The sequence below is a fragment of the Poecilia mexicana genome, unplaced genomic scaffold (assembly GCF_051168715.1).
Source record: "Poecilia mexicana isolate PSO_F unplaced genomic scaffold, ASM5116871v1 scaffold_8, whole genome shotgun sequence".
Classification (NCBI taxonomy): domain Eukaryota; kingdom Metazoa; phylum Chordata; class Actinopteri; order Cyprinodontiformes; family Poeciliidae; genus Poecilia; species Poecilia mexicana.
The window spans coordinates 2,202,667-2,274,755 of NW_028263377.1; the positions used below are offsets into that span (position 1 = coordinate 2,202,667).

The 72,089-nt window shown below is 37.8% G+C and overlaps 3 protein-coding genes across 3 annotated transcripts in view; 2 read left to right on the top strand and 1 right to left on the bottom strand.

Annotated features, from left to right (window-relative positions):
• Nucleotides 1-16,205: 16,205 nt before the first annotated feature.
• On the top strand, nt 16,206-29,876 carry ivns1abpa (influenza virus NS1A binding protein a). The gene is made up of 15 exons (XM_014980316.2): nt 16,206-16,390; nt 20,401-20,679; nt 20,886-21,019; nt 21,137-21,306; nt 21,398-21,473; nt 21,567-21,740; nt 21,943-22,068; nt 24,875-24,985; nt 25,388-25,529; nt 25,621-25,845; nt 26,561-26,682; nt 26,925-27,051; nt 27,162-27,293; nt 27,667-27,840; nt 28,626-29,876. Exons 3-15 carry the CDS (start codon nt 20,909-20,911, stop codon nt 28,886-28,888), a joined length of 1,953 nt encoding a protein of 650 aa, XP_014835802.1. The 5' UTR covers nt 16,206-16,390; nt 20,401-20,679; nt 20,886-20,908; the 3' UTR covers nt 28,889-29,876.
• Nucleotides 29,877-31,866: 1,990 nt separating this feature from the next.
• On the bottom strand, nt 31,867-56,326 carry swt1 (SWT1 RNA endoribonuclease homolog). The gene is made up of 17 exons (XM_014980313.2): nt 55,857-56,326; nt 55,692-55,763; nt 55,135-55,208; nt 52,663-53,689; nt 52,439-52,568; nt 51,935-52,036; nt 51,361-51,552; nt 50,582-50,675; nt 49,999-50,246; nt 49,402-49,562; nt 48,867-49,005; nt 45,921-46,051; nt 45,525-45,676; nt 44,374-44,520; nt 39,771-39,837; nt 39,555-39,622; nt 31,867-33,283 (listed from the first exon to the last, which is right to left on the bottom strand). The coding sequence occupies exons 2-17, from the start codon at nt 55,755-55,757 to the stop codon at nt 33,178-33,180; spliced, it is 2,904 nt and encodes a 967-aa protein (XP_014835799.2). The 5' UTR covers nt 55,758-55,763; nt 55,857-56,326; the 3' UTR covers nt 31,867-33,177.
• Nucleotides 56,327-66,774: 10,448 nt separating this feature from the next.
• anos1b (anosmin 1b) overlaps nt 66,775-72,089 on the top strand; it is a 45,550-nt gene continuing 40,235 nt past the window's right edge. The window contains exon 1 of the mRNA XM_014980311.2: nt 66,775-67,064. Within this exon, the coding sequence (XP_014835797.2) occupies nt 66,888-67,064 (177 nt within the window). The 5' untranslated portion in view covers nt 66,775-66,887. The remainder of the gene's footprint in view (nt 67,065-72,089) is intronic.

Here is a 72,089-nt window from a genome sequence, read left to right on the forward strand (position 1 = left end):
CTCAATGAGTTACCCAAGATGTTTTTTGCCTTATAAGGCCACACTGAGGGAACAACAACAAGCAAGAAAATTCTCTGTAAGGTTATTTGTGGGAAACAGAGAAATCAGCGTTAAAGCTCAAGTTTTTTGCAGCCAGTGGAAGAATGAGGGGCACAAAGTATCATTGGATGTGATCGTGAAAGCTGTGTAGATTTTGCTCTACAAAATGGGAGAGAAATGACTTAAATAACATCTGCTTGTGAAAATCTGACTTCAGTAAGATACTTTGAAATAAGCAGTAGCATAAAAAGGTGCTTAGATGTAAATACCGCAGTTACTGCAGCACTTGTTGTCATGCTAGCATTGGAATTTGCACACATAAAATAACATGTAACTACCTTCACTTATTGATCTTTGATTTGACTATCATTAAGTGCCATTATGTGCCATTATGATATACTCAAAATCTCTATGATCCTAGCACGTTATCAATGATGAACATTGGCAATGTCCAAGGAGGTTTACTTCCTTTCAATGTAAGGGGTGTGTACTTTGGGACAAATTGTGACCACCAACCGGTCAGCTGCTGGCAAACCCCCTTGAATGATTGACAGGTGGTGTTATGTCAATTAGGCATTACTTCAAATAGTTATATCAAACAAATACTGAAATAGGAAACATCAAATTGTGTGTTTGTATTGTCACAAAATGCAAGTATAAATGGATATGAATGCAAGGCTCTGTACTGTTTCCCAAAAATAATCCGATAAAGATGATTTATTCCATTTTGTTTATACAGGTGCAAACAATAGAGAACTGTATTATTTTTTTAATAATTGTTCCAAAACGTCATAGGTTTATTTTTTTATTTGATTTGATTTAGTTTTTTGGCAGTCAGTTAGGTCTTGGCAGAACTTGCACACTTGGCAGCATCACACACGCCTGTGGGGGCGGCAATGAAGATTTTCCTAACCTGACTAGTCAAATAATCCCAATTGCAGCATTTGAGTCACGGAACTTAGTTTAACCGTCTCAACTGACACAAGACAATTAGTTTCTGTAATTTCTGAAGTGTTCTTTGAGAGAGCACTTGATGCCAAATTTAACCTATTGTGATCTGTTTTGAACCTTCCACAGTAAATGGCAATGTACTTTTTTCTTTAAATGTGTGCACTTGATTTAGATAGGTCCCAGAAAAAAAACACTATTTTATTCACTTAAAATAGTGTTTTATTTTAAGTGAATAAAACACTATACAACACACAATTTAATGAATAAGGCAAAATGGATGCTGGGTGTTATTTTAATGTATAACTGAAAAAATGTTGGATATAAATCACATTTCTTTTCATTTTAGAACATGGTGGAACTTTTCTGTTTTGTTCTGATCTTTTTAGGTAAACAAAGTATTTCTATGCATGTCATTGTAAGTAAGGTTTTTTTCTTTTGTTACAGTCCATGAGAAATGTCTTATAAGTGATATACCAGACTTCAGCCATGGTAGTAATGGAGCTTAGTGTTGAATTCAACAGGATTGATCATAACATATTTATTCATAGACCAAGGAAGCAGGAGGAACTGTCTAGTTTGTGCTAGATTGGTTCACATCTTATTTGCAGAATGCAACATTGTGTTATTTGGCAATAATAATCATGAGCCATGGCACAAAGGTCATCAGAGACCTCTTTATTCACTGTTTACAGAACCTGAGTTAAAGGTCGGAGGCGGGTTTCTTCCCCAGCAAAGAGAAGATGTGCAGAAACTGTTGGTTCTTTTAAACCAGATCTGAAAACATGATTATCCACTGCAGTTGCCCCATAAAGGTCTTTAACTTTTTTCTTGGGTAAATTTAATTAGCTATCAGCTATTTCTTGTTTTGAAGTTGATTTTTATTATTCCAAACTTTTCATGTGATATTAATGTTAAAAATGTACCATGACACATTTATGTATTCTTTTCTTTATTTGTGTTTTCTGTTGAGAGAATCTATGTGAACTTTCTGTTGTGTTAAGATAAAGCAATTAAAATCGTTTTATCTTACTATCCCTACTCTACACACATGCAAACATTTAACTAACCAAGCTGAACATTCATTTCTAACTTCATTCATTTGTCCACCCACATGTTTGATTTAGCACTGTTTTTTGTACTGGATGCAACTTCATTCATTTGAACTTGGGACTGGATATACTAGGACGCTGCTCTGCTGACCTGAATAAGGCACAAAATAAACTAAGAGATGAAAATAGTTGATGTAACAGGCAGCTTTAATCAATGTCCCTTTCATCTACTTTTTGCGTCATGTTTACTTTACTTTGAGTTTACTTGGTTTCACAGAATAAATTGATTTCTAAACACTGCAGTATCAAAAGCAGTATCGGCAGAATACTGAGGTCAGAATAATCTGGAGGTGTGTTTATCTATGATCTGCCTGTGTCTGTCTGTTTTCATGTTGCTGTGTTTGCAACATTTGTTGGGCAGCAACCTTAGAAAGTGAATGTTTATATAGCAACCACTAGCAGCATATAAGTAAAGCAAAGTAAGAGTTTATTAGTATAAAATAAACTAATAAAGTTGTCAAAAAAGGGCAAAGATGATTAGATTAAAATGAAAACTACATTCAAAGACTGACAAAAAAAAATTATTTTTAAATATAACTAATTCAAAGGCTTTCTCAAACAAACAAAAATATTAATATTAATCATATACCCTCAGTTCTGATTTTAAAGAGCCAACAGTTTCAGAATATCTTTGGTTTTCAGTGACCCAAAAAACACCAGACTAGCTCAACAGGTTTCGGCTGATTTAAAAAACGTTGATTCACAACAAACATCTTTAGTTCTCCTAAGTTTAGCTCATTCCTCTGTATTCAGTTTCTCAGTTTTTCTTGCACTTTCTCAGTCTTGGCTATTGTTTATTTCCTCCTCAGCTCCTTTCATGTCACTTAGTCTCCAGGGCTGGCTCATGGTCAAATGGGCAGAATTAGATTTGGAGCCCCTCTTCCTGTTAGGAGCATCACCACCTCAAACAACATTTATATGCAGACTGGTGGAATCTGGAAGAGGAGACAAAGTTTAATAGGCTAAACTTGAAAGTAATCTTTGATAGCTGGTTGTGATTTGTTGAGATGTTGAAGAGTCCTCTGTGAAATGTGGCAAACTTGAAATTTTGTTTTATAGCCAAACCTGACCGGTCTGCTGTATTTCCTGATCTTCTTTATAATGCTTGTTCTCTAATATTCTAGAATATAAATATTTTGCATTTGTATGTAATAATTTCTAAAACATTTTTTCGTATCCAAAAGCCATTAAGAAATGTAACATGTCCCCAATTCATTACATGAACTTAAGTGTTCATGTGTTTCTGTGTGCTACGTTGTAGTTTTCCATAGCTTGAAAAGTTTCAAATTACTGGCATTAGCAGGTTCACTTGGCCGCGCATGACAGAACCACAATGTCAGCCGCCCCGTCTCCCAAACACGATCCACATGACACATGCCTCCGCTCTTCCAACAAGCCGAGTGAAAAGGCTGCCTCGAGGCCTGGCGCTGTGTAGCCCAACAGACCTAATCTCCGGGTTTACAGCCTCTCATAGCTGTAAATTCCATCTTTTGTGGTGGAAACAACTAATCTGACCAATGAGGCTCACTGGTTTAGCTTATTCACAGCAGCATACCCCTCATAATCCCTGCCATTCTTTCTTTTTATCTCTTTCTCCCACTCGGGATCTCTCCCTTTCATAGACACATACTGTGCTGCACTGACACATGAATGCCAGCACTTGTGCGGACAAACAGTTTCCCTCATTCCCTCAGTCTCATGCATCCACTGTCATGAGTAAATTAAGCACACAGCTGACAATATTGCTTTCCTTTTTCTGGTTAGAGGCTATTTTTTATCCAAAAATAATAAGTAAAGGAGAAAAAAAAGAAGTAGATAATGTACATAAAATATTTGGACTAATGTAGACACACTTTGGATTTTAAACCACAGAAGCATGCACATATTATGCATGTGAAATAAAATGTTACACTTATATGGGAAGGTCAGGGGAAGAAAAGCGTTCACAGAGAAGGAGCTACATATGGACCTGTCAAGCCAGCTGTGACTGAGATGTTGTTTCGTCTGCACATTCCTGCCTTCCCCGAGCCCTAACGCTGATCACAACAGTAAGTGTTCATTCAGGCCTTGTTTTTCACAGAGTGTGCGAGAACAGTCGGTGTACGTGTGTGTGGACATGTGTGTGCCTTTGTGGGCGTGTCATAAAGTGAAAGCAACAGAAAACAAGGGCGAGGCGGACAAACTCGCAGAATGGCAAGGACAAGACTTGTGCGTCGCACACATTTTTCACATAAATCACTGGAAAATGTACCTAGTTATGGTTTAGAAAAATGTGACACATTAAAATACGCTTGTTTGTATAAGGTGTTAGTCCTTTCACAAAACTGAAGATGTCCAGTTGCTACTGGGTTGCAGATTGTCAAAAGTAAGCAAACACATCGTTTGCAGTAGAAGTTAATCCTCAGTGACACCACAGTTGTTTAGAGGATATGAAACTAAATGCTAAAGTAACGTTACTGGAGGAATTTAAGTCAGTCATATGACATGTCCTGTTTTCACAATTGAAGCTTCCTCTTTTTACTTTCATCATAAAGGGACAAAATAAACTGAAAATTAACTTCTGTGTGCCCAGTTGCACCTCGGCCACACACTGTAGAACGATGCAGCACAAAGAGAGTGTCTGTCTCCTGTTGCTTTCTAAACATAAATGTGGTGGAAGTTAATGGAATAAGAGGGTCAGTACTGATAAGATGTGTTCTGATTAGTGCAATCAGAGCTGAATAAAGCGATGGAGAGCAGACAAAATGGCTTTGAGTTGAAGTAAGTTCAAAAGAATGAAGTCCTTGAGGCTGGGCAGAGGAGTTTAATATGCAATATTGTCTGGTTCTCTAGATAAGAACAAGCCAAAATTGTATCCCTTTTTTTTTTTGTCTAGAGTCATATACCAGTCGAAACATATAATACTAGAACTACAGAAAAAAACCCATGTGCTGACTGTTTTGAGAAGAATAGTTTTATCTTTTCTTCACAAAATGTTTCTCACAGCAGTTTTATCCAACTTCAGCCGTCTTAATGAACTCGTCCTCTCACAACAGCAGATTTTGTGGGAGCAAAGTGTTTTGGAACCAGTGTTTGACGAAAAAAGAAGAAATCATGATGTGTGACTGTATAAGGAAGGACATAATGTTTTCAAAACTGTTCCTCTGTGCAATTGAAAGCTCAGGATAACAACATGAGGTTCATCATCAACTTTCACTTCCCATGCCCTTGAGGAAGGTAACATGTGGATGTTTATCTTTGAAAATCAGTGAGGGTATGGAAGAACATGGAAAAACAGCATAAATAAAACATTTGCTTCTTCAAGTTTAACTTTAACAAGACAAATAAGGACCAGCGTGGAAAATCTGCCCATGCATCCAAGGTCAGCTATAAAAAAACATTAACCAGATGTTTTTCTCAAAAGAAATGGCAGCTTGAAAAAAAGCAGAAATACGTGTTTTTTCATCTACTTGCTAGAATACAATCATGATTATAAAAATAAATAGATAAATGACGCGTAAGCTGTCATTATTGCTTCATAACCCACATGAACATGCTTCTGTTCATGTGGGTCATAAATTGTTTACACGAAGCCTGATGCATTTCATTAGTAGTTTGACCCACAAAAAGAAAAAAATCCGTGATCAGTTGCACTTTATGTTATTTATTGGCATCAGATAAACAAGGCTGAATGCATTTGCATGCCACACAAATCAGATTTTTATTTGTAATTTTTTTAAAACTGTGTAGCCTTTATATCCACTGTCAATTAGCTATATAAAAGCACAATATTGAGATGCTCTATGCAAATTTTAGCATGGTGGTGAAAGATGTGCAAAAATATAAAATATGAGTGAAATAATTTTTTTTACTATGGTAAAAAAACAAAAAACAACAAACAAAAAAAACAGAAAAGCACAATTGTAGAATTTGTCAAAATATTACCTTGATGAATTTCAGTAAAGTCACTGTTGAGATAAACTAAAGTTAGTCTTATCATAATTACAGTGCTAACAACCGGAGCATTATCATAGATGCGTTTATAGGCAGCAAATGAAAGTAAACCTAGTTCACAGTGTGACTTCTAAAAACTAACTTTACAGCTTGGAACTTTCCCAGAGGAAACCATTAACTCTGGTCTGATTAAAGGCTGTTACTTTGAACGTCTGCAACAACTGTCAGAAAAACTAATAAAGTTAATAGGAAACCAGTATGAAACCTAAAACCTCTTTTCTTTAACTTATGATTTACCCCAGGAAATGTAGTGAAGTTTCTGAAGTTAAATTTAAAGAATATTACTGAGACTGTGTCACACTTTAACATTTTTTGAGCTGTGCTTTATGCTGAAATTCCCACTGTGATCCTAAAATGTGCTTAGAAAATAAATATTCCAAAAATATGTGTTATGCAGTCTTTTAGGATAGCATACCAACTGTAAGAGACAAATTAATATTCAAAGCATGTCTGCCTCAGTGATTCCAAAGAAGCCCACGTGGACGGGCTTCAGATTACTAATATACTTCACCATGGCAACGCAGTTATGGAGGCTCGTGGGCAGATTTATATTTCAGCACAGGAGTACCAACAAGGTCACTGCATGTTTTTTTCTAATCACACCGGGTGCAGTTGCATATGTGTGTTTGTTTACTGCAGGTGGGTGGGTGTACACAACATCGGGGGATATGGAGGCGACCTGTGATTGGGTTTTGGTCCTTTTTCTACTGGAAGAAGAATGGGAAGGAAGAAGGAAATGAAGAGCGCAAGAAGTGCATCAGCAACACTAAGGCGGTTCTGTGTATCTGCTCAAAGACCTTGGAAGTGAGAGGAAGGACAGGGATTGTTCTTGAAATGACTGAATGTGTATGTTGATGCATGTGTGCTTAATGCAAGACCCAGAGTCACTAAAAAAAAAACATAAATTTCTGATGTTATGCTTAGGATTGCTATTAATAATTTTACTGTGGTTGTTCACTTTAATATATTCCTCCTCATTATTCTCTTCTTTGATAATATTTTTTCCACACTATGCATGCCACAGTTTGAATATTTCTCCACCAGATTTTGAGTGTTTACAGTAAAGCTGAAGATAAAGATTCTTTCTATGATGAAGATCCTTAATATTACTATATCCTCTGAATGGGACAGATGAAAAGTTATCAAACCAATTGTCACTACTGTTAGTAATCCTGATTGTCCAGATTGTTTTTTGTTATGCTGTAAGTGCTGTTTTTAAAGCCATGTGGAAAACACCTTATAAGAGGCCTGAGTTTACCTTTTGAATCAGATCAGACGAAATGACCTGCAGAACTTCCTTAAAGAAAGTGGTAGGTAGGAATCACAACAGCAGGAGGCGGAGCTTTATTGATTCATGAATTCTTCTTGATTTATAAATATTTTATGTTTATGTTGGTAGAATTGTGTTTTTTTCAGATTTTATTTTGATTAGACATAGCACAGGTACTGGATTTAATGTTTATGTGCAGATTAATTCTCTAATTGTTACATTTTATCTGTGAAGAAGTTAGTGAATTTACTGCACGTCCTGCTGGAAGTGCAGTTCAGATTCTACAATCACAGGAGGTTCATCTATCATTCTAGCAGTTAACTTCAGTTTATGAGACCCACTAAGCTGTATGTATGTTACAGTTGCAGATTTGTCAAGGTTTTCCTTCCTCCCTTGAAATGGGGAAAAGATTCTGCATCTGGGATTAAGTGTTTGTAAATAATCAACATAACCTCACTTCAGAAACCCTGAAGGGTAAGCTGACTGTTTTGTTTTTTTCCTCTAATACCAAAGCCGTTGGATGGCAACACAATAATAAAAAACGATTCCAAGAATTGACTGACTTTGTTTTTGGTCAAACAAAAGATTCTGGGTCAAACCATCAACACTTTTAGTCACCAGCATGGCATTTAGGAAATGTACACAGGAAACTGGGCCACAATGTGGGACCATTAAACAACAAGACTTCATATGGACTTAATAATAGGAGATCCCTAATATATAGAAAAATTCATATTGAGAAGCCCTTCCTGCTGCATCTGAGTCACAAATTATTTAGTTATTTACTCCTTTTTACTAATTTTCACTGTTGCATTTTAAGTATAATTCTTTAAAAATGTATGGGGTTTTTTAACTTGTGAAAATTGTTTTTTTTTTTTATTAGAACATAGGATATTTATAGTGAAATTTGTTGAGTGACATAAATAGTTCAAAATTGTGTCAGATTATTTACCTGTTTAAGACTTAAGTAATAAATTCCTCGTGAGGACACATGGATTAAGTGCAGTATGTTTTTATAGTGATGCCCAGGAAAAACAAGGCCAGCGTGGATTTGTTATGATACGGCCATAAATATTATGGTTTGACACAGGAGAACAGATCAGCTGACATTTGGTGCCACAGCAAAGCAAATCAAACCCAACAATGATAAAACATTGTTGGGTCTTATCAACAATGCTGATAAAGAAGAATAATACAACAGATACTGTGCAGCCTTTCTCACAAAATAAGCACAATCTGTCAAAATGAGGGCCTTATAAAAGACGTTTCCGTGATGTTTAAGTTACTTCATTTAAACAGGAAACATTCAAACTGCTACGACTAACAACTGGCTAAGTTTAGGTTAATATATTATGAAAAATATTAACATTATTGCACTCTTTTCACAACTCATCTTGATTTTATTTAGGTTGTGGTTTAAAACAAGTTTTACAGCTAGATATCAGCTTGCTAAATTCATCTCACATTTAACTTTCAAAATGTGTTAATATAACTTTGCTGCTGATACAGAACATAATGATCTGAAACAGAATTACAAAAACAAACGCTACATCTACAAAATGTTTGGAAATATACCAACATGTTTTAAATACCAGAAATATTTTATTATCATTTTGTAGAGTTTATAAATGTATATTGGTTTAAATATATAATTTTTCACCCTCAAATTCATATAAGAGATTTTATCTCCTTAGCTACCACAATAACTCTAAAATATGTGAGGAAACATTGTCACTGATTCCAATTATTATACTCCCAATTTTTGACCAAGTAGTGTGAAAAATGTAACGCCCTAAAGAGTGCTGTGAGTTGATTCTGCCTGTCTTACAGGTCACAAGAAATCCCTGCTGCTTCTGTTTCTCTGGCGACAACTACCTTGACTTTGGACAAATGTGGCTGAGGTCAGACAGCTTGAAGACCTCCCCTGTAGTTAAAAGTTAAACAGCTCAAAGACAGTATCACTTATAGCTTGCCGCTGCAGAGAGCATGTGTGTGTGTGTGTGTGTGTGTGTGTGTGTGTGTGTGTGTGTGCGTGTGTGTGTGTGTGTGTAGGTGTGTGTGTGTGTGCGTGTGTGTGTGTGTGTGTGCTTTTTTGTTTGCTTACGTGGATTTCCCAACACTTTGTCCAGCGGCCCTCATTTATCAGAGCTGACCTGTGATCTTATCAAAGTTTTTTTCTGTACAGCTGGGTTTTGAAGGTCATCACCCTGTAACAAGTCAAACACATAAAGTTCCTGTTGCAAAATTGCCATTTCTTCTTTTAACCCAGAGTTCTTGGGGTTTAACTTATGTTCTTTGGCAGTGCAGAGTTCGCTTTGAACAACTCTAAGTAGAATAAGGTTTATTTGGTACAGCCTAAAAATTTTATTTAAATGCCACAGAAATACAGACCTATCATTGCCACAAATAGAAAGGAAGGAAGGAAGGCAACCGTGTAAGGATTAGTGGGGATAACCAATGGATATGTGAATGGATGTAAACTGTGAAAATAGAGACTGAAACTGAGGTTAAAGAAAACCGCAGTTTAACTTGTGTGCTTTGGTACCTTTTGATCCATTTTCCATCTATATGCTTTGCACAGAGACAACATAATTATCCTTTTTCAGTTTCATGTTGGTTCTTGTTTAATTTTTTCACTTCCTTCTGCTCCTGTGTAATATATATCAGCTTATTATGACTTCCTTCAAGATAATCCTCTGTTCACAGTCACAGGGAACAGAGAAGAGTAATTGCATCAGCTCTATACATGGCCTGGTTATGAAAAAGAAAAAATATCAGAAAATTATAGCTCATGCTATTTTTGTAAAGGAAGGGGGAAAAAAGGAAAACCACACAGACATGAACAAGAATTGTCCTCATAAAAAGGACAGAAGCTGGAAATTAATGTCAGAAAGTCAACTAAACAACAGAATATAGAAATACAGTCTGAAACATGTAAGACTACAAATTTGTTTTTCTTAAACTTGTTCTATCAAAGGTCACACAAGCTTTAAAACATATCAAACATTATCTTTGACATTACGTCACATTCAGTGATTGCACACGTTGAATGCTGTACAAACATCTGTGTATTAATTTCTATCTGTCAATCATTAGACAGTGATATGACATTCTTTAAACTATGTATCGTTTGAAGTGATGTAGAAAATGATTTCTTAAGCCAGGTTGCACTTTAACATTTTTGAAAGGAAGGAAAGAATCTGAAGGAACTCTTGGTTTTCTAATCCCACTTTGTAATCCATCTTAAAAAGCTATGTAATTATGAAAGAATGTCCAAAAATAAAACAAAATAAATCACTAAACATTTAATTTAGAGTATCAATTCACCTTAAGTCACTCACAGGTGTCAGACATTTAGTTTTCAGAAAAAAAAAAGAAAATAATTGTTAATTAGGTTTTGAGATCCCTTATAAACACAGCCAGGATCCAAGATCATGTGAAATTTTATCTGACAAGAAATGAGACAGTATCATTTCGCGGCTAAACAAAGAATCCCATGTTGTTCCAAAGAAAGGGTGTGTGCCTTCCTCAGAGGGTGATGCAACATTTACTTATGACAGAAGTTTAATAGATGATATTTCATTTCACCGCTCTAGCTTCTGCGTGTCAGTGTGCTATATAAGCAATATAGTAACACCTGCTCTTTCAAGGAAACTATGGCAGATGTGCACACTCTTTACCCCAGACTCCTTTAAGAAACTTCACCACAATACCTCTAAAGCATATCAGAGATTCCGATTTTTATGCCTCGCATAATTTGTGTAAAAGTTACAAATCACGGGTGTGCTGTGGTGGCGTCGGGGTTAAGCACATCCCACATATGGAGACCTTAGTCCTCGACGTGGCCGTTGCAGCTTTGATTCTGAGCCGGGTGACCTTTGCTGCATGTCCTCCCCCTTCTCTCATCACCCACTTTCCTGTCAATTTACTATCAAATAAAGACCACTAAAGCCAATAAAAACTTAGAAACAAAAAAAAGTTACAAAATCACACAGATAAATGAAAATCTGTTGTACTAGACCAATTAGTGTGAAAAATGTAACGCCTTAAACAGTGCTGTAAATATATACTGTGCTCTGATTGTGTCACAAGTAAAAAATCCTGCTGCCTTTTATCTGACAGCAAATGAGTCAGTAGCATTTTGCAGCTAAACTAATCATCACATATTGTTCCAAAAAAAAGGGTGTGTGCCTTCCTCAGAAGGTTATGCAACACTTAACTATGACAGAAGTTCAGTAGCTGATACTTCATTTCACTAGGTGTGCATCGACTGCAGTTTTCTGACCAATTGCCAATTACTAATCTTTAAACAGCCTGACCTTCCGATTCTGATTTTTCTGATGCCAATTTATTTGGTCTGAAATGTCGCTGAGTTGTCAACAGTGTTTGTTTACTGCAAACATGCAGACATGACCTAGTGGCCCGGTCTGTCAGTCAAAAACCTTTTTCATGGGAGATCAGAAGAGGACAGTGGTTTATTTTTAGACCTTTGCCAAGAAGGATAAGATCGTGGGACAAGATTGGCTTCACGTGGTTGTATTAGCTGATCACTGATCTCCCAAAATTAAGAAAATCGTAGTCAATAAATTGGTGCTCGTCTACATTTCACCTTTCTGTATTCTGTGCATCAGAGAGTGCGAATGATTATATAAGTTCTTGCTCTGTGAGCACTTCTCTTTATCCTGACCCACTTCCTAAGTGTGGAACCAAACCATAGAAATGAGGATTGTAAAAACCAATGCTTGTTCGTACTTTTTAAAATTATTAAAAGGGTGTTCACCTGCCTAGGATAGACAGCCAGATCTACGTGGCTCTTCCTGCTCAGGAGTCTTAAAAAAGCCAGGCCTTCATCTCTGAAAGTCAAGAAGTTGAGTCTTTCTCTGCAAAGTCACAGTTGTCAAGGTCATGCTCAAAGTGTTAACTGGAATCTACCACTTAAACGAAGCTGACATCATCATCGGCTTTATTTAAGGTATCTGTCCTTGATGTAACAGTGGCAAGAAGAAAGGTTGCAGCATGTAAAGAAGGTGCTATAGTCAGATGAGATGAAAACTAAAAATTGTACCCACTGTATAGATAATAAAAAATCATTAAGTTCTGGCTCGTTATATTCTCTTGTGCTCCCAGATCCAATGATTCCATGCGTAGAAACAAAAGCCACATAGAGATGACAGTCAACGCTCCACGTCATACATTTTCAGAGTTTATTCTAACATTTAAAAATATAAATAATATTGACAACACAGACACTTCAAACACACTAAAACAGACATTCATCATTTACCTGAGACAAATAGAAAAGAAGAAGAAAGAAAGAGAGAAAGAAAGAAAGAAAGAAAGAAAGGAAGGAAGGAAGGAAGGAAGGAAGGAAGGAAGGAAGGAAGGAAGGAAGGAAGGAAGGAAGGAAGGAAGGAAGGAAGGAAGGAAGGAAGGAAGGAAGGAAGGAAGGAAGGAAGGAAGGAAGGAAGGAAGGAAGGAAGGAAGGAAGGAAGGAAGGAAGGAAGGAAGGCAAAGACATCTTTAGAGAGTTTCAAAAGCAAATCTGGTTTGTTCCTCACATGCACAAATTTTTATAGTAAGGGCGTGTCCTTCTCTTTAACTTATTCAAATAAGGCGTAAGGCATATTCTTCTCTTTAACTTATTCAAATAAGGCGTACCTTTGCTCATCCAACCAGGAGCTGTCTCGGACCCTCTTAAAGGTTAGAAACTCCCTACAATTTGTTTTCAAGATCAAACACCAGTTGTCACCTTTATCTAAACAAAGTGAAAGCAAAGCTTCTCGTCTACTGGCCTGAACTCATGCTGTTTTATAGCTTTTCACAGATCAGTGTGAAGCTGGAACTTCTCCTGATTGTTTCCCACACAGACAAAAGGCAGACCAAAAGATATAGGAGGCAATCTGCTGTAACTACAGGTAACATAAAGATCAGTAGAGCAGAATAAGTTATTAATCTGAAAACTATAATTGGGCTATTTCAATCAAGACATATTGTTAACAATTAGGAGAGATTACAAATTAGATTATGTGTTTCACAGATATTCTATGTTGCATTCAGTTTTACACCAGCTGATCAAGAAGGTCAAAAGGTTAAACTCACACAAACAACCACGACACCCTGTGAATGCCTGCTCAGTCCACAGAGAGGTTAAGAATTGTGTTTTAAATGATAGAAAACTAAAACTAAACTATTTTAATTCAACTTGTTGTGTTATAGTTAATAGAAACATCCTACAAATAAGATGCCCACTGGACCATGGAGACAATTTAGAACCAAATGTTCTTATTTTAAAATCTTTGTGTTTGCAGATTCATGTCCTTTAACATCCATCTTGTATGTAGCCTCCTTTTCTCAGCAGCTGTGGCCATGTGCCTGGATTCCTAAAATATTCATAGTGTCCTTGTCAGGAAACATTTCTGCAGCTTCACTGAGCAACTCTATAAAGAATGAGCGGCGCTAGAGCCCGTAAGATGACTCAGCAAAACAAGAGATGTGATGTTTTTGCATGCGAAAAGATGGAGACCAAACACTTACACCACACTCGCTTTAGGTTTTAGAGGCATTCTAAGCTTGAAAGACATGAAGATCAAGACACGTCCAGGAGCAACTGTGATTTTTTATATTTCATTGATTTCAGAGAGCTGTAGATTTAAATGGGTGTGTGTAGATTTTTGTTGACTATTTCTGTACCTATATTTGTGTTGGTTTCTAGAGTAGGTCAAGCGTACTGCTAAAATGCAGTCTGGGTGCAGAAAATGGGAATATTTTTGTGAATAACTGATCATTCACAGAGAAACATGACCAAACATGTGTCCTTCTTTTCGATTTATGTGTTGATGCATGAAATGCAATGCCTTGCGAAACAACTCGTGCGTCTTGAACTTTTTCCCAATATGTCACTTTACAATTACAAACTTCAATCTATCTATTTTTTTTGTTTGTTTTTTTTTGTCAGATTTAATCATTCACTTTATCATTTGTGTTTTTCACATCTCTGTAATTATTGTGCAAAATTCCTTACAGACTTTTGCATTTTACAATGACTAATAAAAACAACTCAGCTTCTTTCCTATGACGTATGGGAAAGTCACTACCCCTTTTACTACTTCCATTTGTAAGCCAAATCAGTACAGAACTAAAGAAGAAAGCAGGCTGTGTTGGCTGTACTCCATAAGCGATAATTGCAAGGATTGTGTCTGAGTATCTGGCCACTTTGTTGAGAAAATAGCCTGAGTGCCTGCCAAGGGATCTTACTCATCTCTGCAGACCATCAGGGGAATGCTGATAGTAAAAGACCCCAAAGACCATTTGTAAAGACAAACCTTTCATTGAGCACCAAATGGTGTCCTGAGAAAGGCTTGGATTTGTGGTTGTACTTACAGCACAGTGTGTTTTGTAATCTAAGGAAAGCTACTCAGAGCTATCTGGAAGTGGACATGTACTAGATTAGTTCAAATAGTTTAGATAAAATCAACAAAATGTATTGTAACCTTGTATTGATTGGTCCTCTGAGATGTTTGTGCACAGAAGGACCTGGTCTTCACTCATAAAAGGTAAAATTAGATGTATGTCCTCCTTGGCAACCAGTCAGTTTTTGTCATTATTTCATGAATGGAGACATGTGTTAGAATAATCTACACACTAAAGCTTATAAAATGAAATTTGAGCTTATAAACTGCTTTAGTAAAGACAATCACTTACTTCTTTCACATTCTGCTCTTCCGTGGGTATACATAAAGGTGTGAAGCATCACAATTAGTCTTTGAAACTCTGACTGACACCTTTGTTATAACAGGAGGCCTTGCTGTCTAATCTAATTAATGACGAGCTTTGGTCGGACTAAGCTCTTTTCAGTCAAGGCATATGAATGAGTCCAGTGACGTGTGTGCTTCTGCAGGGAAGATTTGGCCCGGATGTTCCCTCTTACTGGACATGAGATGACCCATGCAAGGGTGGTTGTTCAGTTAGATGCCATGAGTCAGAGCTCGCACATTAAGGCAAATGGGGAGTAAAACAGTAAGAGTGAAACAAATGTGATCCTTTCATTTACCAGGCGTTTAGCGTGTCTACTCTGGATTTTGCAGTAGGGTTTAAATAGTACCACGTCTGAATGGAATAGTTATTAATGCAAAATGTGACAAGAAGTCAATTTCACTTTATTATTATTATTATTATTATTATTATTATTATTATTATTATTATTATTATTATTGTTAATTTCATAATACAAGCTGCTTATTTTAAATTCTTGGTCATTTTGTGGTTGAGGATTTTCAGCAGTGATTGTTTTGTTCTTGTGGTGTTTTGTGATTACTATGTAATGTGATTAGGGATCATTTTCATATCATTTAGGCTCTGTTGATTCTTCCTTATGTAGAATGTATTTCTTCGTTTAAAAAATTCTGGACATCAAACGTATACCTCCTAAGAACCCTTTAGTAAATGGTCCACGTCGGTCAAACCACTAACATGGTCTTTTCTACAGATCTTCCCGTTGTTACGGCAAGCAAGGTTGCTATTTAATGACACCTGAAACGCTTTAAATTTGATACCCAGGTTACGTCGCGGATTGACGTAACACCCACAGTGCATTTAATTTAAGTCAAAATGAATTCATTATCTAACGCTATTGATCTTGCTCTGAACCATTAGACCACTTTCCCCCAATTATCTGTAAACAGATTTCTGCTACCAATTTTAAGTGGTGATATATTTCTAATACGCACGCGAATTGATTAAATGTCTTAATAGCCTTCCATACTCACTTGGGCGTTAAAAAGCTTGTAGCACCGCCTACTAATGACGTTGCAAGCAGCGTAGGTCATTTTTCTGTAGCACGCATTCTCCTCGCCAGCCATTCCATCCTGGACTGAGTGGACGTACTTGTTCCGCAGTGACAGAATAGACATCTGTTAATCACGCTACAAGCCTTGAGTGAAGTCGCGTTGCGTCTCCTCCTTAAACCGAACCAACAAACTCTGAATTCGCATTAAATATGCCTAATATCGCTTGTTGTCAAACGCCTCAGGTAAGGTTTTTCTCCTTTTCCTCTTTCTAATTTGTGAACGAACGTTATTTGTCTGTTAAGTCGTTAAGGGTTGGCACGTTGAGAACCGTTAAACCTTTGTCTTCTTACAGATTAGCTATTGAGTTTGCGGTGATTGTTCGTTTATAGTCCCTGGTTGAGATGTAACAAAGGAAGCTAAATAGCGCGAATGTTAAAGAGGCGCGGAAATGTCGCACAAACCGCCTCTTTCCGCTTTAATGACTGAACACACGAACAGTCCGCTAAGATCCGCTGCTGATAGTTTAATTTAATGACTCACGCCGCCGTGACTGTCACCCGGCTCCCCCATCCTAAGCTGAAAGTAAGCAGCAGGTTTTGCAGTTGGAGAGCTAACATCTGCTTTGCTTCAGGACCTCATCCCTTTTGGTTGCTAGCTGCCCCTTTCTTCAGTTGGCTCGTTAGTACAATTATTAGAATCGTCTACGTTTGGAATGTGTGCCAAAGTCGAGTCAGCCTAATCGGATACTTAAGGGGGCTCCCCGTTTCTGACCCAGATTCCGATGGCGAGCACAGTAAATGACTTCTGGCTCGCAGCCATCCATCAGGGCCCTGCTGTTATGGGCTGTGTCTGTACGTTGCCTCTAACAGAAGAACATGAGACACCGTGCCCTCAGGGGGGGATGGTGCTTTTAGTGCCATATTGTCATTTTTTTCTTTCTTTTTGTGCTTCTTAGTCATAAAAATTGTGCGCACAGTTCCTTTCATCAGCTCTTAAATTTCATATTTGTAAATCATCGCCTAATGCAGTGGTATTCTGCTATTAATGGTTTTGAAAATTAAAACCACGTGGTTATTCCGAATTGGTGGATGATAAAAAAATGTCTATGAACTTAATAATCTCCTAAACTGATTCACAGTAGATAAAATAAATAAATAAAATCATTACAATAATAAGCGCTGTGTTGAAAGTTGTATTGTTTTTTTTTTTTGTATAGGGTGGGGGGCGGGGTGTTTCCGTCACATGTATCGTTTCATATTTTTAGTATTCCACAAATCTTATAAAATTTCAGTCTGGTACACTGAATTTATTTTTAAAACACGTAAAGTGCCTGTCCTGTTTACAGTCGTCGTTACATATAGATGGTTTATGTTAAAATTCAACTGGTAAATTTCCACTCCGTGAATGTGGTGGGAATATTCCCCAATACTCCACTTCGCCACCAGGGGGAGTGTCTAACAAGCATTGATTGTTCAGCGTCAGACCTGCACTTTTGTGCTTGTTTAATCAGATGGAATAATTGGAGAGAGGGAAAATACAATCAGACCTTCCGTCTGTAACAAACCGGTCAACAGAGCCTCGCTCTTTATAGCACTGATTTGCTGTTTTTTTCTTCTTCTTTTTCCATCTGCTTGTTCTGTTCTTTTTTCCCCTCAATGGATTTTTCCTCTCATCACTGTAGTTCTGCTTATGAATCTTGTGTGCACTCGGTGGTTGTAGTCAACAATCACATTACTTACTTAGGCATTATCTTTCAATTAGCAAAGCTTTCAGAGTAAAATGGCTATTACTGTGACTGAAGTGGAAGCTCCGTGTTAAAAGAACCATCTAGAGCGTTGGGGGTGTGGCATGGCTGCCAGGGCTCCTTCCAGTGAAATGAAAACAAGACTGTATGAGTTATTGTGGTGGACCTAGCAATGTGGAGGAGTTGAACACTTGAGCCTCCACCAGGAATCTTCTGCCAGATGTTGCATAACAGCTTGGAAGTAGGTCAATGGTCCATCCATGCACAATCGGACCGAATGAATGCGTGCAGTGTGCTGCAATATAAAAGACGATATGTAGCATTCTCCATGGCTTCTGCCTTTTCCTGGGATAACTAAAGACGCGCCAATCAGATGTTTTGTAGCTGATCTCCGATTAGAGTGTGTAATCTGCTGGATTCAGATTTTTAGCTCTACTGATTTTTTTCTGCAAGATGGATAAAAATGCAGAGTTAATTTTTTTCTTTTTTGCACCGTTTAAAGTATAAAGTGAGCAAATTAAATAACTTAACATCTTTGGGTGGGAAAAGCTCTGATTTACTCTTAAATTGTTACACAATTAATTTATTGACCTTTACAGGAAACTTAAGAAGTTTTTCTGTTACTGATCAAATATTTCTTTGTGTAACGGAGATACTGGTCTGTTTGTTTTGCAGTCTCTATCAAGCTACATGGGTAGTTACTTATTATATTTTGCCTATTTGGTTTAAGTTGGAATTTGTTCTTATGCCTTTATAAAATTAGACCTACGCTGGGCGACATGGTCATGAGTTTAGTAGGTTACTGAAAAACTATCTTGGATTATTCATTTATTTCCTTTGCACCTTTTCTTACACAGATGTTAATTATATACAGGGATTTCTCCGAACGCATAAATTATTCAAGACTAGCCTGCGTGTTGCACTTGTTTTTTTTTCTCTCTCTTCAGTGAATATATGCCATAAAAACTATTTATATTTTTGTAAACGTTTTTATGGTATTCCTATGGGGTTTTTATGTTCAAGACATCAGAGAGTCAGTGTGATGGTGGTTATTAAGCAGCTTACAGAGAGCATGTTGCTTCTCATCTTGGAAGGACATTGTGTAACTCGGCCAGCAAAGGGCTGTAGAGGAAGTCTTAAAGGGTAAGGAATAATTCTTAGTGTTTTTGGAAAAGCAGAAAACTATTAAATATTTCATGTGAGAGTGCATGAAAAAAAATGTTAAAAATGCAATGGAGGATTTTATATATATATATAAACTTTAAATTAACTATTACTATACATGACATCAGTTGTAGCAATAATTATATTACATTAGCAATTTTTTTAAATTAGTATGAATCATATATTCCTGTTGTATAACTAGATAAGGAAAACATCACGGTTTGTATAGATTTAATGGATGACAATGTGGTTGTTCACGTTTTTCTTGTCCATTTTTTTCACTGTTGGGTGACAGTAAAATGTTTGGCAGATTTTGTCCAATAAAATGCAATATGCAGTTGGTACACATGGTCACTCATCGGATTAGAATGGTGTTACTTTCTAGAATTACGGTCTTGTTGGTACGACTGAGATTAGGCCTTCTTATTGGGGGGAAGCCTCGGATTTCTTTTAGATGCAACACTGCAGAGCACAAAGTCAGATTTGAATTCCTGAAGTGCAGATGAACTCTTTCTGACTGTTTTTAGTGTTTTGCTTTAGGCGTTGTGAACTTTTTCTGCATTTCTGAACAAATCCAACTTATCGCCAACTTCTCAGTGGGTGTGGAATATCACACACACCCCACCATTTTCCTTATTGGCCCGGGGGAAAGGGGGGCTGAAGGGACTCCCATTTTAGGAGGAGCCAGCTCCTAAGGCTTGTCACTATTTGAGAGGTCTCAATTCAGAGTGACGACATGAGTTGAAATAAGACATTCTTCCTGGACAGGTGGGATGTTGACCGCTGATGTAGAGATTTAAGGTAGGAGTGTGAAGCAAATAGACACAGCTACACAGGATTTTTATTTTTTTTAATCAAGTTTCCTAGCTGAATTTGGTAAACGTTAAAATATGTGCTGCAGATAACTTAAAACCTTCCATATTGGAATCCAATGGAAGGTGAAGAATCCTCATCTATACATCAAAGCAATTTTTTAAAAACAAAAATGCACTACAGTACATGGTGTTGGCTGATGTGCTTGACAGCAAAGGTTGGGAATTCCTAGTTTTGATCCATTTTCATGAATGGGAAGAATCTCTGATCTTGGAGCATCTTTTTGTGTCAACATGGAGGCGTTAACGGCTCTGTTGTGTGTTTGGAAAAATATGTTTTTGGAAGGAGAACTTGGAATGAATCTGGACAGAGATGAGATGCATTTTAACTTCCATCTCTGGTTGCTTCTTTAACTGCATAGAAGTGACTCATGCTTTTATTGCTCTGGTGCCAAGAACAGGCAACTTTAGCAGGAAAAAAATGACTAAGCTTTCCTTCTTTTTTCCTTTTTTTGTTATTTCTCCCTTTTAGGTTATAATGTATGACAAACAGAGAATAAGTACAACTCTATAGCCAACGGGATCTCAAGGACTTGATTACAGTCGCTTCAAGCCTGATAGTTTGTCCGTGCGGCTGCTCCCCTTCTCCCTGTTACGCAGCTCGTAGTCGGCTGGCATCTCTTCTGACGACTTCCCATCCCTCTCCTTGGGTGAAGAAGACTTGGTTCTGCTGAGATCTTGGTCTGCTTCGCCTGTTTCTGTTCTACGCTCAGCTGTGGCGTTTTCCTGGATTTGGATTATTGTCTATTAGGTAAGCCTATGACTAATGCGTAGCATAGATGATACACAATGCGCCTTACAAGCACCTTATTCTAATCCTCCTTTGTAATAGTTGATGTCATTCATTGATGAATGGAGATGGACAGCTTGAAAGCATGTTGCACCTTGAGCAGAAAATATGCCTTCTAGCTGCAGTTATTTTATATGATAAACTTCTTGCATCATTTTTGTTCTCAGGAATATAATCAAAATTCACCAAGATGACTCCAAACGGTTATTTGATCTTTGATGATGAGACTTTCCTGGATTCCACCGTGGCCAAAATGAACGCTCTGAGGAAGAGTGGTCAGTTCTGCGACGTTAGACTGCAGGTACAAAATGTCTTTATTTTACCTCTAAAAGCAGAGCATTAAAACAAATTGTTGTTGTTTTGTTTGTTTTTCCATTTCACTAGAGCGTACTGACACCTTCTGGTTAATTTTTTCCAGGTGTGTGGTCATGAGCTGATGGCTCACCGCGCTGTCCTGGCGTGCTGCAGCCCGTACTTGTTTGAGATCTTTAACAGCGATATTGAGACTCATGGAGTCTCTCATGTCACTTTTGAGGACCTGAACCCTGAAGCTGTGGAGGTTTTGCTTAACTACGCCTACACTGCCCAGTGAGTAGATGTTTTTGCTCCTTAGTTCGCCTGATGCACACAGAGCTCTTTGCTTTATGAAATACCTTACATCCTGTTTGTGTTGCTGAAGATTAAAGGCGGAGAGAGAGCTGGTTAAGGATGTGTACTCTGCAGCCAAAAGGTTCAAGATGGAGCGAGTCAAACAGGTATGCATTTTCTTAAAACATGACCAATTATTCGAAGTATCGTACACATTGATTATTATTATTTTTACAATCTTAAAACCTGTTACTCCTTAGATCTGTGGTGACTACCTGCTGTCTAAAGTGGATTCCCAGAACGCCATCTCTTTCCGAAACTTTGCCAGCTCCATGGGCGACGGCAGACTTTTGGCCAAGGTGGATGCTTACATTCAGGACCATCTGCTGGACGTATCTGAACAGGAGGACTTCCTCAAACTTCCCCGATTAAAGGTAGTGGTTTAAACTAACTAAACACATAAAAACATTGAGTGTTTTAGAATATTAGTTGGCAAATGCTAGAAGAAAATAGATTTTTTTTTATATATTTGTTTTTCTCCACTGATAAATTTAAAGGCCACAGTTGAAGTGACTGAGATGCAACCTGTTAACCTGCTGTTACTTTGCATTAAACTTAGTTTTTCATATTTTACAGTTAGAAGTGATGCTTGAAGACAACCTGACCCTGCCCAGCAACGGCAAACTCTACTCGAAGGTGCTGAACTGGGTGCAGCGTAGCCTGTGGGAGAATGGAGACCAACTGGAGCGACTGATGGAAGAGGTCAGTATCAGACTACACCGCCTCAACTCTCTGACCAGTTCTTTTGGTCTTACTTTGCCCTCCCCCTTCCTCCTCCTGTTGACTTCAAGAAGTCATTAAGGAGATTGAAGTAGAACTGGCATGCCGATGTCATGCTCCTTTGTCAGGACTGTTCTTTTGTTTTCCTCTGATTTGAGGTTTTTGGAGTATGAAACTGTATTCCTGATCCATACGTCAAATTAGAGGTGAGCCAATAAGAGCTGCTGCTTGCTCTTGCTTCTCCTTTGGGTTTCTTTTTTTTTTTTTTGTGAGTATGTGGTTGGTTTACACACAACCCGATGTTAATATTGCAGGGCTCGTCTCATCTGAAACACAAACTCAAAAGGTTCCCAAAGGTCTGGTCCTTGGTTCTGCTTTTTCACTGCTGGTTTTGTTCTGTTTGTTTTTTTTGACTATCTGAACAGGTTCTAGGTTGTTGCTCCAGCACTAACAGGCACTCCTCCCCATTGATTTTCCCCTGTAGGTTTATTATCATCAGCAGGAGACCAGACTGAGGAGCCAGGACTGAGCCACCAGGGTAAATGAGTCAAAGAAAACGGGGAGGAGAGGAGCACCACTGCTGCCTCTCAGCATCCCCTCTTTGCAGCCAAGCAATACTGTGCCCCCATCTGTCCCCTCCATGCATACAGATTGCATCCCATTCCTCAGTTTACCAGATCATGTTACTCACAAGCATTAAGCAGTCACTACATTAACCATTTGCTCTACATTGTATCCGTTGTAAATATATTGAAATGGATCACCTTCAGCTTCTTTGGCTGGTTCCCTATTTTTGTAAATCTCTGACTTGTAGATTCCATTTTGAACAACAGAAAAATATTTTTTTTTTATTTTTTTATTTTTTTTTTGTTTAAATTGAGCATTTTTCTACATTGACATTTAAAAATGCTCCTACATTTTCAAAACTATACTGGAGCTTCTCCTTTTTAAGCAAATTATTGTGCTATTTTTTTATTTTTATTTTTTGCACCTAATCGTGTACATTTTCTACAAGCCCTTGCAGTTAGAGATGCTTTGAGAAATGGGGATAATTTTTGTGCTTCAACAACCTTTTTTCAAACACTGTGACCCTATAGCGCTTTGTTATCCACAAACACTTTTTAGGTGTGCAGTTGTTACTGAGTGAAAGCTCAACTGGACATTCAGGCTGTTAGGCTATTTATACCAGTTTTGATCAATTCTAATGTGATTTTAAAATCTTGTTTAACTGCAGACCTGCGTAATATGGACTGCCCTCTCTCACACACAGTGTGTGACATTGCCTCATCTATATAAATATTTAATAATCAATCATGAGATAATGACTTCTTAAGGGTTATTAATAGTTGCAGTAAATTAACAATTGCAATAGAGGATGGCATATCGGCAAAGTTTCGACATCTCAGAAATTAAGACATGAACAGCTGTTATTTTTGAAAGAATCTTATAAAATAAGATGATAAAACAGTGAATTGTAATCTCTAAAGGAAATTTGCTTTTTAATTTTATCTCGAGGTGCTTTTCTCCACTAATCTAGAAGATTTTACTTTTATTTAAAGGTTTTTGAAGAGCTCACTATCTTTGGGCTATGTTTGAGAAATCATTGGTTCATTTTTATTTTATTACAGTTTTTTCTGTGATATTTTGATTCACTGAAATTGGTATCTGCAGGTCAGCGGTTTATGTGATCGGAAATTGGCAAACATAAGATTGGCTTATCTCCGCTTAAGACAAACTTGTCTGGATGATGCATCATTAATTTAATTGGGTATTTAAATTGGATTCAGCAAAGGAGAGACTCAATTTGTTACTTGTGAAAAATTAGACTATTTTGTATAAGATCTCTGTTTCCTACAAAGCCTGTAAGACGGCTGCTTGATTTGGCTTCCATTCCAAAAACTTGTAGATATTAAACATGTTTACTCACCAGCAGTTGACTGGAACTGAAACTTTTCAGCAGTTTGATTTGACCCCTTAGCTACGGTGCATTCACTGACTGAATAAAATTTGATTTTTGAATAGCAAATTTGACTCACCAGTCAAACTGAAATTCAACTGATTCTGGTCAACGGACAGCCAATCGGTGCAATTCCTTCACCGCTCAAAATTCCCTCCTGACTGAAAACTTGTAATTTTACATGTCTCTCTCTTGATGAGACAAACTGTCAAATGCAAACTTTCTTATTTTTTTGTTTTGTTCTGAAATTGTTTTTTTGTTGTTTTTTTTTATCTTTGTGTGACTGCAGCATCTTTACTTGCTGTAGTCTTTTTTTTTTTTTTTTTTTTTTTTTTTTTTTGTAGCTTGTTTTGTTGGCTGGAGCTGCAGGGTCTAAATGTGATGCTGTTCTCTGGATTTGGCTGCCCGCACAATGACCAACTTCTTCAGCTCAACAACCGCTTATAGAAGCAGCCGCGACGCCAAGACGGACACACACACATGCGCGTCGCCTATTTGAAGATTTTTCCAGATGCAGTCTTTTCAGTTCTCCTCAAGTTCCCTCTTGCAGTGCAGTCAACATTAACTAGCTCCACCCACTGACAGCCCTTCAGCAGCTCCCTCTCTTGATCTCACACAGTTAACCCGGCGTGTGCATCAGCAGAAGCCTGTGTGTCTTTTTAAAGGAGGTTTTCCATTCAACTGAAGATCCAGATGTTCGTCCCTCCCCTCCCTTCCTGTTCGCAGCTCTGCCGACTTCCCTCTTTCCTCTTCCCCTCCTTGTTGTTGGGGTTCTGAGTCTGTTGCCATGAAGACAGCCACATGGGTGTATTGTTCCTGTTTGTCTTGCAGGTGCAAACCCTCTACTACTCACCTGACCATAAGCTGTTGGATGGAGGGCTGGTGATTGATGGGCACAGTGAGGTGTTTGGTGGCGAGGACGACCACCTTCAGTTTGTTCAGGTATTCAACTGCTTGGTGATGGCTTCACTGTAATTAGGAAGCCTCTGAAGCATAACTCGGCAGTTCAGCACTTAGTTTAGCAACTTGTGTTTGACTTTAGTTGTTCTACGTCCCGTCCCGTTCTTGGCGTAGATCTGGTGTGTTTAACACCAAAAAAATCAGCTTACTATGTCCGCTGCTGTCAGCTGAGAGCGTCTATTGCTATTTTTTTTTTTGCCAGTAAACTTGGCAGAGACTTGATTTAAAAATTTGGCAACATGTCGGTGCTTGGCTTGTTAAAATGACCGTAGATTGGCCAGCCAGATCAAAGCGTTGGTTTGGGATGCTGTTAGCTTTCGGTTTTGGCCACTGGCAGGTCTGTGGTGCAAGCTCGGCTTCTGTAGCTGCATTGTGCTCTTGCAGAAGAAACCAGTGCGTGAGAGTGCCCAGAGACAGCAGAGCTGCAGCTCTTCAGGAAGCCTCTCGCCCTCCAACCAAGCAGCCAATGTCCAAAAACCAACCACCAGGAGAGACTGGAAGTACATCGCCTCGGAGAAGACCACAAGTAAGTGTTTATGGATTGATGTACGTTAGTTTGTTGCCTGAAGTGGAATTTAAATTAACTACTTTTTTTTTTTTTCTTTCCGTCTCCCTAGACAGCAACTATCTTTGTCTGGCTGTGCTGGACGGAGTGCTGAGTGTGATCTTCCTGCATGGTCGCAACAGTCCCCAGACGTCTCCGACGGCAACGCCCTGCCTGATGAAGAGTCTCAGTTTTGAGGCCCAGCCAGAGGAACTGGAAGAGCACCCGCTCTCTCCCATGCATTACGCTCGCTCCGGCCTGGGTACTGCAGCCCTGAACGGGAGACTCATCGCAGCAGGTAAGCTTTAAATTTATCCAATTAATTTACCTCCTAAAAGTATTCACACCTTGCAGGGTGTCTGGATTGCAAAAATATCTTAAGCCTTAAATTCAAATATCTAAAATTAAACACTTAAGATGCCTTAAATTCATTGAGAAAATAGGTTGACCTGAAATATGTTAGTCACATGTCAGTTTGAGTCCTGCGCAGACATCTTTATTGCACCGTGTGACTCAAGGAGTTTGCGCCTAGCTGCTAATATTCCTGCTAGCTAGCTGGCTTTTTTTTTTCTTTACGTCCTTAAGTGCAAAAACACTAAATTTTCCCAAGTATTTTGGGTCTAGTTTGTAGTACAAATATCTTATTAAACTTGGAATAAGACAAAACTAATTTACAAGCAACTTTTCAGTACGATATGGGAGCTTGTTCTCAGTAATTCCTTACTATCGATTATAAAAACAAGACATTTTTCCCATGTTATAAGTAAAATAATCAGTGGAACTAGTACTTTTTCATTACATTGTGGAATTATTGACAACCTCCTATTTCCTGCTGAAAAGTTACTTATAAGTTGGTTTTTGTCTTATTTCTGGTGTACTAAGATATTCACACTAGAAAATAGACCAAATATACTTTGTAAGCTTTAGTGTTTTTTGCAGTGCATCAGGTGTGTGTGTGAGAGATGAAATGCTTCCCCAGATATTGAGTGTGGTGGTCCTTTGTGGTCCTGCAGGGGGCTACAACAGAGAGGAGTGTCTGAGGACTGTGGAGTGCTACAACCCCAGCGAGGACTGCTGGACCTTCATGGCGCCCATGCGGACTCCCAGGGCTCGGTTCCAGATGGCTGTGCTGATGGTTGGTCTAACCGCTCGCTCTTATCTCACTTTATCGTTTAGTCTACAATAAAGTGGCATTTTGAATATTGACCGAGTGCGCTTGTACCTGTTAGGACTCGTTCCACTTGTCTTAGGTAAACAGTAAAGTATTTAACAACTCCTTGTTCAAATAACTGGGCTCCTTATTCTGCTGCATTTTATTGGTCCCTGCAGTTCAGAATGTGTTAATTTCTTGTTTTGTGTCCTGGCCGCCTCCCTCAGGGTCAGCTGTATGTGATCGGGGGTTCCAATGGACATTCTGATGAGCTGAGCAGTGGGGAGATGTATGATCCACAAACTGATGAGTGGGTTCAAGTGCCAGAGCTGAGGACAAACCGCTGCAATGCAGGTCAGCCCGCTGCACCGGGGATCATTACCTTTTCATAAGAACAACACCTCATTAACATTTTAAACTGGATTTACTGGCTGGTCTGACTCTCCGCTGTGTCCTTTCCAAAGGTGTCTGCTCCTTGAACAACAAGCTTTATGTTGTCGGAGGGTCGGACCCCTGCGGGCAGAAGGGCCTGAAGAACTGTGACGTTTTTGACCCTGTGGCGAAAACCTGGTCTAACTGTGCCTCCCTTAACATCAGTTTGTATCTGTTCAGTTCCACAGTCGTACATCTGTCAAATACAGTGCACCAAGGGTTAGCATCATGGGTGCTGAAAGCCCACCCATTAGGCCAAATACAGTAATGGCATGCAGAATTTGCATATATGATACTTGAAATGCAGCATTCTACCATAACTAATGCAATTTGCGTGCTTTGAATACATCATGCTGAGATAAATGCAACCAATGTTGGCATATTTGGAAATGTAAAGATAAAAAAAAAAAAAAAAAAAAAAAGAAGAAGCTGCACTGAAGCTGCATCGTGTTAAATTTCATAGGATAATGCAGGCAGATGAAAAAATCAGGCTCTGCACTGAAGCTGCATCGGTAACGGCAGCAATTTTGTTTCCAGGGAGACACCAGGCCGCAGTGTGCGAGTTGGATGGCTTCATGTACGTGATTGGAGGAGCAGAGTCGTGGAACTGCCTGAACACCGTAGAGCGCTACAACCCTGACAACAACACCTGGACTCTGGTGGCCCCCATGAACGTGGCCCGCAGGGGAGCCGCTGTGGCCGTACACGCAGGTGAGCCCGACCACAAACCACAGAGTTTTAATGGGATTTTATTTCATAGACAACACTGCAAAATGAAGCGAATTGGAAGTTAAAAGGCGTATGGAGGTGTGGAGTGCATTTGTGTTCAGCCCCTTTCCTCTGAGGATCTTTGTGAAGTGGGAAAAAACAATGGTGGTGGCAGAACATTTGGTCAGAATTGATTTCAAGTCTCAAGAAGCAGGACAATGACTCTGGACTTAGTCATATCAAATGATTTAGGTCCAAGCAAATTCACAGGTTAGAATGGCCTAGTCAAAGTCCAACTCTAAATCCAGTTCAGAATCTGATTCTCTGAGCTTGAACTGTTTTGCAGAAAAAAAAAAAAAGAAAAAAAAACTTTCAAGAGATGGTATGTCGTGCAGACCACAATTTTTTATTTTTCTCTTAAATGTCCTTTTAGGGGCTCCATATTTCCCCATCAATGCTGTTTATATTTAAAAAAAAAATCTTCTTGGCATGATCCTGCTCCCACCATGTTGGGGATATGACACTAGTCTTATTCAGGCAAAATACAAATGTACACCACACTTTTCAGATTTTTATTTGTAAAAATATTAAAATCAGATGTGGATTTTCCTTCTGCTTCACAATTGCGCTCTGTTCTGTTTGTCACATAAAGTCCCAATGACATACTTAGAAATGTTCCTCTTTTTTTTTTTTTTTCCCCCTTCAGGTTTCTATTCCTGAACTTGTTCATTTTGAAGAAACTTACTAAAACGCATATTGTTTACTTGCTGATGTTTGCCTCTACGCAGGCAAGCTGTTTGTCGTGGGCGGCTTCGACGGCTCCCACGCGCTCCGCTGCGTCGAGGTGTACGATCCTGCCCGCAACGACTGGCGGATGCTCGGCAGCATGATCTCCTCCCGCAGCAACGCCGGCGTGGCCATGCTGGGCGAAACCATCTACGTCGTGGGCGGCTTCGACGGAAACGAGTTCCTCAGTACGGTGGAGGTGTACAACCCCGAAACGGATGAGTGGAACGACTGCACCAAAGCCCCATCTCCCCTCTCTGAGTGAAGGGAGAGGGGATGGGGAGGGAAGAACGGGGGAAACAGGGTTCTGGAGTTTCACAGTGCTTCACTCATTTCCAAACTAACAGGCTTAGTGACGTAATCGTGTTTCGTGATGTTTTCGTGTATGAACAGGTATACGTGGGTGGGGATGTTGAGGTGAGGAGTCTTCAGTGAAGACTGGCTTAATCTTAGCAGGTCGGGGAGGGGGGGAGGCAATTTACTGAGAATCCTTTTGTGTTTTAAAGTGTCAGGCATTTGCTGCCCAAAGCAACGTTGACGCCTTCTTTTGTTTTTGCATATTGCATAGATTTTGGTTTTGTCTTGTATATATTTTGTTTCTTCCTCAATTTTTTTTTGTCATATGCCAACATTTACTACACTTAATGCTTTTCATTTCTTTAAGTTTTAGAAGCTAGTCGCATGGAGGGTTTTTAGATGAGTTTTTACTATTTGACCACCTGGAAAGGTGCCAGTTTGAAGTGGTAATAATTTGAGTTCAGAAAATGTATAAAGTTTATTTAAGAAAATTTCTGTAGTGGAAATGTCTTTTTCTTTTTTCCCAAAATATTTAAAGGTCATTGGTTTGAAGCCTTACTCAGTGTGAGTTGCTAAACACCCGTCAAAGCTTTCTGTCATTTTAAATAAACCGGATTGTTTTTTGACTCTTAAAATGATGGCCTTTTTTATATTTTTATACACTGCTGATTTACCAGTAACATAGATGTAGTAGCAGAGAGCTTACATGAATCTAACCAGTGCCAGATTTAGTTGACCTTTTTTGTGCACATGCCAGAAATGCACAACCATGCTTCTGCTAACAATTTTTTTTAAATGTGATTTCTAACTAGTTGATATACGTAGAGCTGCAATTTACTGAGAATCCTTTTGTGTTTTAAAGTGTCAGGCATTGGCAGATTTTTCTGGAAGGAATGTTGGTGCAAGAAATTTCACATTTGTAACATTTCTTAATTAATAAATCATATAAGTCTTAATTTTTGTCTTCAGTCTGCTTTGTTCTTGTTGGTAAATAACTGATCCATTTCTTTAAAAAAAAAAAAAAAAGCTTATAGTTGAATCTCTGATAAAAAATTCTCCTGAGATCTCAGCAGTGTTGATCCAGTCAAACATTGATTGGAAGAATGCAAGGGAGTATGTAGTATTTTGTGAAATGGATTCTGACTATTCTGCAGACTAGAACCTTTTTCATTCCGTAATTTGAATTCTGAACAGAAATATTGCATGTGGGGTTCCTCAAGGCTGTATTCCTGGGCCACTTTTATTCAGTCACTTACACTATCAGCATAGCTCAGACATGGAATAATACACTCTTACAACATGGTGGTTAGATTATTGTAAAGCTGTTCTAAAAACAATTGTGTAAAATGCTGCTTCTACAGTCCTGATCAACACCAGGCAGTTGCATCATATTAAAGCCTCTCAGCTCTGATACAAACTCTAAGCAGAAAATGTTGCCTGTTATTGATAACTGGAAACATTTATATTAATCATAAATTCATAGTTAACTTGGTAGATAAAATGTATGCAAAGTTATTGAAGCTTGACATAAAATGTGTAGAAAATCACTTTTCTAAAGTATAAAACAACTTTTAATTAGTCTTTGAATCTTTAATAAATTATCAGTAGCTGATTTTGTGAGTCTAGTTTTAGCTCTCACTGCATCGTCCTCCAATTACTGTGTCATGGCCTCTGCCTTTTAACCTTTAGCTATTTATATTTTCCCCATGGACTACCATAGTAAACCAGGTTATGTTCAGTCCCACTAAGTGTCTTACCAAGGAGATTAGACTCAAGTATTTGAAGGAAAAAAAAAGCAGGAAGGCACAACCAGAGTGGCTGTGGGTTGTGAAACAGGGCTGGATGAGTAGGCTGCTTTTTTATGACCCCAGACATCTGAGGCTGCCTGCCAGAACCAGTTAAATCCCTCCCTCTGTGCTCATTCACAAGTCGATGTAAGATAATCTGCTGATCCACCTGACGGCTGCAAACGTGTCATGTGCAGGAGAAAGTAGGGACGGAATCCTGAATCCGGTCATCGTTACTGTCTGACCATTAAAACACGTTTTTAAAAAAATAAATACTTTAATTCGATTAGTATATCAAGAAAGTTTTTGCATAAGTTTTATGAAACATTCGATTCATTAGTCTGTCTTTCAAATTCGAAGCAACGAAACGTGAGTACACATTTGTGGCTAAGCTAACCAGATAACAGATTCACAAATGATTTACAATAGATTTGAAACGACAGATAAAGCTGTCTAGGAAATGATGTCAAACTCTGTAGAAGATTAACATTACCATTTAAAACTCCTCTGGTTGACATGTTGTGGGTCTGTTATTGTTTAATCATAATCCTGATGACATAAACATTTAAAAGTTAATGGAGTTGTTCAAGTCAATTTCTAGAATGAATTTTCCAGGTTCTTTTCCTTCCACTAACCTTTCAAACAACATCTTTAAATATAGCACTTTGTGGCCTGCTAAAATCTCAAGCAATGACTTTTTGCGACTTGCCTTCCTTGTGTAGCGTGACGACCGACTATCAAGTCAGCAGTCATAACTTTAGATAAGATGATTAAAATTGAAAAGCTTTCTTTGGCCTTATTTTTCTGAGAAGCTGAGCTTTTCTCCAGAAAAATGTTTAATCTGAACTATGTCTGTTCATTGTCCAACTGTGCTGAGATTTTACGAAGACCCAAAGTTCTGACCATTATTGGCTCTCCTTACCAGTGACCCTAAACCCCGCTCTACCTTTGCCTTTGTCTGGATGACGTCTCCTCGTGTAGCAACTCTTCACTGTAACAGCCGGTGTAATCTGAGCCTGTCTGCTGCCGTCACCTGGGTTTAATCCATTTAATCATTCCACACGCATGCAGCCGCATGAGGCTGTGCACAGAGAATCACACGTTACATGAACTGTAACAGACGGAAAAGCTTCAACTTGAGCAAAGAAATCAGGCAAAGTGATTTTAGGAGTGTAAGATTTAATTTACAAGAGCAAAAGACTCGTACACACATATGTTTTTTTTTTAATTTGGCACAAAGAATTTATAAAACTTGCAAATCTACAACATAAACTTATTCAGCTATATTTACCATCTGTAAGGCAAAAATCACATTAGTAACTTCAAGCTTTAAAATGACAAACCAGATGTTAATTTTGGGCTTCTCAGCATTTTAAACTAGCAGACCCTTAATGGAAGTAGTATGAAACGGAAAATGTGTTTTAAAGCAGCTTTGCAGGGTCTGCAGCGGCGTTAATGCCCATCTCTAATAATTGGGTAAAACATCCTAGACAAGTCGCCAGTCCATCACGGGGGTGGAAGATATGCAGCGCCTTGCAGAAGCATTAACAGCCCTTAAACCACAAGCTTCAGGAAATGTTATTATTTGTGATATGTAAATGTTAAATGGTTAGAACTGTTCAATTCATTATCAAAAATGGCAAAGCAGCCAAGAGGCCCTTAGTGATTCTGGAGGAGCTGGAGAAATCCAAAGCTCAGGTGGGAAAATGTGTCAACAGGACGACTACTGGCCATACATGCCAAGAATTTGACCTTTATGGAAGACTGACGGCAGGAGAGCAATAAGGCTCCCATCATAAAGAAGGCACTTTGATCAGCTGAACCTGGAACATTAAAAAAATACTGATATGTTAAAGGTCCAACATTCAGGAGATTATTCAAAGCTTTTTCTATTGCTTTGGAAGAAACAAAGCAACAACTGCATAGAATGAGTTTCGTGTCAGTGCAGTTTGATTTTAAATAAGGCCCAACAATAAATACAATAAAAAAATTACAAGCGACAACACTAGTAAAACAAAAACAAAAGCTTCACAGTGTGGCTTCATCACACATTCATTTGGTTCAAGAATACCAGTAAATATATACCTGAGAGGTAAAATTTGACATTTTCATAAAAGAAATATTGTGATTACATTCTAGAAAAATACACACAGATACAAACATAACATGCAAATGTTCTTTCATTCTCTAGTTTGAATGACAGAACACTTGCATTATGAACTGACCACAAACTGGAGAACAACTTCACATATTACAGAAGAAAAAAACAACAAAATAAACTTCAACAAACATCTTTAGACAAGAAAACAAAACAGTTTCTGTTACAGTGAAGGTGTTTATAGATTAAAAGTGTTGAAAAATGGTAAAAAAAAAAAACAGAAATGCCGTCAACTAAAAGGTTTTAATCGAAGGAACAGGTTGGGTTTTTACAGGCAGCCGGTGGTTGATGTTAATGGGACCCTGAGTTTCATCAGCACGGTGCGGTGAAGGCAAAGTTCTGCCCTGTGGTCTGAACACAACCATCCAAGGCCTTTTTTAGCTCCAATAACTGGTTTCCTCCAACTCCAAGTTTCTCCCTGGGAACAGACGAGACGTTAGGCTGATAGGAAACAAAGAAATGGACGAAGTCTGGAGCAAACAGAGGAAGAAAGCTCTGATCTGACGTTTACATGTAGTTTTCTGAAAAACCCACATGAACTGGGTCTTACAGAGAATTGCTATTTGCTTCCATTTTGTTGTTTTGTTTACAATCTAGTCCTTATTATAACCTGACCACTGCATTTTTCCCCCTCAGCAAAAACAAAACAAAACAAAAAAACATCTCACGATGTTCCAGCTAGCCCTCTGTTTTGACTCCTCATGCCAAGGCTTGAATGTTTCGCTCACAATTAGATTTTATTTACCCACATGTTGCTTTATGGCAACAGCTTCCAAAAGCGAGTTGGAGCGCATGAAATTAACTGCAGATATTTTCCACCACATGGTTGGAAAATATCGGAGGGGTAAACCGCATTATGCCCATGAAGCAGCTTCTTAAAAGAAATCAGCTCTAATCTGTCAATCCTGAGGTTTTTCTCTAATTTACATTTACATTAAATTGGACAACCTTGTTTAATTCTAACTAAATTGGTTGAATAGATACGTGAATAGAAACGGGGGTAATTCCTTTCTTTTCAAAGTTATGGATGAACAGATTTTGTAACTTAGATGACCAGATGATCAAACGGAGTGGTATAGTTCATATGTTTATTTATATAGATGGTTATGGCTCTTCCTCCAGACTCTGGGAAGTCAATTTCCAAATTAAATGCAAAATACTTACTTTTATCTAAGTTTTTTTTTTTTTCAACCATTCCTCTTCAGGCTTTGGTGATTCGCTGTTACTTTTGCACTTTTTAAGCCACAATTTCTCCTTCCACTTAATTTTCCCTTAATGAGATTGGATACAGCACTTTCTTTTTAATCAAAATGTTCAGCAATGACCTTTTCTGGCTTTCCCTTCTTTTAGGGTTGTCTGCAAAACAACTGAGTAATCACCAGTCCAGTGCTGATTGTTCTGTTTCAAAAGGCCACACTCATCAAATCACCAGAAGTAAATGCCTCAAATGCTCCTTGTGTAACATGATGAGTTTCACCTTTTTAAATTAAATAAGTTCATTAATTAACTTTTTGGTAATATTCTGATTTACTGAATTTGATTAACCACAGCAGTAGTAATAAGTCACATATCTCTGATTCAGGGCAGTGAAAGAACAGGTACATGATCTGCAGCTTCCAGTGGCAGCTATTTATCCACATTTCCACCAAACTGAACTCCGTTTGTTTTTTTTCTTCCCTAAAACACCACCACAGGCGGCTTCAAATTCCCAGGAAAGAACACAGAACAATACAGTCGTGACAACGGCTGCTTAGCAGCGAGACACTGAGGGAGCTTGTTGCTTGTTTGTCTCCTCCTCTGCTTTATTTCCATCAGAACATTGCGTAACTGCAGACAGGATGGAGGGAGGGAGGGAGGGAGCGCAGGAAGAACTTTCTGGCTTTTGCCCCTCGCTGTTTTCACCCAGCATTCGTCCTCTGCCCACTCCCCCCTTCTTTAAGCAGGCGTACAGCTGCTTGTTTGCTCAACCTGTGATGTCAGGTTTACTCCTGTTACGTTTCGGCAGCACTCAGGATGTACTGGTCTGCACCTGCTCAACTGGTTCACCTGTTCAGTTCCTGTCACTGCATGCACATTGACACCTTCCGATTCAAAATTATAAGTTCCTAGACATGTTTCAACGACAGCAATATGACTTTGCACCAAGGTCACTGAACCAGATGAACAAAGGGTGGGCACTTTGCTTTTTTAGGGAGTTAGACACCAGAGAACAGCTGCTCTGCAGGTCAGAAATACACATTATTAATGATGACAGGACACAACCAGCAAATCTGAACATGTGATTCTTTCCCAGTTTACATTATGCTGAAAAAAAAACAAAAAACTTGTAGAGATTAACTACTTCTTTTCTTTCATGCAAACGACTTCACAGATGTCTGGTGTCGTTCATTTAAATTAAATAATAAACAAACTACATCATTTGCATGTAAAACTGTGGAAAGCAGTGAAATAATTGCCTCTGAATGCAGGATTGCATTAGAAGAGGACAGGACAAAAAGACCAAGCTGCCTGTTCAAATGAAGCCATTTCTCTTTGCTGCATTATTAAATACACTGAACACAAAATTAAGCAATGTGCAGCCTAAGGCTTCCTCCTGCCGAACAACGCTCAGCTCCCTGTGGGTTTGCTAAATTAAGCGGAGCAGAGGAGCGCTTTCATAGTCATTCTTTCAGAAACTGTTAAACTCTTCCGTTAAATATCAGCTGAAGACGATGCCAGCGGAGGAGAGGACTGCATGTGACAAACATGACTTACATAAAAAGCTGAGCGAGTGCGTTCCAAAAGTATTCATGCTCCATGAACTTTTCGAATCATTTTGACCCGGCAGCCACTGATATTGGGAATTTTTTTAAAATAAAGTCAAACAAATTAGTGGATAACTCTGCAATGGAAGGAAAATTATACACAAGTTGTATGTTTTATTTATTTTATTTTTTTCACAACCACTGGGGAGTTTTTTGTTTTTTTTTGCCAATTATTACAGTTCAAGTTACGTCAGACTGGATTGGACTTTGATTAGGCCATTTTAATGCATAAATATTCTTTGATATAAATTGATTTAATGTTGCCCTAGTTGCAGACTGAGCGTGAACCTCCATCTTTTGGAGGAACTTGGGTTTTTACCAGCATAGCCCTGCATTTAACTTCATCTTCCAATCGACGCTCAAATTCCCCTAAGAAAGCATTACCACAGCAAGATGCTGCCACCACCAAGCACACAGTGACTGCATTTAATTATGGTTTCAAATTTATTGTTATTTATTCTTATGGTCACTGAACAAACAGTGGAGAAACAAGTAAAACTATCAATCATGACGACACAGGCAGCTTTGGGGGTTTTAAACAATTAGAATTTATCGTGACCACGATAAATCTAAATCCTTATCATGATAAGAAAATCATCACGATAAATGATAAACGATACGATGGATTTCATTTAGGGATACCAGATTAAATGAGGCAAAATACAATGCTACACTTTTTTTGTAAAAATCCTGCCATTTTGTAATTATGCACTACTTTGTGCTGTTGAATTACATAAAATCCCAATAATATACACAGACGTTTGTGTAAAATGTGAAGAAAAAAAAGCTTTGGCGGCTATGAGTACCGTTACAAGGCACTTTTATTCTGCAGGGAATGAGAAGAAGCTCAAACACATTCAAACAGGCATTCACACCACAAGGAACTTGAGAGATGAGTGCAGCTTGGAAAATGAGTCACTGGGTTTATCAGAAGTGTTACTCAACAGCTAAGCTGTGCCGCATTAAAAGCCATTAGCCTTCCGCACTGATGAAGCATCCACATGTGAAGAAATCGACAGATAAGCAAAAGTGTCTGGAAAACAGTCACTTTAAAAAGAGGAAAATCCTTTCCACAGAACGTTAGCAGGGAAAAACAATCACTGGGGACATTGTAATGCAGGGTAGGTCATATATATTTTTAAATATTTCCTGCATGATAGTGATCTTTTAGTAGAGGGTATGAGACATCAGAAAGACGAGCAGATGAAAATTGCTTTTTTTTCCCCTCACCACTAAGGAAAAACACAGTTAAAGCAACGTGTTCATTTTGTAGACATTCGGCAAACACACAAATCAAAACAAGTATTTCCAGACACACAAAATGTTTCCAAATGCTTTCAGATTCTGACAAAATAGACTTTATTCTGTATGAATAACTCCTGCTAATTAAAAAGTCTTCTCCAAAAAGTTAAACCAAAGATTTCACTTGATTATCAATGAATAATAATAATGAATTCTCAACGTGACGCGGTTGAATCTTATCAGCCGATGCCCACTTGAACCTCCTGTTCAGTGGCTGGAAAGCCTCAATTGGGCATTATATAACTCCTGACATCATACGGCCCTCTGAGCACACAGATCAAATATTTAACGGTGGCGGTAATGTACACACTAAGTACAGGCCCGGATCGCTTCACAGGGAATGTTGCAGATAAAAAATTTACCATCACAACACAGCCAGCTTAACGGCGTCCGTCAGCGGTGACCTGCTGTAACAGGAGCGGGGATAACGTGACTGAGAAGTGCTGAAAAGCTGCCTGTCGAGGTGACACAGCAGGTTGTTTCCTCATCATCATGAACAAACAAAACCAGTCGCTACAGGAAGCGCTTCATGACTAATGATGCATCGGCATTGGTGACATAACAGTCGTTCTTTGCACCAAACCTATGTGATGTAATGGTAATGAAAACTGAAAACGTGTTGACATATCACAGATTTCTGTAGCCTAATTTGCTCAATATAAAAAGCAGAATACGTACAGATGGGATATTATTCCAAAGCTCTAATGCTATTTGACTATCCCATTTGCTGGACAAATAGGGGATTATTCTGCTTCACCATGACAAAGTAAATGTGTTTTACATGCTGTGGTTACAAAACCATCAGCACATGTTTCTGGCTGTCAGGTGGTTGCAATAGTAGGTGACGCATAATAACAAATAATCAGTTTAGGAGTGAGACCTGTGGCTTGTTTCTATGGCAGCAGCTCGGTTTTACCTGCAGGCATAAACATTGCAATTCAGCGACAGGCAGGTGAATCAGTTTGTCTAGGAGGGTAGGAGCTTTCTGCTTTACTGAGGCTGTGCATATTTGTTATCTCTGCACTTATCGGTATTATTTATTCCTTGTAAGGTTCATTTGTTTGTCCTAATAGGAAGTTAAGGAGTTACATGCCATGATCTTAGAGTTACTTATTCCTATAACACATTTACCACTAAACACATACTATTTAACAGATCATGTGAACGATGAACACTTCAGTTTTTGAGCAAATTTAGCTATTTCATGACCAAACCTTTCACACTTTCCACTTAAATCTGTTTAGATTTGAGTTTTTATCTGAAGGCTTGTCAATGTAACTAAGTGAAAGGTCATTTCACCAAGCATGTTTTCTCTATTGCATCAGCTTCTAAAACTGTGAATGCAGTACCCCGAAAGAAGTGTAAACCTTTCACAGTATTTGGACAGAAGAAAATGGAGGAATCATAAAGGCAAAATAGGCTTCTGAGAAAAACCTTTCACAACTTTTTGTGCACTGGAAAAGGAGAGGCCTGACATTCCTTATGGATTATAGTGTAGCTTTGTGTCTTTATAGCCATTTTTTTCTGTTTAATTTATGTTCTTAATGTTGTAAAGTGTCCTTGGGTGCCTTGAAAGTCACTGACAAATAAAATGCAGTCAGGGCAGGTTGTGCATTTTAAAATGCACCACAGATAAAACTGCAAAGAGCCTTAAAATAAAAACTCTGGGATTTCCAAACCCTTTCTTTTCCATCGCTACTGCAATTTATAATACATGGATTGGCACATCAGTTTTATATATATTGATTTTTTTTTGCTGTATGCCATTTGGTGGAACATACAGTAAATTTTTAGCGTAGATCCAATGTTTTATAGATGACACTGCAGGAGATTCCCCAATTGTTTAAAGGCGTATCAATTTTAGTGTATATGATCTTCAAACTTAAGTAATATTTGCTGAATGTCATTATTTTGACATTCAGGAAATATGAATACTTTTAGTAATACTGGCTGATGTAGATCTGTACAATTTTATAAGGATTTTATGTCAAACAGCAAGAAAAAAAAAGATTGTGTCTTTTGATACATTGTATGTAAATATCTGACCAAACTTAGTTAAACTGATTATTTTTTATTAAAGCTACCAGGTTTCTAAGCAGGTATAACATCTGCTTATTTCTGCTCTTTGTAAAAAAAGAGCAGAAAGAAACTCCCATCTTGATACACAACCAACACAGTGGTGCTGTGAGAGGAGTAGGTAAACCCTTGAGATAATATCAAGTATAGAGTTGCTGCAAACACCAGTCTATTGTCATGGAAATGAAAAGTCCCAATGCATCCCTTCAGAGAAAAGTGTTAATAATAAATGTCCCAATTGTCCAGAAATGTTGGCATGGACACGGTCTTTGTGAGACCTGCTGGGGATGTCAACAAGGAGGGTTAATGTAGCGAAGGAGGAAGCACGTAGCTGCCCGGGCAAGCAGCAACAAAGATTGCAAGATTTCAGAGAACTGGTTTGATTGAGTATTCAGTTTGGAAGAAACAGAAAAAAAAAACTTCAGAGAAAAAAAGGTCCTGAAAAATCAACAATTCATCAGTAATGTGTATTTTTTCCATCATTATGTCTGTTTGTAGCGTTCCTACCTGTAGTCTGGTTGGGAGAAACAATCCAGAAGGTCTTTAGCTGTTAATCTGGTTTCTTCACTGACAAGCTGAAACAGAACAGACACAAACTAATCTGAATAAATGAACATGATGAGCCCAACATGGCATGAGACCACAGGGAGCAAAAAAGGTTGTGTGGATTGATTTAAAGCATTCAGAGGCCAGTTTTATATCCACAACTGATGCTGTACAAACCTTATTGGAGTAAATAATACTGAGCAGTGTCTGGACTTCCTCTAAACCCGGAGTCGAAGACAAGACCCTACGAGACAAAAGAGATCTCAGAGGTGGCCTCACCTATAGACAATGCTCTAAAAGCTTCTTTAAGTATGTTAAGTCATTCAATCTTAGGGCTAAATAAGGGATGCAACAATAACTGTTCTTAAAGAAATCTGATTAAACCAGGGAAGTAAGAGAAAATTAAAATGGTAATTTGTGCACTCTAGTTCTAAAAGATCTACAAATAGCTGGTAGAAGGAGGAAAAATGAGCACGAGGGAGACATGCCCAAACACGTGAAACTAGACTGGCCGTCTCCTAGGCAATGCTGTTCCCATACACATGAATATGTGCACAATGATATGCAGAAAGAAAAGATAAACAGAAAGTACACACAGAAAACCAAGATTTTAAAAGGAAGCATGGCAATAAAAAGGTTCATTTACATTCAGTTCGAAAAAGTAGGGAGGATTTAATAATAGGTGTGTAGAGGTAACAGCTACTCAGAATTGGGCGTGTAGAGGAGCAAAGTTCCTATGACTTTTTAACAAATTAAACCTAAACAAAATGCCCATTTACATTAGAAACCCTGCAGAAATACTAATGCAAAACTGAGCAATGTTGCTATGAGTAACTGAGTTTTAGTTTTTCCATAAAGGCTCAGAGGTGCAGAAAAAAAAAAAAAGTTGCCCGTGGTACAAATGTTGTTGCTGCCAGGAATTCCCAGAAGCTGCCAGAATTCTCCTCCCCTCCCCTAGTGAAGCATGATTTCCAAAACGACGGAAATGAGTGGCAGCAGGAGCGTTTCACCAGACTGAGGTCGAAATCTCACAGAGATCCAACAAAATAAGCAAAGATTTTGCTGGCTAAAAGCTGCATGTGCAACTAAATGTGCAACATTTGTGATGTTCTGAAGGTGACATAATCCCCATCACAAAAGGCCTTTGTTAAGCAAGTCCTATCACATGTCGAAATGTAAAATGGTGAAATCTCACCATCACAGGACGTTTGTAATAAAGAACCACAACACGAACTACATGTGCTTCGAACTGAACCAACAGACAGATAATATTTGCAGATAAGAAAACATGAATATATTTTTAGCATTATATAATAGAAAAAAGACAATGTGATTCATCCATCCCAAACAGTTAAAGTAAACCATATTTTCCTAGATAAGGAGAGTAAAAAGTAATGCTTTGATACACCAGAGGGGTAACAACTTACCTGACTGCTTCCTTCCGACGCATGTTTGCTTGATTCTCATTTACCTTCACTGCTCCGTCTGGGCTTTCTCCCATTGAGCTTGATTTCACCGATTGAATTTCAACAGGGCCAATCAGTGAACAGAAGGATGTGATTTTCTGCATTGGTCAATAATTGTAATCTGTCCATGTTTGTGGCTTAACAACGGCGTCAGAGGAAGTGGACAAGTAAAGTCACGCTTCCAAATAGTAAGCAATTAAAATCGGAACAAGAGGAATGTTTAAGACATTTTATTTCTGACAAAGACAATATTCTGCTCTGCACTTGTCTCTTCAGACTGCGTGATGGTTGTTTAAAGTGCACACAGTTTACGGTAAGTTAAGAGCGTAGCTCCCTTCGCAATCTAGCTGGTGTGTTTCATACATAATGGGCAAGTGTTAGCAATTGGATAAAGTTGGATCCAATCATTTCAAACTTCAACAGTCAACACCTCCAGCAAGAAAATGTTTTTCAATAGCAGAGGGTCCAGAGTAGATCTCATTTGGGACGCCAGCTCTGCCTGTTTGCTTGCAAGATCTTCAGATGTGTTTGAGTGTGAGACACAGAAGGAGAAGTGGGTTTTAGACAGGCATGACTTTAAAAAAGGAACACTTACATAAGCAGCTAAAAAGTTTATAAAGAAAAGGCAAAGCTGCCCTACATTTTTCTGAGCAGACAGAAAGAGTAGGATAAATTATTAATATTATGGGATTAAACAAAGCTTCTGGCTCACTGCTTTATTCAAGCAGAAAGGATGGTCCAAGATGCGCCATGACTTAGATACTCAAAGTTGAGCTGTCTAAAATATTTCAGCTTCCACTTGTTTTATTATTTACATGTGCCTCACATACCACAGAATGCTAAAATGTCCACAGGGCGACAAAACAAGGAGTTGTTGCTGTTTTTCAAGATGTTCTTAAATTTTCGACAGAAGTTATGCAAGTCAGCTCCGAGGAATTGTAAAACAATGTGAAACAGGTTGATATGAGCAAACCTGTGCTGCACGCAAAAACCTGTCTTGAAACAGGAAAAAAAACAACTGACCCCAACTAACCCATCCCAACTTGAAAAACAAGTTAGCACAGTGGGATAAAGACAAAAATGGAAGTTAGTTAGTCAAAAGTTCAAGCTCACTGTTGAACGATCTATACTAAGTTCATTGCAATAGTAGTCATACCTCTTGAAACTTTGCTTCACACATTTTTGCATGTTACGTGTATCATAATATATTTCATTAGAATTTTGCATGACAGACCAAACAAAGCAGCACACTTCTGAGATGAAAGGAGGCAACATTTTCTGCACATTGTTCTTTAAAAAATGGTTCTAAATCAGTCATGAACATGAATTTTCAGAGTTGCAGAACTTCACTCCTGTCTCAAGTTTTTTTATAGCCTCTAACACAGTGTTTCTCAACCCTGGTCCTCACCGCCCCCCTGTCCTGCATGTTTTAGGTATTTCCCTTCTGCCACACACCTGAGTTGTATCTCTGGGTGATTAACAGGCTTCTGTAGTACTTGATGGTCATGCAATCATTCGAATCAGCTGTTCTGGAATAGAGGCACATCTAAAACATGCAGAGCAGGAGGGGGGCGGTGAGGATCAGAGTTGAGAAACACTGATCTAACAAGTTTTCTTACATTGTTGTCTGTATTTAGTTCTATCAACCACCAACTGCAACCAACATTCATGTCTCGGCTGAAGAGAAACACAGCTTGATGCTGTCAACACCATTTTTTCCAAACAAAATGGTGGCATGTTGATCAACCTCAACAGACATGTTAATCACTTTAACATGTTTTGCTACGTAGTTTTTCACTATTCATAACATTTTGCATGTAGACCAGAAGGTGAAGTTGGTTTCTTCTCAGCAAAACATTTTCTTCAGCATGCATGGCTTGTTTCAAACAACAAACGGGAATTTTTATGTCTTTCTTTCCATGATAAGTTTTACTCTTGTCATTCAGATCAAATTTGTGGAGTACATGGCAATGATTGTTAAATAATGAAGGTTTAGGTGGATTGCCATGTGTTGGTAGGTAGACCAACACCTTACAGCTTGTGGCTTTTGTAAGGGTCATTGCAAAACAGCAGATAGTTTATGTTTAAATAAAAAAGTACCATACAGAAAATAAATTAAATGAACCAAACCCACAAAGTGACCAATTAGCATTCAGGGGATGGTGCATGGTGACCAATTGAACCAAATTGTCACCAAATTTGACCACTTCAAATATAAAACGCGACAAACACCTTACTAATCTAAAAGTAGTTTATTCAAAGAGAATGCTAAAGTGTTGGTCTACCAATAAAGGTGTTTCTTAGCACTTCAAGTGTTGCTGGAGTCTTCACCTCAACTGATCTTTGACCCTTATGAAATGGTGAGGTTGTCCCAGAAAGGTTTTGCATTCCTAGGTTTGCAGTTGTGCCAAACTCTTCTCATTTTCAGATGATGGACTGAACAGTTGAGAGATGTAACCTTATCAGATTCGAAAGCAAAACTGATGACAGTTTTGCTTTCTTTAGGGGTATCGGATGAAATGGGGGCTGATTGCCACAGTGATTTTTACATGTAAAATGAACCATTTCAAAATAATCTATCCTTATCCCTTCCCTTGTGGACTACTTTGTTATGATCTATCAAACAGAATCCCAATAAAACACATTAAAGTTTGTTTATGACAAAATGCAAAAAGGTTCAGATCCATTTGCAAAGCAACAAATCTCCTCAAACAAACATTTTTGTCAATAAGTGTGAGATGATTTATTTCAACATTTCATTTTGGTGCAGTGTGATTATTGTCCAAGCAGAAACAGTGAAAAGGTTTTTCAGTTTCTAATTTCTTTATCAGCAGCACCAAAGTGCATCAATGGTCACTGCTGCGTCATGGGAACAGAGTTAAGGAAAAGTGACAAGGTCAAGAGGATTACACTTCTTGACCAACACTACATGCCAACCAAGTCTTACAGGTCCTACACGCATATAAGTAGGACACAGGAAGGAGAAATCTGGCTTACACAGGGAGAAGGCAGTTTAAAAGGGGTTCTTAGAAGGACTGGCAGCACAGACAGAAGGGTCTGCGAGCGAGTGAAAAGGCTCACGCTTGTTCTGAAAGAGGGCTTAGTGAAAGTAGACTTGTGGGGATGATGGAAAAATGACAGATGAGCGTTAACGAGAAACATTCAAATGTAGCACGTTTTAAGATATTTATTTCTTAAAAGAAGAAATGGCTTCAATTCAAGTGAACTAATTAAACAAATCAAACTGAAGGTAGAAAGTGAGATGTCCAAAGGTTACATTTAGTGAGACAGCTGCAGTAAGTCGGCTTAGATACCTGCCAAACGCCTGCAGCAGCTGTGAAACCATCGAGGACAGTCTGTGCAAACAGGCCAAAGCGTCCTGCGGCGGCGGAGGACGTCCCATCGGTGTAGCAGCCTGCATGGTGAGAGGGTCAAAGCTGAGCGCTTTGAACACTTCCAAACTGAAACGTGACAGAAACAAATGACCTTTTAGGTCAATGGAATGGAAAAAAAAACAAAGCACATATCAAAATAAACCAGGATGTTGTTCTGTGGATGAAAATTGCTTAGGTGTTGGGATTAACTCCTTCACCTTTTATGCCTCAATCATGACTTAAGGTCTTAAACCTTAAGGAAATGTAATCACTTTAACATGTTTTGTTCAATTTAACTGACAAAATCATAGAAGACAGTTACTTATCTTTTTAACAATTACATCATACTGTGGATTTGACATACAAATGTAAGTTCACATGCGTTCATCATGGACATGAATCTCATCATTTTTGTTTTTTCCATTATGAATTTCAACGATTCACCTACAAATGGTCACACAAACTATAAAATCATGTGCATAGTTTATCCTGTTTTTCCGTGTTGCTCTATGGTGGACTGATGACAATCCCAATAACAATAGGAGACAAGACTACATCAATAAACGATAATTCCCAGTAGATGGATGTCCACAAGATTCTGGCTATTTTTTGATTAGATATTTGAGAACTCTTCTTGAAATAAATGGCAGAGCTCATTTTAAGTTGTTTGTTTCTGGCATGTTTGCTGCCTTTTATTCTTGCCCATAGATTTTCCACATGGCTGTGGCTCTTCCATCAGCTTAATGTTAACCTGATTGCATTTAGGATGATTGTGCAACACCCAACGATTTCTAAGCTTCAACCATCTAGTGGTTGAATTGAGGTGAGATTGAGTTATTTGGAGATAGTCCTTCATCTTCATTGCACCACCCATGTTGTGCAATGCATTAGTACCATTGGGAGCTAAGCAGAACCTGCAGGATTCAAGGGGTTCAGAATCCTATCTTGACTTCTCAAAATGTTCTTACTCAAATTTTTAGGCTGAAATTTTAATTCCAAAGAAACCTTCATGATGTACAACTGAAAGCCTCGAATCATTTACATTCGCAGTAATGATGAGTGTGTGTAAGCTGTTCAATCTTTTAGCTCACCTAGTTTGGTACACCTGAGACCAGATATTCTCGAACACAGCCCACACTTCCTGTGGAGGGAAGTGAGGTGATCCCGGCTGCTTATCTACAGACTCGTCATCATTCATGACAACATCACCAGCAGACAGTTCCTGCTCCCCAGACGTGTCGTGCTACAGTGAGAGAAAGGTTTAGTTAGCCTCAAGACATTATGTATTGAGTTAGAAGTTGAGGTTTAGCATAACGGCACTCAATTTTGGCTTTTATGAAGCCTTAAAGAGATTAAATGAGGTATTCTATGATTCCACATGTGGCAGTACTTCATCCAGACAGCTCTATATAGAAGCTGGCTTTTCCAATTAAATGTGGAAGCTTGATCTTCAGCTACATTTAGATTTCAATTTTGCTTAAGCTTACCTGTGATTGTACCTTATTTATAATGTCTTCGATCACAGTGATGGCACCAGGGACACGTTCTGAACTTTTCCTAAATGCTTTCACTAACTCCTTAGTTTTTTGTAGAAACCATAAAGTTGATATGGTTTCACCTGAGGGTACACAGAAAAGCAAACGGTGCAGGTTATAAAATGACTAACTGTTACACAGCAAATGCAAAAAATGACCACATATTATTATTTTTTATTAAACAACTAGATACTAGAATTCGTGTGGTTCTTTAGTTCACAAAAGATTATGTATAGATACTTTATGTATCTGGTAGAGAATATTTACATCACTGAATTATTATTTAAATAGGAATTGTGTACTTCCCATTTACCACAGCCTAATTTAAATAATGTTTTAGTCTCAGCCAGGTGTTATAAATGAAAAAAAAAATTATAACATGAAAAAAATGCTGTAAAAAGCAAATATGATAAAATAAAGTGGAGATGAGGAGGTAATTAATATTTTAAGAAAAACATTGGCCAAAAACTAGAATTGTTTTTCATAGAATCCATATTTAGATCGCAGTTACTCAAAATTACACATGCCTACCACTACAATAAGTTGTGCATGATAAAGTATCAGATGAAGTAAAGTATCTTGATAAATGTACACTGATGAGCCCAAAAAGTGTAGCATGCATTTATAATTCAGCCCCTTTTACCGATACCCTTAAACAAAGTGCAAAAACTGTCTTCAGAAGTCACCATATTAATAAATAGAGTTCAATGTACAAAATAATCTCAGCGTAATAACGAGAAAACATTACTGAATACTTAGTTCCATAAAGATTAAGGAATAATACAGTCAGGTGATGGATAAAGCATGTTTTTCCTATAAAGTAAAACCGGAGCCTTTCCTTTGAATTCCAGCTACATTCTGTTACTAACACACTCTGTTGCCTGCAGTACTTTTCCACCACCACATTTGTTCTCACCCTAACTCACAGTTTATCCCTACATCCTCCTCTTTCTCCGCCTCCTCATCCTCACCCTCCTCCTTGCTCTACTCTCAAATTCCTGGCTCAGGGCCAGGCTGTGCGGTACTGAGAAGCCATGTGTGTGAGCCAGGACAACTCTGAGCAAGGGCAAATTTTATATATTTTCCACTCAGATTCTTGAGTAAGATGTATTTTTTGTGCCATGGCTGTAGCAGTTACCCTCCACCCCGAAATGGGTTGACATAAAGGCTGAATGACAGATTGACTCATAAAAACACTGTAGGCGTGCAGAGTTAAAAATGCATCCTCAGTGGCATCTTGGACAGAATCGCTGCAGTCGGCTACTCAGCATCTTTCTGACACACATTGGTGTCTCCTGCTTTAGCAGATGACCTAATTCTGGATGTAGTTTTGTGGAACAGTCCAGGACAGACAGCAGCATCCCGCTCCACACTGTAACATTTTAATCTCGGGGATCACTTTGTATTTTTAGCCCAGAGTCACACAATTTCTTTTTCCATTTTACAATTACAGATTGTTACAGCATTAAGTTAATGAAACATATACTTTTTTAATAACAGTTCTTAGCTTCTCTTTAGCTTCAGGAGTTTGCGAAGTATGTGCCTAAAGAGATAATGAAGCAAACCGGGTCCATTTAGCAGATTACTGTAAGATTGTCTGTTTATTTCCTCTGTGTTGTTTACATTCTGTGGAAGATTCGAATAATCTCCTAGGAAACTGGCAAATTTGGAGACTATGATATCGTCAGACCTTCCGATTTCCCAGAAAAAGTGGCTGTTATAAATTAAACAATGCAGCAGCTTAATGGACTAAAAAGATCAACAGCATGGACTGAGCAGAAACATGGCAAAGCAAGAAACATGGCAGATGAACTTGTTACAGTTCGTGTAGATGTATTTTAAGGCCACACCTGCTTTCTTGTTTGATACAATGGGAAAGTCAAAAGAAATCGGCCAAGATATCAGGAAGAGAATTGTGGAGCTGCACAAGTCCAGCTCATCCTTGGGAACAATTTCCAGATGCTTGAAGGTGCTGAAGGTGCTGCGTACATCTGTTCAAACGATTATTCTCAAGATATGATGGGAATGTCCAACCATCGAGTTGTTCAGGAAGGAGATGGGTTCTGTGTCCCAGAGTTAAACACACTTTGATCCAAAATGTGCAAATTGACCCCAGAACAAAAGTAAAAGACCTGGTGAAGATGCTGCCAAAGCTGTTAAGACAGTGGATTGTGTGCTGCTCAGCACGGAGGAAGCCACTACTCCAAAAAATATATAAAAAGCCAGATTTGCAGTTTGCAGATGCACACAGGGACAAAGACGTTCATTTTTGAGGGCACATCTTTTGGTCTGATAAAACTAAAGAGGAACTTTTTGGCCATAGTGACCATATTCACATTTTGAGGAAAAACAGGCATGCTTTTACCATCCTAACTGTGAAGAATGGGGGTGGCAGCATCATGTTGTGGCAGCATGTGTTTTGCTGCAGGAGGAACTGGTACACTTCATGAAGTAGGCAGGATGTCAAAGCATTGTCCATTTGAGCGTCTCAAATGGACAATGAACCAAAGCATACCGCCAAAGTGAATATAAAGAGGCATACAAAAAACCAAGTAAATCTTTTGGCATGGTCATTACAAAGCCCTGATCTCAGTCCAATGGAGAAGCTTGTGGAAGAAAACCCAAACATTTGACGAAAGTCATACAGTTCTAAAGCTGAGGAAATGTATTTAAATTTGTGATTTTTAATACCATAATAAATAAATCTCTGACATATTAGCAAATATAAATAATTTTGGTAATTTTAACTCACCTAAAACAAGACAAGTTTGGTCTGATTTAACTTCAGACAGTGAAAAAAAAAAAGCTGAATATCCAATGTCAGTTAAGGAAAATATGGGCAGAAAACAACAAATGATGTAACAGTTAATCTTTTCCTGCTTCTGCACGACTTCATACCTGAGCTAAAGAAGTTGATAAGGTTTCCAACAGTTTCCAACATCTTCCGAGGGACAAGTTGTCCAAAGACAGCAATCCAGTGCTTTTTAAAACACTGAAGGACATCTTGAAGACTCCAGGGAGGTTTTATATAGACAATCTACAAAATAAAAGAAACACATTGGGACAATAACTAAATTTGTCAAATAAGGTGAAACTGCATGGCTAACATTACTGTAAAATGGAAATCTCGTTAAATTGTGTAAATTGTTCCACTATGTTTGGCAATGCATGCTTCAAGGGTTTTTAAGTCTGTTTAGGAAGGAATCTTGTGCATAACATTTAGATTCAATACAGTTCATTTAATTGGACAAATGAGGGTTTTTTAAAGCACTTTAAGACAAAAAGGTCTCATGAAAAGGTGAAAATCATATCCAGTTACATCCAAACCAATCCTTCTCAATGCAAAGCAATCACAGAGGTTGATATATCTATTGTGTAAGAACGCCAAACACACCAAAAAAGCAATAGCAACGATTCCTTTTAGAACATGTACCTCTTGCCAGAGTTCATCATAAGCCGCCTTCATCTCGGTTTCTAACACTTCAGACAGCACATCTCGCAGACTGTCTTCCAGTTCACACAGATATGCACTGAGGTCCCACTCTGCCTCCTTACAGTGTCCTTTTTTCACTGATGGGAACTTAACAGGTGGACCTATGCCAGCATGTGTGAACACAAAAAGAAAAGATTTATGTACTTTGCAATAAAAAAACATGTATATATATACTATGTATGTACACTTACGTACACTATTTACAGACTTTGAACTCAATACATCTTTATAATTTGCATGAACACATTCATACAGACTCATTAGAAACGCTCTCCTACTTCCTCATTTGCTGTTTGTAGGAATTATGAGCGTCACTAGTGCTGTTTCTATTTGTTGCCTCAGGCTTTGTTAGTTGTAGCTGTCTTTATGGATACATTAAAGGAACAGTGTACAATTGAAATGAAACAGAAAAATAATAACGTGTTGGTGAACTTGCCAAGTGCACAGTTGGTATGTGCTAATATCTGCTGGTGGATTATGGAAATTGTAAAGTTACTTCCTGGAAAACACAAACACACGTATTTTTTAGTGGCTCACCTTTTCGTGGGGTGTCTAAGGGAAAACCTGCGCTATCCTGAACGGGAAGTTGAGCACAAGCTGGTGAGCAGCTTGTGCTCAACGCTGGGGATGAGATGTTGTGGCTCAAACGAGACGGAACAGGAGACTGAACGTCAAGAAGGAACTGATGGCCATGCTTCGACCTCCTGACCCCTGCCTCCAAATCAACCTTGCTAAGAGCCGTCACTCCACTCAGGACAGCTTTATTGGACAGGTTTTTATCATTACTAGAGAGGAAAGAAAAGATGCCTTAATTAGATGCCAGTTCAATTTTGCATATAGAAACAGAAACAACAAAGAAATAAGTCACAACAACAAAAGCTTAATAACATTTTTTCCACTGCAAGTGTTGGCAAAAACAAATCCAGGGCTGAACCCAGATTCGCTCGCTCAGCACATCTATTCTTTCCAAAAAAACTGTCGGGCTCACTGTTTCTCTCATCCCAACTGGAACTATCTGGCACAGTCACATGCGTGTGCTTTATTAGCTGAGGACAGGCTTTACACAGCGGCGGTGGCAGCAGCAGCAGCACCATACTGTAGGGGGGGAGGGGTAACTCACGTGCATAAGATGAGGACACACTCTGGATACATATTCTGGTATTGCAGGCAGCACTGCAGCACTCTGTCATCATTATTCTTGGTATTCAGACCATCTGAGGATCAAAAAAAGGAAATGACAACAAGACGACAATGACTCAGAAAACCAGTCTGATCCAAGAGTCTGCTTACTTCACATTGCTATGGTGCTCATATTAAAGTGTAAAAACAATCCTCATGGTAATAAAAGACAAAGGGTGGATGCATTTTTAAACAGTTACACTAAATTAAAATGTGTTTCAAAAGTACATGTAATTATTGTTCTTCTTTATGGATTGTACATGGAGGCAACCTGCCCTTGAATTTCACTCCTCTCAGCTACAATAATGGGGATCCCTACAATTACTTAAGTGTGAGTGCCACCTAGTGGGCAAAAAATACATAGCAGGCAGGATTTCTGAAAGTTAAATTCATGACCTTCACAAATTATAAAAATGTACCATCTATTTAATCACTTAATGTATATTTAACTCAATTATTAGCATAAGCAATAAATATCATAACATAACATGATTAACATTAATTAATATTTTTTGAAAACAGCAAAAGTTTAGTCAGAGTCATGGTGCAAAAAGCAACGCTTAGATGTACTTTTACACAGTGAATGAACATATCTGGTTTCTCCTGCATTTTACCATAATGACTGAATAGGTAACTAATAAGGAAATGTGAATTTTAAAATCTGGATAAACACTTGATTCAAAGCTAGTAAGACAATTAATCAGTAAAATATGTACTCACTGCTGATCTCTGTGGCCTGCTGCATGGACTGCCCCCACAGGTGGGGGTCCCGCTTCTTCAGAGAGGTGTAAATAAACGAGATGGCCGGAGTTGCAAGGTGGGCCACCGATCCTGACAGACCTTTTCTATTTTTAAGGGAATCCAGCTCTTGTAGAACCACCCAGGGGATCAGGACAATTGGAAATCCCAATGCTAAGAGAGAACAAAGAGCAAGCAGCTATGAATGTATGCATCAATAAAAGTCAATATTTCAATATCATTTATGGTTATAACAGATGTATTACAACCATAAATACTAATTACTTTTTGTTTCAACAGCATTGATCTTGTTAAAGCTACCAGTTCTTATATACATAATGAGTGAGGCTGATTTTTATTTTTCTGTTTTAACGAGCCCAAACTAAGGCAACTAGAAATGCACATATTTTAAATTTCAAAGACAGAAGGCAATACCCTTTGACAACAATATCGCTAATAATAATTTTACATCTCAACGGAGAAATTAGAAACATAAAAGATGTGAAATGAACTATAAAAGCAGCAGGTTTAGTCGTGAAAACAATATATTTAATACCTTCAAGGCCACAAGATCGGATTTTTTTCACATAATCCAAGTGACTGAGGAGGATGTTGGTGTCCAGAACCAGGATTAGGGTTTTCTGTTTGGGATCCCTGTCTGAAAAGAGAAGCTAAGTCAATTGATGCTCAAGTGAAAACTGAACAAAACACTGGATAAAAACATGCAGCTCTACAGATAGGACTTGCATTGTCTCCAGTTAGGAGGCAAAGAACTACACTGTGAATGAATGGTTTTCATCAAAGTATATTAATGAAATGGCCCAGTCAAAGTCCAGACTGACACAGCATCTCTGTTGAAACTTTAAAGTTACCGTTCTCAGACACTCTTCATTCAGTCTGACTGGGTTTGACTGACCCACAACTCATCTCAGGGACACAGATATTGACATTTCTATTTATAAAATAATTAGAAAATTGATGTACAGTCCATCCGTTTTGTGTTTTAACAGTTAATCTTTGAACCTTAACAACATTTTAAAATGGAAACAATAAAACTCACAATTGGTTTCTGCGGCTCCTTCCTCAGCAGAATCTATGTCCATGCCAGTGAGTTCACCGTAGCTCTGCTTCACATTTACCTCCAGCCTCTTTTCAGACCGAGCAAGATGAAGCTCTTCAACTACCTGACCCTGAAAGAAAAATCATGTTTCAGATAGAAATTAAAAAGCACCTAAATTAATACTAAGGTTAATTATTGGTGCTTTTTAAAAAAAATTGTTTTACCTGATCAAAGAATTGCTCAGATTTTGCATCTCCTGCTGGATGGAGTTCAGATGGGAGACGGTCAGGCAAAGATGATCTCTTACTTTGTACTTTACAAGGAGAATTGGAGGAACCAGCCAAAAGCCTGCAAGGTTCCACCTTTGCTGGCTCCAATTTCTTTGCTCCAGAGCCATCTTTGTTATCCTTAAGCTTGAGGTTTTGGTTCGAAGACACCGTATTATTATTTCCGTTTGAGCTGTGTGCAAGTGCAGACTGACTGTGTTTTGGTATTTTGAAATTTAATTTAAAAGGCAAACATTTTAGAAACCCCATTTGTTTCAGAGTGGATGGCGGTGGCTCTGATTTGTTGCTCACGGGGGTTGAAGTGAAGCTCTTCCATTTCTTTGGGTTTGTCACTGTCATAGAGGGTTTCGGTGAAATGCAAGACTTCTGTGTGACAGAGGTTGGGGGATTTTTGGCATCCACACTCGTACTTCTGCTATACGGATAATTTTTACTTGTGTTCTGGTCTCGAGCCATGTTGCTCCATTTTTGAAAATGTTTGTAGTGGGAGGAGATGGGTTCTTGGGTCTTAGTATTCCTGCTGTCATGCGGGGATCTTGAAGGTTCTCTAGCTGGTCCAGGTCCATTCCTCTTCTCTGATCCCTGCCTGTGATCTCTGTGTTCAGCAGCATCTAACTTGTTACTGATTTGCTCATTTTTTAGTTCAGAATAGCTGCCCTGAGAGCACTTTTTATCAGACTTGTCTTCCAATTTCTTCTCTATTGTCTGAGTAAGTAAAGCAGCACAGCTTGCCTTATTGGGCTTTGACTGGTCCCTTCTCACAGTTTTAATTTCCCTAGCTGTTCTAGATATACTGGATTGCCCTTCCCTGTGTAATTGCAAGGGTCCATTGTTTTTAAGCTGCTCTTCTTTAGGAGAGACTTTCTGCTCTTCTTTTTTTGTTGACAGTCTGTAAACAGGCTTTGCTATCTGGCGGGAGCTGTGGGAGTCAACTTGATGAGATTTTTTCTGTTCCTTTTTAGAGCTGCATGTTGGACAGGAAGAAAAAAGGTGACATCAGAAGTAACTATTTAACCTGGGAACAAGTGTCTTTCAAAGGCATTCTAATCCCTAGAGCTTTTCCCCTATTTTGTCACAACCACAAACTACATGACAGACCAACACTAAGTAGGTTCATAATTTTGAAGCAAAGATAAAAGGTTATGTGACTTTACAAAAACACAAAATCTGACAAGTGTGTTCTGCAGTACTTCTAAATAAAACCTAATCATTCTGAAGACACAAACTTAGTAAAGGAACCACAAGTGTGTGATATAATCTCTGCTCAAGTACAGCTCTTCCTTGACAATCTTTCTAGTTAGTTAGTTTTCAAAAATAGAATTAGCCAAAATTTCTGTGTCTGGACACAAAGGACATGTACAAACTGTACATGACTGTTTTTATAGAGCAAGATGGTTCTGAGTTGAAAGAGGGTGATGTTAATTTGTAAAATCTTTAGATAAATCAGTTAATTTCAATCATTTTACTTACTCAAAGTCCTCACAATTATGCAGGACTTTGTTTGTGACAAAGATCTCAGACATAAATCAGTACGAGAAAGACCAAATCCGAGTCAAGCAGAAAACAATTATTTCAAGTATTAGCTGTAACAAAAGCTACTTTCTGCATACTAATTGGATGTATGTAGTTTTTGAGCTTCTCAGTTTTGGCTTAATAAATGATACAAACGTGGGGTTACACTAGGGTTAAGATGTAAAAAATACTGAACCAGACATCAAGACAGTGAATGTGACGCAGTGCATTTGGAACAAAAAATAAGTACCCAAAGTATTCAACAGACTATTGATATGTACGTATGTTTTTGTGCCCTTGCTCTACCATGTTTATCTGCTCACATGCACACTGCTAATGCTCACCTAGCCATAACCATTGATAACACTTACAACCGGCCCCAGTCACACATAGTCACGGACAAACTGAGACAACAGACAACACCCCTTACTAATGGGTGCAGAAAGAAGCTAAGATAAAAGCGAAGCTTGCATTCCATTCTTTGCTTCACTTGTTTCATGTGAGCAAGCTGAAGCCCCAGCACTGGACAATGAACGTCACTCTGGATCTGTTCCATCTTAATATTCTGATTACTTTCGGGATTAAAGCTTGGCTTAATACCTAATCAAATTCTCGTTATTTCTAAAGTAATAACTCTACTGGTTTTATTGGTCGTGTCTCGAAACTTTACCTTTAAGTTAAAATTTAGATAAAAACAAATATTAACCTGCACATCTATTCCTGTTATTCATATTTAAATGTTTATCTATTTATATAGACAACTACAAAAACATGAACTTTAAAAATGCTAAATTGTTCTGATGAAGAAGATCTGAAAAATGTAGGACCACCTAGCTGCTGAAAATAAGATTTGGAGTCCTGATTACAAACTTTATTTGGTCTACAAGTCTGTTGTACCTCTTTGGATCCATTTCGTCATTTTTTCTTTTGTGACTTTTCCTTTTGGAGGCATCATTTTGGCAGTTTGAACCCTGAAAACATAGGGGTTTTGTGGGAAACAAATGTCATAGGAATGATTGTACTTCACATATATTATCACAGTCGGTAAGCAATTTGCTCTTTCCTTGTAGGTAGTGGATTTTATAAAATCAAAAACATTTTAGCACGGTGGCATCATCATACAACGTGCATCATACAATGTGCTAGAAAGCTCATTGACTAAATCAGTGGTCCTCAACCCTGGTCCTCAGGGCCCACTGCCCTGCATATTTTAGGTGTTTCTCTGCTGCTGCACACCTGGGTTAAACGAACAGGCGATTAAGCAGCTTCTGCAGCAATGCAAAGGAGGTAATGCAAGCATATGAATCAGCTCTGCAGGAGTCCGGACTCATAAAAAAAAAATGCAGGACAGCGATCCCGGAGGACCAGGGTTGGGGACCACTGGACTAAATAACCTTAACATATCAAACCCTAAAAGCAGAGTCACTAAAAATAATAATTAAAAAAATCCTTACCGTTTCTTCTTCGCCTGAAGATGAAGACAACCTATTTAGCTTTCTCCTTTTGGAATGTTTTGACATTTTCTTCTAAAATTAGAAAAAAAAAATTAAAACAAAGGTACTGCTTACTAAATACAAACTGCTCAAAGAATTTGGAGGAATCTTTGAAAACAAACTAACCTCGGTGTATTTAAATGAAAATAAACATTCTCTTCTGGCTGTTCCAACTCAAAATTTGTCGTCAAAGTTTTCTTTCTTATTGGAAACTTGAAAAATAACCATAGATTTATTTGGATGGGAAATGAAAAAACGTTGTCGTTCAATTCAGAAAACTCGAAGTAAAAAAAAAAATTAAAATAGTACAGTTAAACTACGTCTTAAAACAGAGCTCACGAAATAGCAAATGTACGGACAAATCGTGGTATTTACTGTACAAAATACCGGTGTATCTTTACTTATTTAAACGACTGAGAGAAATATGTGTAACTTCTTGGAAAATCCGTCACGTTAGCCAGCTGGTAGCCAAAACATCCGGTTTGTCTTCTTCTAACACAATTCCGACAGAACTGTTCAATGTCATGCGCAGTGCTGCCCTCTAGAGGAAAAACATGTGGTTTGGCTTCGCTGCTGCAGAAAAAAAGCGTCAGGTAGGAGAGTCCGCCATATTGTGATAGGCAACTGGTCTTGGCAAAACAAGCAAATTTAATCGGAATCTGGGGTTTTCCATATGACATCGACGTTAAATCAATTTTGGTGAGACACTCTTGGAGAAAGTGGAGTTCTGGGGTGTAACTTTTTGCACCGCACTCTTTACTTTTACATGTCTAACAGTTAAGTATCGCTACTTGCTTGAATACCATTTCTGGATACTCTCCTTAATTAAAGTAACTTCACTGAATGATGCTTTTATAAACAAATGTGCCAGATATAGTCACACACTTACAGATAATTTTTAGATGAGATTTCCTTTTACACAAGCTTATGTTTAAATGTTTTTTTTCCCCCAGAGCCATAGAAAGATGCTGTTTGGTTTCTATCAGGTGAGCTTTCTGGAACATTTGGAGATTAAAAATAAAATAGAATATATATGTATTATTTGTTCTCCCACAGACAAATGAAATACAACAGAATATCCTTTGCTTCCCAACAGAAGAATACAATAAAATAGAAATATTGTTCTCCCAGTGTGGAAAAGTGTTTCTTCTGCTCAATTTTATAATTTGCAATTATTTTGTTTGTAGTTAAGGATTTTTAGCTTAATTATTTTGTCTCTTGTGATGTCATCAGTCCAAATGCACACAAAGCAGATTAGTCTTTTTTTTTTTTGAAGAAACTTTATATTTAGTTAAATCATATAAAGTCTATAGTTCCTTATTAAGCAATATTTAAATTTTTGGTTTAAAATGTTCATTAAGCTACACCACTGGATATGATCTTTAAGTGGAGAAGACTGTTAGCTATACTTACCCTTACTATTTTGTTTCCTGCTTCATAATATGCTGTTATCACTTTTTCTTATTTATGCATATTAGATCTCATTTTGATAATTTATCCACATTTTATTCTTTATGCTGTCTATATGATTTAAAGACTACATGCACGTGATTTGAGTGACTTTTCTGTTCATTATTAACTTTTTTCTTAGTTTATGGATCTTCATGATGGAAGCACTGAACATTCTTTTATCATGTTAGTGTCTACAGAAATTTTGCGTGTCTGTTTCTTTCCTCTAAGCAACAAACTTTCTCACAAGAACCCTGAGAAAAGAATGAGTTTTCAGAATCATCCTAATGTAATGTGGGTGGAAGAATTTCACCTATCAGAAAATCATAAACACTGTATCTGTTGTCTTTTGGCTGCATATTTCCCACCAGTCTATGTTGGAGATTCTAGATTCTTTATTATTGACATATTACAGATAAACAACAAAATGTTTATTGCACTAGCTTAAAAAGAGCTCTCAAAGGAGACGTTAAACAACAAACAATCTCAAATAAATATCACATGCACACACACACTGTAAACATTCAGTTACTTCTAGATTGAGGTACCGATAAAAAAAAAAAAAAATGTTAACATAGAAATAAATGAAACCTGAAGTAAAATAGTATTGCTCTCTTGTTAAAGTGTGAGCAGATTGTAAGATGAATATAAACCGGATAAATGTTATTGTCTGAGTGACATCCTAGAGTCATTCAGTGAGATTATTAGAGATTAGCACACAAGTCTTTAATTCTGAGTTGGGAAAATACATGATTATTGTAGACAAATGAAAATGTAATTTTTCTGCAGAACAGAAGATAGGGCTTATAGAGTGAAAGTTTCAAATAGAAGTATCTGTTTTACATTGTATCATGACTTTGCTAAAAAATATGCAAACTGATGAGGTCACAGGAGCACCTGCTGATCCTCCCTGTTATTTTCTGAAGGCCACACATCAGTTCAATTTTGTCAGTGAATTTCTGGTACAATTCTGACATATCTGACCAGTTTTCTTTACAAATTTGGTAAAGTTCATTTAAATTTTATGTTGTTCTCCCACTGACCCAGCTTTAAGTGGACTACAAATGTTTCTAACGTTTGACATCAAGGTTTTGTCGCTACTTAACTTTATTTTGCTTTATCATGCCTAACCAGTTTTAACTTTATTTCCCTCTGACCTTTTGGAAAACCCAACTGTATCCAGATTTAAACCATTGAAACCCACAATCCCCTCAGATGACAGTAAGTTGGTTATAATGTTTTAAGCCCACTGAGGAATTACTAAAGCTCAATCATGAAGTGGAAGTTGCTGGTAGCCACTTTCCATAATGAAGAGTTTGAAATGACTCTTCAAAGTAGAAGAATTTTGCGTCATTCTTTTGACAGGGAGTGAGGAACAGAAGAAATGTGAAATTGATCCAGTCACCTAATATTTTAGTTGTCGTCTTTCATTAAAAAAAATCCACTTCTGTCATTTATTTTTCTTCTCCATGTTTGGACTTTGTTATGCTGTATGATATGCCTCTAAAGGACTGTTTCAAAATCCTTATTTGGAAATAAGACTTCAAAATGAACACCTTGATGCTCAACTGAAAGTTGGCCTTCTAAAAGGGAGCGCAATCAAAATGTACAGCAATTTTTTCTGGTTTTTATTTGTTTAAAAATGTGGAAACCATGATTTATTTTCATTTCACTTCACATTCATGCTGTGCTATGTGTTGGTCAGTAACATAAAATTCAAATAAGGTCAATTCAATTGTGTGAGTGTGATGCATAAATTTCATAGCTGGAATACTCAAATGAGAAAAAGTTAAAAGGGTCAGAATAATTTTGCAAACTACATTACATGCAATTACCAGTCTTTGCCACATGGTGGCACTGTTACACCAGCAGGGCCATTCCCAGATCACTGAGGCAGGTAGAACCATAATGTATTGTTACATTATTCCTTCTTTAGACAGCTGTGTACCTGTTTTCTGCACTTTAATATAATTTTAAGGTTTAAATTTTAGATAGAGTTGAAATCTTACATGCTGAAAGCATTCTCTCAAAAGACCCAAAAGCTATGCTGGAGGATGATCAGCAGGACAATTTGTTACAACTGAAATCTCCCTGATGAAGTACAAAAACTGAGGAACTGAGGAACTGGGGAAATATGAAATTGATCCTGTCACCTAATATTTAAGTTGTCGCCTTTCATTCAAAAATCCAGTTCTGTCATTATTTTTCTTCTCCTGGTTTGGACTTTGTTACGCTAGATGATGCCTCTAAAGGACTGTTCAAAATCCCTGTTTGGAAATAACTTTTCTTTCTTACTTCATTCAAAATCCAGTAGAAGTTGTGCATCTGTGATTTAAATTTGTTACATTTCATCCAGTTTATTAGTCATCCAAAAAGGCGTTAATAGTTTGTGGGGGTAAATTTGAAACCTGTAAGAAAAACAATTTTTAAAAAGTCACCTTTCAGGGATGCAGAAGATATATTTTCTCCAATAGCATGATTTCAGAAATGAAATAATTCAGATAGCCACAGATTATATATTTCTTTGGATCACTAGAGGCAAGACTTATTGGATGTAATTAGATGTCATGACTTAAAACTCCTGAGGCATGCTGCTGCAGGGGGAAAAAAACCCAAACAGTTGTTTTGAGTACCTTTCATTATGCCTGGGAGGGTGATTATTTAAATTAGATCATCTGCGTATCAATCAACGGAGAATTCCTAAACTGAGTCATTAAAAGAAAAAACGCAGTGATATCTTTCAGTTACAAACTGTTACAAAATGTAATAATAGGTCCTTTGTGTGTTTCTTCAAGATGACAGAAAACAGACAACAAACAGATGAGCTGTGAATAGCACCAGCTGCAGAAAACATTTTTTTTTCTATAATGTTGCATATGAATTGTAATATGTTAGGGAAAACAACAGCTAAACACATGGAAATTCAGTAGATGACACACCATGGATTATAACTGTTTCAGGGTAAATACACAAGGATTACATTAAAAGTTGGACACTGCCTCCCTGTGTTGGATTTCATTTAATTCTGTTGGGTTTACTGGTGATGAAATGTGTTTTTATGATATGATGAAGTTGCAGAAGTCAGATGTCAGGTGGCCCAGTTTATGCAATCTTATCATTGGAGTAACTAAGACTCATGAAACTAAATCTTTTATATGGGCTTTAAACAAATGAAAAGGAAATCTGTGCTTATGTCATACTCACAGTGTTGAATAAACACTTATCTTGTTTCAAAGTTAGTTAGTAGGTTATCTAATAACGTCATCCTTACTAACGTTCATACGCCTAATGTTTTATAAGAGAAATGTTTAGTTAATTTTGTGGACATTATTGCCTTCTTTAGCAAGGGACTGGTGTTAAAGCTTTTATCTGATGTGATCATGGAAAACTATTGTGCCAATTCACTATATTTGTCTTCTTATGATCAAGCTGAAGAAATGTGACTGTTTTGTAAAACTGTTGTATTTTTTTCATCTGCAAGTCTGTTCATTCCTGTATGCCTTTGACTGCCTCACTTATATATTTCAAAACTCTCTCACTATCTGTTATCCCATTTGGTTTACAGACATATGGCTTCAAATAATAGCCAGATTTAGACGGACAGCATATGCTTTGTGAGTATATGAGTGTTCACATATGCATGTGCATGAGATGTTAAAATATGTGTTAGGGAGGGTCTCTAATGTGCTGATGGTTTATTCAGAAACCTCACTCACTCACTCACTCACTCACTCACTCACTCACTCACTCACTCACTCACTCACTCACTCACTCACTCACTCACTCACTCACTCACTCACTCACTCACTCACTCACTCACTCACTCACTCACTCACTCACATTATGTATGCGTTTAATCTTATTCAGGGATGTTAGGGGGTCGAGGACTACACTTCCCATTCCAGAAGTCAATTGTACACAATGGACATTATGCCAATTCAATGCAGGGTCAATCAGAAACTTTAAATAGGTCCATTCAAATCTGTGAGAGAAGGTACTTATGTTGCTTTATCCTGCATTTATTTATGGGCTTCAAATGGGTCTCAAACTTATATTGGACCTCAAATTAGATTATTCAACAGGGCAAAACGTTTACTGCTGTTGCAGTTTTGATGCAGGAAAACTCTGGGTAAAAGTTGAACCAATATGGATCCAATATGTGTTGTTCAATTTTCTTAATGCCCATTTGTGAACAAGTCACAAAATGTTGTAAGCTGGTTTTATTGGGGAACACTGAACTTAGTTAACTCCAGTGAGTCCCACACAAGAAGCAGTAGTCAACCTGTGTAAAATCCATAAATGGTCCATACGGATAGAAAATGGACTTGAGAATTGTGCCTGGGATTGGATTGTGTGTGTGTGGGTCACGGCATGGCTCCATGTTAATTAATGTTTAGATTCAGCCATTAGGAACCTTTGGTAAAAAGTGAAGCCCATATATAAACAATTTAAACAGATTTTCTTTTTGTTGCAACACTAAAATGTGACCCAGCTCAGATCTACAAGGTGCCCAAGGCGTTTTTGCCACTATGCATTAATCAATTCAGATGGGTCCCATACAAGAGGCAGCGACCTGGGCAAATTTCAAATGGGCCTTTGCATACATATACTGCCTGGGCTTGTTTTAAAGAGAAAACAATGACTTCCAAAGTTGTTTCTTTGCTACATATTGCTTCTTTATTACATGCATTTATCTGTAACCATATTTTAAAAACTGGAGACATATTTGCTCATGACAAACACTGTAAGTGTTGAAGCTCTCCAGGAATTGGCCAGCTAATGGTTTTCGGTGTCCAAACCTAATAGAGTAAAATTACTTTGGGCCATTTAACTTCCCACGAATAGAGTTCACTATGATTGTAGATTAAATCGTCATCTTCCTAAAATAATGGCCTATGTTATCTTTTGCCAGAAGTGATTTTCACAAAAAAAACGATCACCACCTCTTCTTTGCCAAAGGAGGATTTAGACCAAAAAAATTCACTTATGGCAAAAAATGTCTTTAGAAAGGTGACTTCTACTACTTAAAATAATCTAATCTAAATTTCTCTTGTACTTATTTATTTTTTGTCACATAAAAGTAGCTATATCATATAACACAATTTCATCTTGTTATCTTTAAGCCCATGCAGGTCAACACAGGGCACCAAGATTTTTGGAGGCCTCAGAATACAGTGTTAATTTGTTTTTAAATGAGTTCAAGCCCATACAATGCTAGAAGTTTTCAATGTATTGAATTTTCACGTAGTTCATCAACACACAATCGTTTGATAACAATTTCATTGCCCCATCTCGACTTTAACTTCCAGTGTCACGCATGTTGGATGTAAGAATAGCGAGCTTTAAGCTCAGGCTACAAGTATTCTTTTTGTTTCTGTGTGTTTGAAAGACTTTGTTAAAATGCCACATACAGATTTGGAATAATTACTATAACGTATCTGTAAAGACAAAGTTATTTTTATGAAACTTTGTAAAAAGGGCAAATAAAAGATAATTCCGGAAAAACTCTTTTTATGCTCCTTACAATCAATTTATGCATGTTTAAGAGAAACTTGAGTGAGTGGTGCATCAAAACTGACTTCTTACAACATTCATCTATTTTCCATAAAAATGCGCATCATAAACAATTATTTTAATACCTGAAATACATGACCTATGGTTTACATTAGCCATGGTTTGAAATACTTATAGCATGCGTAAAAGACTAACTTCGTGCACTTTAAATTGAAAAGTTCCAATGGATTAGCAGCTTGTCTCCAAATAGTTTTTTTGTACTTAGCAGCCTTTAAATCACAGAAAATTAATTTATAAATTTTAGACATGTTCCTAATTGTTTTAGCTCACTTTTTAACAAAAATGTCAAACACATGCAGGTTCAGGTTACTCTGATGTCTTAAATCATACTTTTCTTCTACATTCAATGAAACAAATATCTTTCTGGAACCGACTCTTGGTAAAGTGAGTCAAATGAATCATCTCAACACAATACATCACCACGGGTTGTTAGGAATCATGATATGATTAATTGAGATCTTCGGTTACAGAGCTGGATAACTTAGAGCTGAGGAGTTAACAAGCCAAGACAGTCACATGCAGACAAATAGAGTATGAGTGGCTTTCTGTAAAGAGCAAAAGGAAAAGTCTGGTTTTCACCACAGGGCCAATAACAATTCTGCCAGTGCTTCCCAAATATTTATACTACTGCACTTCCCCTAAATCAAAACCTAGGTGACTCTGTCTGCATTTCACTGCCAGCAGAGATGACTTCTTTGCTAGGGTACAGTTTCATGTAAACAAATAGGTCTTTCAGCCTTGTGTCCTAAACATCACCGCTTGGACTGTGCCTGAAGAAACCTCCACATGGCTCCGATGTTGCTGTCAAAAACCAGTGACTAACACTCTAACTGGCTCTCTGACAGATGCCTACCTCAACACATTCCCCAAGTCTCTTTCCAATTAGTAAATGGTCTTTTATTAGTCCAGAAATTAGCCCTGGAGAGAATTCCCAGACTATAAAGGGGAGTTTGTTTTTCATAGTAGCAATGGTAAAGTGTTAATGTGCCTGGAACCAGCCTGCTGTGCAAACCACGAGGCAGAAATGTTACCTCACTGCAATGTCTCTTGTGATGTGGGTCTCTGTGTAGTAGCTTTGTTTTGATTTTCAAAATGGTAATTAAAATCTCTCTTTGCGAAGGCTGTGCTTCTGGTTATTATATTAAAAAGAGAAAACACGATACAAAGGACAACGCAAATGAATATTAAACGATGATCATAATTCATGGTTTTATCTCTGGTCCAATAATCTAACAATCATATTATTGTTCAACTGCCACCTGCTCTGCATTCCCCTCCAATGGGTTCACCCGATCCTCTCTGCCTCTGCTCACCTGCATCTACTTGAGTAATTATTCCCTGCATTGCTGTCTTCCCACTCAACGTTTAACAGGCTGTTCTTTGTGCTTTCCTGGAAACTTCAAAGAAACTTTAAATCTGAGTGATTTGCATCCTGATTAGTAACATGATATACACAACATATCAAATAATCAGAATGGTATTTAACGGTAAACTGTGGTGATGTTGTTGACCAAGGCTCAGAACAATAATTACAATATATAATTGTACAGGGAATGCAAACTGGAAATGCAATTTTTCCTGGCTCTGCCTCTTGGGTAGTAACTAGTTCCATTTATTCAGTTACATTTACTTGAATAACTTTTTGAAAACAAACAAACAAAACTTTTAGAAGCATTTTAACTATTCTGTATGTTTTGCTTTTACTTTAGTAATTTTACTATGAAGTATAGCTACTCTTATTTGAGTAAAATGTCTGGATAATCCACCCACTGATTGAAGAACAAGCTCCAAAAATTCACAAGACACAGACACACAAATGCAGTTTTTGTTAGTTTTATATTGAAATAAACTTGTGTTTCTTTTTCCTGATTTTTCTATTTCCTAATTATGCAATTTATATGAATTACTCTCATTTTGGTCCTTAAAATACCAACATTTCCACATAACTATATTTTGGTCCACCTGATGCACTTTTTAAATATTAAATATTTTAATCAGTTACTCAGTACTTGAGTAGACTTTTTATGTTTTTACTCTTACTTGAGTAATTTCTTGGACAGTTACTTTTTACTTTTACTTGGATAAAAATATGTTGAAGTTATTGCTACACTTATTGGATCACAATTTTTGAGTACTTTACCCACATCTGCTCATGCCTCACTCTAGGGTTAGCTTATCCTGAGCTACCTTTGTAGTTATGCTGCTGTAGGCTTAGGCTGCTACTTTCTTCTCCCACTACTCTCCAGTTTACACTATCTGCTGTTATTTCAAGAGTTAACATGTTTTCTCTCAGTCTCTCCGTCGTGGTTATGTCTGGTCTCATGTTCTATTTACCTGTGATAACTTCTTGGAGGGGAGCTGAGATATTGCTGCCATTAACTAAATGTTCTCCCTCTCCATACTTTTAACTGGTCCTCTCATCTCCCTTGTGTTTACTTCTGTTTTATCAATTTTCACTCAGCTCCCTCAGTTTATGTTCCCTCAAAGCTGTTCCACATTCAGTTAATCAGTCTCACCCGTTGTCACTCTAGAAATTACTTCTCCCCTGACACGGTATATGTTCTCTGTTTATTTACTACCGCAGGTCCATTGTGCTAAAGGTTTCACCTTGTGTGCTATTTTTTCCTTGCATGTGTTCCAAAGTGTTGTAAGTTTTGACTTGTTTTTGCATTTTTTGTTAAATTACATGCGACTCTGCCTGACTCCTGTGTTTGTTTGGGTCCACTGCCAACACACATCATGACAATGTCTTTATAGGCTCATAGAGTACAAAATGCTAGGTTGGTAGTATGCAAGAAATGCAAGGAGAAAAACTGTTACAGATGAAAAGTTTCAGATATGCACAGATGTTGCGTATATACTGAAAGGACAGTAAATTAATTTTACAGCATTTGTCAAGATGTTTTAGACAATTATGGCAAAACATGCTTTTAGAAATCGTTTTATAATCTAAGGTCATGTGCTTGATGCTTTAAGACCAGAGCCGGAGGCAGTGTGGAGATCTAAGCAGAATTTGATGTATAGGCCTTCTAGAATACATCAAACACCAAACTCAACTAATATCAAATTTTATAGCTATGTTGAAATATGTGAGCATCATCTAACACAGAGAGAGATTCTCTCAAGAGAGAGAGATTTGGGGGAAAACTGCTTTCTGGTTTGCTGATGTACCAAGAACTGCTAAATGTTGGACTTAAATCTGAATGATCACTTATCACTACTGTTATCAGAAACATCTAAATCATAAAACAGGACAATTTCTACCTGATCAAAACTTTTTTGTAGATTTTTTTTCAGTATGAGAAGCTTGATTTACCAGTGGCTTGAGGTGGAAGTATAGGCAATCAGATTAAGTTATAGGGGTTAGAAAGGATAAGGTGCAAAGATGATAGCCAAACTCTTAACCTGAGTAATGGAGAGACAGATGAGTTGCTGATGTTTGGGGTGAAATTGGATGCATGGATTTGATCCAAATGAGGACATTTTCTGTTTATCACTGTTGGGTTTGAGAAAGCTACATGAAAACCAGGCTTTGACTTCTTGTAAACAGTCTCAGAGGCCAGGGAGGCACAGGAGGTTTCAGTGGAAAAGTAGGGCATCATTAGCATAGAAGTGGGAATTAATTATTCAGATAGCTATTATCAGAAACAATAACCACACTGGAACTTGAATCAATAGTTTATGTAATTCTATTATCAGTTCAGCTGTAGCTTTATGTTGACACAGGACGACATATTTCCCCAGCTGCTAATGCAGCTTCTGCAATTAGTAGTGATAGTGATGCGTTCACTGTGACCTCCAAGGATGGAGAAGAAAATACTTCAAATTCCTGATGAGGAACAAGGAAGAAAAGTGATGTAAAAAAGGCAGCATGTTTGCATAGTAACTGAAGAGAGTATAGTCTTAAGTCACAATGATGATGGTAATCAGGATAATAGGGACTGAGAACATTAGAGATCCGCGTGGCGGTGGTGGGAGTGTCCGCGAGCTGGGTACAGCCGCTCCACTCCCTGCTCGCGCTCAGATGCTTGCATTCTTAACTCACACGAGAACACACACTGGCACGAGAGGGAGACGACCGTCGTTTCAACATTTATACATACATTTGTTTTGGTTGTATTTTCTCACGCTGTGATGTCAGTTGCTCGAGCCGTGCTGGTGTTGCTCTGCGTGGTGCTGACTGTGGCACGTGCCCGCAGGAGTTCTCCGGAGCCGGATGATGTTCAGGAGAAAGTCAACAGTGCCAGATGTACGTCCAGGTGTCTGAGTCTGCACATGACGCAGCTAACGGCAGCCTTCAGACATATTCAGGTAAATACTTCCGTTGTGTCTAGCGCCCTTTGAGCAAATCGCCTGGAACAAATAGCTGAGAACTGTTCTAAAATGAGAACAAGCTGTTTATTATTACATACTAAAATTATGGGGCAAAAGTGCGCAAACAAGCTATTCTTTTATGGTTTATGTCAAATTACATGCAGTGCTTTGCAAAAAAAGTTCTTACTGTTTACATTTTGCCACGTTTGAATGAGAAGCATCAATATATGTTTCTTTTTTCGTGCTCTACTTTTTCACAAAGTAGAGCATAGCTGTGAAGTGGAACAATAAGTATGCATTATTGTATTTAATTCACATTAATCTGAAAAGTTTTAAGTGTGTATTCAACCCCCTGAAATCTAGTACCCCAAATAAATTGGTTGTGTGAAATCTACAGAGATTTGTTTGAAAACATTAGCAAACAGACAGCATTATTATAAGAAAGCAACACACCACTAAAGTTCAGAATAAACTTGTGGAGAAATATAATCCAGATTACATTAAATATATAATAAAGGTACAGTATTATATTGTACCTGAAGCTTTGGGCATCCAATATTATAACATTATAGCATGGTGGCTCTGGAGGTGCTGCGGACATCAACAACCCAGCTGGGAGATTCTGTTTACTGGGTTTTTTTTGTCGGGTGCTTCAAAATATATATATATTTTTTCTGATAGCCATTGTTGAAACAGAGCCATGGGAAATTCCACTTGCAGTTTCACATAAACCATGTTGGGAACAAAGGAACCACGAGGAAGAAGTGGAGGAAAATTACCTCTGCATATCACCCTGAACACTACAAGTGAAGCATGGCGGTAGCGGCGTCATACTATTAGTCAGTAGGTGCCTGAAACTTTTTGGGAAGATGGGAGTAGGAGAAATAACAGACTACCCAGGAAGAAACCCTTTCTAGGTTGTAGGAAAGCAATTTAGCAACTTATTTCAAAGCATATTCATGTGTTAGAATGGTCTAGTCCAAGACCAGATTTAAATACAGTTGAGAATCTGTGTGAAGACTCAAAAACTGATGCTTTCCATCCAACTTGACTAAACTTAATCTATTTGGCAGAGATAAATACGATTTTTAGTGAATATCCAGAACAGACTACTGAGTCAGGGGGCAAGTTTACATAATTCAAATTGTACATTTTAGATTTATTTGTTAAAAAAAATTAATGCAACTTCTGAAAACCATGTAACATTGTCCTTCTTCTTCACAATTGTGCACAATTTTATGTTGAGCTGTAGAATCTAGTCACCATAAAATACAATGTTTGCTCTCAGATTCTGTAATTCCAAAAGGGATACAAATAATTTTTGCAAGGTACTTTACCTCTGTTATATCCTTAACTAACAGCATATAGATGCTGGATTTCTTGTCTAAATTAATGTAGTACACTGAAAATAGCAAGAGTCTTGTTCTTGATATATTCAAGTCGCTTAATATCAGCTTTGTTTACCTGAATACTGTTGTAATATATATATTTTTAAATGCATTTTATTTTTGTTTTACTTGCATTAGACCAGAGAGAATGTATTTCAATAGCCTCCTTCCCCTATATATTCTGGACATGCTGAAGTACAGGTGCCTTTGTCTTCTCAAAGGCAAAATGCAACAGCAGAGAACTGGTTTGTAAAAGTGGAGACAGAAAAACCCAAACTGGTTCAAGAGTGTATTTAACTAAATGTTGTCACATATAATAAAAACAGCAGAGATGTGAAAATCAAATGGCCAGCGAATGCAATCTGCCAATTATTTTAATTGATTAGTTTTAATCAATGAGTAGCTGGTAAGCGAAATCAGATTTATTTATTTTTTTTCAGTCTGTTGAATGAATACATATGGTGTTTTCAATTTTCTTTTAAATGAGAATCTTAAGGTTTGAGCAACATGCTTCAAAGAGGGAGATATGCAAATGTCACTTTTTTGAGCTTTATAAGGTTAACCATGGTTATGTGAGTGTTACTTTTAATGTTTGATAAATTCATGAATTTCCAGTGGCTTAACACCTGTTCCATTTGGCCATGCCCATTTTTTTATTTCATTGAACAAAAACATATCCATAGTGCCTGAATTTTGAGTTTTTGAGTAAGTTTAGGCCTCTAAAGCGAATAATTTATCAAGAAGAAATCCTACAAAAACAATACCTGGGAGTAGTGATGGATTCTGACCTGAACCTTCAGAGCCACATTAAGACAGTCACAAAGTCGGCCTTCTATCACCTGAAGAACATCTCCAGGATTAGAGTGCGGGTTTTGATGTCTTCAATGTTTTTGATGTTTTTAATGTTTTTATCTGATGTTTTAATGTTTTTATCTTTTCTTTTTATCTATTTATTAATTTCTTTTTATTTCTCTTTCTCACTGTTTCCGAGAAGTTAGAGTCCTTGTCAAACGGCGTTTTGACTAAAGTCCGAAAGGTTAGAGTCCATGTCAAACAGCGTTTTGACTAAAGTCCGAAAGGTTAGAGTCCTTGTCAAACGGCGTTTTGACTAAAGTCCGAAAGGTTAGAGTCCTTGTCAAACAGCGTTTTGACTAAAGTCTGAGAGGTTAGAGTCCTTGTCAAACGGCGTTTTGACTAAAGTCCGAAAGGTTAGAGTCCATGTCAAACAGCGTTTTGACTAAAGTCTGAGAGGTTAGAGTCCATGTCAAACGGCGTTTTGACTAAAGTCCGAGAGGTTAGAGTCCTTGTCAAACGGCTTTTTGACTAAAGTCCAAAGGGTTGGAGTCCCAGTTGATGGCGTCTCAACTAAAGTTATACAGCTTTTTATTTCTCTTTCTCACTGTTTACGTTTTAATGATGTTTTTTAAATCTCTTTCTCACATACTGTTTTTATTTTAATTATGTAAAGCACTTTGAAATGCCTTGCTGCTTAAATGTGCTATACAAATAAAATTTGATTGATTGATTGAATGGACCTTCACATGTTTAGGCCTAAAAATGTGAATAATTTAGAATCAATTATGACTGGTCAAATCTGAAAGATAACTGGAAATTGGTATTGCTGAACAAAAGTGTAACTGGTGCATCTCAAAAACACAGTGATCATAAAGTAGAATTGTTGTCAAAGATCATATTTCCTTGTTTAAGTAAATCATTAGCATTATTTATGTGCCTCAGTGAGCCACAAGCCTAAGCAAGATTCATCTTCTATTGTAGGATTTTTACTGGGTTAGTGTACACACATTATGTTATTCAATGTTTTTTTGATACAGCATCAGTAAATTAGTTTTTTTTATGCAGAGTGAAAAATGGTAAGTCCAGCACTTGACCTAAATAATTCATCAGACAAAGATTGCATTGTTGTTTTAAACAGTGTTTACACCTGGAAATGTGGGCCAACCATTTCAGTGTTGCATAGATCAATGGCTGGACTTACTGGGGCAAAGAAACACCTGAAATATGTTTGCTCGTTACTTGTTAATTGTTCACAAAATTGCTCATCTGACAGAAAATTGTTGGCCCGTGTTCTGTGGGCCTTTGAAGTGAGGAATGTTAGATTAACAGGGACATTAGGACGTTACCAAGTTTGAAAAGCCACTTATCGTTAACGGCTTCAACATGTGCATAGTGTGTAGTGGGTGGGAAAGTCATTAACCACAGAGTTCAGTCCCAGTGGCTCTGAGGTGTATAGAAGAGACTGTGTGCATGCGTGTGTGAGTGTGTGTGTTGGTCTGCATATGTTCATGTGTAAAAACCGAGGTTGGGTCTGGTCCTCATCCTCCCAGAGTAGACTCCAACACCTGCGTACTGGGTAGTGGGGGTGGCCCCTGGATGCCTTTGTACCATTGAGATCAGTGTGTGTGTGTGTGCATTGCTGTATATGTGTGGTTGGGTTTCTGGGACAGAGGTGTGAGAAAGGGAGTATTTGGTCTGAAGATTATGGAGTGCAGTTGTCAAATAGGCAACATCACACTCCAGCGATGAGAACAAAACATGCAGAGGTTGTGGCAAACAGATAAATCACCCTCTGGGGTTTTGTTTTACAATTTTTTTTTTGCAAAGTTTTGGACTTTGGTCTGAACTTATGAGGTCTTTTCTTCTTAGTCATTTTCTAACTTTGCAAAAATGCATGCTCTTTGGACAGAAAAAGTATTTTTGTACAGAGAAAAATATTGCACAAATAATGGTTTCTTTTTACTCATCACTTTACGTTCATATAAGGCTTTAAAAACAGCTGTTTTAATGGCAAATAAAGATTAGGATAAAAGGTTAAAATAATTTTAATCATTCCTTAGCTGATTATGCCTACATAATGTTTCACTTATAGTTTTTATAAACAAGGTGCATGCCAATTTTTAATACATTTGACAAGTTTGTTCCAAAATGATTCAAAAAGCTAAACTCAGTTGCACCAAAAAGTATTCAACAAGCCCTAGTAGTTGAACCCAAAAAGAACAACCTCTTGTAATAACTGCTACAGTCACAAAAGGATTAAACCCCTTAATGGTACATCTTTGGTGATTAATATAGTAAAGAACCTTGTCTAAAGTTTTGAGGATCTTAGAATCAACTTTTCTATGTTTTTGGATCAATAGTGATAAATGTGTTTGATCTGAGGCCTAGAGCCCTTCAGGCTTTAGTCCATAAATTCCTGTGGAAAATGAAATACCAGTGACTGCTTTCATCAGCTCTTGCTACAGGTGTTTTGCACCTGTCATTTTGATCACCTCCCTCTGGCTACATATAACTGAAATCCGCAAATACTTGAGACTCCCTCTAAAACTGTGCATAAGTGCCTATTTTAATCTTTTAAACAGCTAATATATCTTTATATGCACAGTGGAAACTGTCTTCTTGACACTACCACAGAAGTCAACATCCACTGTCTTCCATATATTTGCTCTTGGCCTGTGCAGCCAATAAATGACAGGGAAATTGAATGGCGCCCTTGGATTGGCTGTGTGGTAAACGGTAGCCCGTAGCGTCATGTCTGTGGATTTCATCGTTCCATGCTGCATTTTCTTTTGAATATTTTGGACATGCTCAATGAAAAATCAGTCATTTTCCACTGAAC

Excerpts from the sequence above, each read along its gene's own strand:
- ivns1abpa (XM_014980316.2), top strand. The coding sequence starts at position 20,909 with ATGACTCCAAACGGTTATTTGATCTTTGATGATGAGACTTTCCTGGAT. Across the intron at positions 21,020-21,136 it reads TCTGCGACGTTAGACTGCAG|GTGTGTGGTCATGAGCTGAT; the intron begins GTACAAAATGTC and ends AATTTTTTCCAG. Across the intron at positions 21,474-21,566 it reads AGATGGAGCGAGTCAAACAG|ATCTGTGGTGACTACCTGCT; the intron begins GTATGCATTTTC and ends GTTACTCCTTAG.
- swt1 (XM_014980313.2), bottom strand. The coding sequence starts at position 55,757 with ATGTCAAAACATTCCAAAAGGAGAAAGCTAAATAGGTTGTCTTCATCT. Across the intron at positions 50,247-50,581 it reads TGTGTCCTCATCTTATGCAC|TAATGATAAAAACCTGTCCA; the intron begins GTGAGTTACCCC and ends TTTCCTCTCTAG. Across the intron at positions 45,677-45,920 it reads TAAATAAGGTACAATCACAG|CACGACACGTCTGGGGAGCA; the intron begins GTAAGCTTAAGC and ends CTCTCACTGTAG.